This window comes from Chlamydotis macqueenii, chromosome 1 (genome assembly GCF_036417535.1).
Source record: "Chlamydotis macqueenii isolate bChlMac1 chromosome 1, bChlMac1.mat, whole genome shotgun sequence".
Taxonomy (NCBI): Eukaryota; Metazoa; Chordata; class Aves; order Otidiformes; family Otididae; genus Chlamydotis; species Chlamydotis macqueenii.
In genome coordinates this window covers 116869277-116936995 of record NC_141556.1, presented here as the reverse complement: position 1 = coordinate 116936995, position 67719 = coordinate 116869277, and the positions used below count along the sequence as shown (strand labels likewise).

The window sequence follows — 67719 nt, the reverse complement described above, 5'->3', positions numbered from 1 at the left end:
AATTCTGCTGGGGTTGAGACCTAGCAACGGCACGTGCAGGCGCTGGGTGAATGTTGCTGCCCTGGCAGGCCAGCCTGCTGGTGCCTATGCCATGAGGTCCCCACGCAAGCAAGAGAGACAAAGTGGGAAGTTGGAGAGCCGGGGGACAGGGTGAAGAGGGATGGGCTGGGCACAGCTCAGAGGAGAGCCAGCCAGTCAGCCCAGCGTTGCTCCTTGTCGCTCTTCAGCATCCTGGTTTCACAAGGGCAGTTTTGGAAATACACCTTTAAAATCCTATCTGTCCCAGTGAAATCCCGGAGCTTTGGATATCTTTTGTTCTGTGCTCTCTGCATCCAACACTCTTCCCCTCTCTCTCAATTACTTAACAGTTAATCTCTCCTGCTTCACGCTCCTCCTGTACACTACTTTCAAGCTCTTTACACCCCATATGTTTCTAAACTAGGCCCTCAGCTAATAAATATTGTTCTCTCAGTTCGGCTTCAGAAAGGATTACTGCACACCTTCTTCATTTAAAAGATGGTGCAGATAATTAAATATCACAGCTGTTAGACATTAGTGGACAACACGAAGATCCCTTTACAGTCTGTTAGTGAACAAGTTAGATCCCTGGGGGTTATCAATTAGGCTGTACTTGCTTGGATTATTGTAACTTCTTTTCCTTCCCTGACTGTACCGAGGGATGCAGACCAAGGCTGTAGTTTTTGCAGCCTGAAGTAAAGAAAAAATGCTTCTTGTGTTACAAGGGTTTCAGAGAGAGCCCTCCCCACCAGCCTGCCTAACTCCTGGGACAGGTCAGCCCCACTGCGAAGGGAGCAGGTTGCGGTGTTTGTTCATGCCTCCACGACTCCTGCTCACAGTCCTGTGCGGTGCCAAATATTTAATGGTTCGCCCTAAGTGAACGGGGGTAACAGAGTCAGCAAGGCTTTTTTGCCTCCCTGTGCAGGCCACTGCCTCCCCCAGAAGCCTGCTCTGCCTGTTCCCTGGTGCCTGCTCTGGCTGAAGTTGTGCTGTTTCATCAAGCGTGTGTATCTGCTCTTCCCAGGGTTTGCCACATTTCAGCAGCAAAGCTACGGATCCCCAGGCCAAAAGCTGCGTGCACACGATTTGAATTCTGGTCGTTTCTGCCAGATGCTGAGTAACTGCTATTTTGCACCGAACTCATTGAGAAACAGGGGTGAGCCAACCTCAGAAATGGGGTGGCATTTAATTGAGTTCCCCACCATGGAGTGGAGGGAGTGATTTATCAGAGTAAACATAGACAGGTACAAACTGCATGTCTGCAGACCGTAAAGCCAACAGACATCTAGTGAGCAGAGTCAGTGAAATGATTCTTCTCATCCCAAAGTAGATGTCTAAAGCAGACCAGATGGTTCTTGACAGAAAAGTGCTGATTTCTCCACACTGACTGTATAGAGATCTACTGGCTATGGGGAAATGGCTCCCCTGCACACATCTAAACTCATGAGAGATGAATCCTGTCCTAGGTGATTCCCTTACAGACTGAAATTTGAAAATGGACAGTCAGCAAAATGTAGGCCCATGCCCAATTACTTTTTCTGCATTATTTTTATTGCAGCTGGTGGTTTAACTGGAATTTCCACAAATTACTTGTGGTATAAAACATTATCCCACATAAGAATAAGACTGCCCAGCCCATTGTGGTGAAAAAAAAGAAACCCAAAACTGTATTAACATTTGTATGTAAGCCAGTTCTGTGTTCTTCTATTTGAAATAAGTTATTTCAACTATGGAAAAGTCAAAGTTGCAAGTGAAAAAAAAAATGGTATTGGAGAACTATGTTCATCCCTGGTTTCTCAAACTTCTGTCAAGAAGTCGGCGTGGCATTCTGCTGCTTCGTGGTTGAGAGGGTATTTGGTCGACCCAAACAAAATTAAGAGGGAGAGATGCCTTGTTGAAAATCATGGCGGCATGCTGCCTGTTGAGGGGGTGACGCCATCTGTATTTAGTGTTCTGAGCTTCCCAGCACTAAGCTGATTAGGGGCAATCGGCTCCCTTCCCAGCTGCTTAGAGGCGGTCTGCTTGGGAAGAAGGTAGGTATGTAGATCTGCAAGGGGGGAAAAAGCCTGATTACTGGGCTGGGAAGCACAGAAAGCCAAGCCACCTCTAACCAAGGCTGAAAAAGCAGAGAGGAAGAGTAGATGCACCTTCTTGCCAGATACTACCAGTCCCTCTCCTCCTTCTGTTTGCTACTCAGTTCCGTGAACTCCCAGAATCCCACAAAACTGCAGGTGCCAAAGCAGCCTGTACCTAAATTCTGAACGAATCGATCTGCAGTGTGTTAAAAAACCAGAAGAATATCAATAACAAAGCTTTCCAAAAAAATAAACTCGGTACTGCTTACTATTTTTTTAAGTGCTTAAGATCTGTTCATTCTCCAAATGTCTTTGACTTTTCCTGTTCTTATCTTTTATTTTTATTAAGCAGTAATATTTCAATGAAGCAATAACATCCTCTATGTACCGCAGGCAAGATAACAAACAGACCCTATATGCAGTTTTTTATTGTCAAGTGTCATATCTAATTCAATAAAACAGTGGTTTGGAATTAACTTTGAAAGCACCCCGGAAGCATCAAGCTCCTAGAAAGTCTCGTGACTGTCCTGGACCCTCTAATTTGCTAGCTAAATAAGGCTAGCTCAGCACTCACTTTGTTGTTAACAGTATGTCTAGCTTGAACTCTGGAGCTGCTCTCATTTTGGATAACTCCGGGCTTCTGCCCAGGCTTTTGATTCTGCCTGGGAAATCCCTGTCAAACTTACTTCACTGAACTCCCTCCTCTCCGTCACTTTCAAATGCCTTTCAACCATTCCCGTCCCCTACCTCCTGCACCATTGCTTAGGGAAGGGCGCGCACACAACCCTATTTAAAGGACCATCTTGATTTGCACATGATTGAATAGGATTACTGATATGTTTAAAGCTAAGAGTCTTTGCAAGGATCTTGGTCTTATTAAGTAACTGTGATTTCATTATTGTTATCCTCATCGTTCCTCCCTCCCTCTATTTTCTGACACATACGGTGGCACTGCATTTGAGGTGTGAGTTTTCAGAAGCGACAAACTGCTCCAACTTCAGCTGAATTACATCTGCTCAAGGCATCTGAAAACTAATCCTTAAAATAAAAGCTCTTTGGAGGAGAAAACATGTCCTTACTTCTTTTGCAAAGTGCCAGGACATATTTACGCTCAAAACTCAATGGATAAACTACATACGGTGTTTCATGATTTCTCTGTTAGAAATGCTGCTTTTCTCACACTGACCTGGTTTGCAAAATTGCATATGAAGTCCTAATTAGATCCATGACAGCATTTTACTGTGGAACCTGGAAATAACTCAAAGCTTTTCTAAGGTCCAAGAGACTTTCTTAACTTGTAATAGAGTCTAGATTTTTTTGAACTCTTCTGTTATTTTCATTCCTATTACATTAAACTGTCATTTATTCTAAATTAGTTTCCTATTTTATTGTGTCTGTTGCATCTTGAAGTAATTTCTTAAAATATAATCCCTAATCCCAGTTCATTGGATCTTTTCATGCTCCTGCTTGTGTTTCAAATTTCAGTTTACCTTTCATAGCTCTTAACAGCTTTTTTTTTTTTTTCCCATGTAAAACAGAGTCACATTCTGTACCATTTTCACATGAACTTGGCTTTGAATAAGATTCTTCTTTGCAAAACTTAGAGAACTTTTAAAATTATTATAGCTTTTAAAGTAGTTGTAGATTTTGGAAACAAAACTTAGAATATTACAAAATAGTCATAAAATTATTTGAGTTAATACCTAGCTGAGATGAAAGTAAGTTACACGTGCAATCAAGAGGTAAAGTGATAATTTGTCTTTTATTTCAGTATTTGCAGATCGACTGTTACACTTACTGTTAAATTACTCTATTCATTAGAAAAACAGATCGAATCTGTATGTAGTTCTCTATAAATTAATATATAGCTTTCACTTCAGCAGAATTTTCTGAAATATTTTTATACACTGTAATATTGGCCTTGAAAATAGCTTTTTCATATCACCAGTAAAGGAATCAATGTATTTGCAGCCTTGTGGTGAGAGGCTGCAATAGGTGATCTCCAGAGGTCTATTCAGCCCTGCTTCCCTTCTGCTTAATTCAAATGTGGAATTCCCACAACATCAATGCAGCTGAGACTTTCTTTCTTCTTTATTTTTGAGGGGGTGTTTAATGAAGCTGGTTTTGGTGCATAATGCTCTAGAAGTGGTGATAAAGAGTAGGAAGCTGTAGAAAAAGGCAAGCACCATCTGCCATGGGATAGAATTACATACAGCTTCTTCTGTATGGGCCCACATCCATTTTTCCATTTTTCACTAATGTTCATTTTATTTGCATGCAGGTTATGCCACAATATCTTTGTTTGTTTGTTTGTTTTTCTTTATTATTTTTCTTTTCCTTTTCCTTTTATCTTTTATCTTTTTTTTTTTTTAATTTTTCTTTTTCTTTTCCCCAGGATTAGGAACCCAACGTTACTCTTTCTATTATCAGCTTTGACACAGTTTTTGTTCAAATTATATTGTTCCTTTTCAGTAGTTCTTACTGACAAAACCCATTTGTTCTACAGCACTTGTAAATGAGGTCTATGGTAAATCAGTAACCAGGCTTATTACTGATTGCTCCTGAAACAAATGGCTGTTTTACCTCTGCTATGTATTACTCTTTTCTACCTAATTTAGGAGCTGACTTACCAGAGCGTAGTTTAAAAATCAGTAAGAGGTACACGGTAACCTGCTGCCTTTCTATAATGAAAAGCATATCGTTGTTAGATCTGGGGTGGCATCCAAAGGTGGCTGTGACCTTGGGAGTCCAACCCTGCCAGGCACAATGCAAATGTAGGAAGACACATTCCAGAGCAGTTTACCATCTAACAGAGGACAGCGTCGGGGAAGGAGCATGACGAACCATGGGAGAAGGGGGAGAGATGTATGAAAGAGAAGAGATTGTGCTGATAGACATGTAACAAAGCAACTGATGTCAATCAGTTACATGAGCTTTGTACATTACCTACCATTTTAGTCTTAGCTTCTGCACCTCAAGACCTTTTTTTTTAGCCTTCTACAAATACCAAGGTGAAGAAACCTTAGCTTCACTGTAGTTATTTTATTTAACAGCATTTTATTTGTATGTTTCTTCTTTGCTCTGGGACAATTCCAACTCTTCCAAATACTAGCAGTTCTTCCACAAAACATTCCGGCTACTTCTCCTGCAGCTGCCAGGTCCTTCTGCAAAAGACTCATCTACACAATATGGGACAGAGAGGCTATCACTCTGTTTTCTCATGCTCACTACTGCGGTTTTGAGACAAAGAGGATCCGTCTGCATAAACTAAGGAAGCAAAAAAAAAAAAAAAGGAAAAAAAAGGATGGCATATTGTACTGGCAAATGCAGTGCACCGAACTGTTGTCAGAAACAACCTTCTAGGTTATGCTGCTCAAAACATTTTTCTATGAGAGCCAGAGTCATGAGATATTTTCAGTCAGTACAGCTAACAGAAATAGCTAATTGTTAATATGATACAGGCCATAGCAATTCCTTGGATGCTGTTGGCTAGAAAAAACATGTAGAAAAGTGGTCTACATGAATTGTTCTAAGCCAACAAAAAACCAAACCTATGATAACTGTGTTTTGAGATGTATGTTTGCCTTGGTAAGGCTTGGGGAAAGATAACAAACTGCAGTATGTGTGCTCAGGACAGCTGGTTACTGTGGCCGCTGCAGCCAGAGGTGGACAGAGGCTGAGCTAAGCAAGCAGCTGTGAAGCCTGCAAGCATCCAGGAGGAAAGGCAGGGTGGGGACATGGATGCTGCAGAGGTACAGCAGGAGCTTGGCAAGCCACGGTGGATGGCATCCAGGCCCTCAGAGGGCAAGGGAAAAGGAAATCCCTTGGGATGTCTGGATTAAGTCAAGCGACAGAAAGGGAACGTGATGGGGAGAAGTACAGACCAGGCGAGAAACCACTTTCAGCAGCTCTAAGAAGAAAACACTTCTGAGAGATTTGCAGGACTGGATCTGCTTAGCTGAACAAGAAGAATAGCGAGGAGGGACTCCACCATAAAACATCAAGTACTGGGAGTCTTATTATTACAGTGGAGAAAAACATAACTAGAACAAATGACTACAAGTGAGAACTAGGCAAATTTAAGCTAGAGAGAAAGCAGACCTTTAACAGCACTTAACATCAGAACAAACTGTTAAATAAGACTGAGGATTTTCTTCATATCTATATTCTTTCCAGGGTACATGCTTTGCTCAAACTGAGTTTAAAGTAAAAGCAGTGAGATTTCATGTACTTGATATGTCCACGTTAAGATGACTGTCTTGCCTTAAATAGAGTCAGACCTCTCTCTGTCTATGGGAGGCTGTTTTAAGGGACACAAGTCTATCTGTGAGAAATTAACTCAGAGGGGATGCTTGGCAGATAATAAGCACCTGAAAGTGGTAAATTGAAGACTTTACTGAGTAGGATTTTTAGTGAAGCTTCCTGGAGAATATGGCCTTCAGGATGGCTGTAGGACATGTGGGAGGTAAAGCTCTCTGGGTAGCATTGGAAGGAACCACCACTGTGTGGAAAGGTCCTCCTGGCTCTGGGAAGGAATCAGGGATGGGCTTTTCCATTCCAACAAGAGAACTGGATTTGGAGCAAATGGACTGAAAAGTGACTGGTACACTTAAGGTATGCCCTTCCACATGGGAGTTTGAGAACCCCTTTCTTGAACCTTGTTAATAAAGAAGATCCCCACAAGTCAGTGGTGTTGGATCGGTTAGGCTTTTGTGAAGTTCACATGATCTAACAAGAGAAATTAAGTATATAAAATGCCATATCATACAGACACTGGTGTGCCACACTTGACTGTGGGGAAAGTATGGGTATGGATCAAGTTCTTTTAACCATCGTTTAGATTCAGCTGGATGGTTGGATTGCTCTGAGCTTTGAAGCTTGTAAATGTGTTGGACATTTGTTATTGTAAATCTAGGTGGTTATTTGGTTAAGGTTTAAGAAATCAATATTTTCTGTTACATATATATGCAAACAACTGATAGTACAAATACTTCAAAGTCAATGTAAGGAAGCAACTGAGGACACGTGCTTTTGTACTTGGAGGATATGGGAGTAATTTAAGAAAATTTATTTTAATGAAAACTGTTATTGTTAGCCAAAATTAATCTTCAGTGTTAGTATATGCATGTTTTAGTTATGCAGATCCTTTGTTAAAGTCCAAGACAAGGAACGATTGCAGTTCTGTCTTGTGAATAGGCATAGGCATCGATGCAGGAAAAAAGTCTTCAGAAGTATTGTCACTGATACCAATGCCCTGTGTTTAACCTGCTAACTATATCAGCCTATGTGTAACCATTAGATAGGTGCAACGAAAATCTATTCTGAGGAATATTAAAGAAGCCAGTGGTTTAAATGAGTGTTTAGGAAGTAAAGCTGCCCATAGGGCCACATGTTCGGTCTTTCTCCAAAAATCTTCCATTTAGCTATAATAAAGTTCTGTATAGTTTGATTATTTTTTTTTTTTTCATTCTGGTTAGCTACTTTTCACTTGAGAAGTGAGGATTTTTGTTGCAGATGCATGTAATAAAAGTAGCCCTTTTGAAATCCTTCGTGCTTTTCTTTCTACCACTAGATGGTACTGTGTGCTGTTTAAAACGTTGGATTGGCACGGTACTAGTGTGCATTTAGCGATATACCCCGGGAATCTTTCTTCCTGCGTGTAAATAAATCATTACCATTAATCATTGTCACTTATATTGAAAGATGCACTCTGTCTCTAAAGGTGAACATTGGGCTGAAGATGTATTTTTTTCTTGGCTTACCAGCTCTTCCAGTTAAAACCATATGTTGCATGCCATTCACATGTAACAAAAAGAAAGGATGGATCTATCATCAAACCCTAAGATTAGGGAGATTCAAGTTTAATATTTCTTCTGAAGTCTATGACTGAATTAATGTTGGGGGGGCGGAATTCAGAAAAAGTAATGCTTGCTTTCTCTGAATTGTCTGAGCTTTTAAGCTCTTAGGGCAGATCGGTCCTTTGGCTGTGCAGTACTGCAGCACTTGGTAGGATGTCATAATGATCTCAGTTGAGTTTTAGGTGCTGTTATGGTACAAATATAATTAATAGCTTATTTACATGCACAAATCTGACACTTGAGTTACAATAATCAGCTGGGGGGTGGCTTATGCCATTAGACCAGTAGTGGGTAGATTAATATTTTTTCAATGGCTTTCATAATAGTAAGATGGCAGTCTGCAGTTATAGGAATTTGTTGTCTGCAGGTTTTGCTTCTTGACATTAAGTGTTTAAATACATGTAACAGCAGATTCCCATTCAGATTCCTCAGGTGGGATTTCTGTAAGGAGCTAGAGCTCTTAATGCAGAGGATACAGACAGATAGCTTCTCCTCAGAGAGCCAAGTGTCACCACTCCTGTCAGGAAGCAACTCTGAGATCAAAGAATAAGGTTAAAAATTGCATTAGCTTGTCTGAAGGTTTTCATGCTAATTTAGCATTAAAAAGTTTAAGTTTGTTTGTATATGTGACTTTTCTTTTAAGATACCATTTGTCTGAATTTTTGTGATAATTGGTGTGAGAACATGCACAGACTTATGTAACTTACTGCAATTAGTGATGAAAATATCCTGTATCTAAAATGAGAGCTTATCTTTCAGAAAAAAAAGATTTAAATCGTTAAACACAAACAGATTAGAGAGTTTGAATAAACTTCTAACATAGCAGGAGGGAGAATGCAAACGATTATCTCTTCACATGGAATTTTTTTCCTTCTTGTTGTATCCTGCAAGATCTCATTAAAATTGACTGATACTAGTAATTCATCAGTTTAAAGTCTTTGCTCTGTTGGAAAAAAAGGTCATCAGTGCTAACTTAGGATAGGGTAACAGTGATATCTCAAGGAGTGGTGCTGTTGCCTCTGCTGTAAACTGCATAGTGCAGATCAGTAGGTGGTACAGCATTCCCAGCTGTCAAAATTTGTTTTTCAGAAGTTCTTTACTTCACCAAAATGTTGCTGCATTTTGGAAGAAAAGATCTGTAAGAGTATATCACTTTGAACACTATTGAAAATATTTGTCATACCATACTTTAAATAATTTATAAATGTTGCTAAATAAGCAACACACCTTAGCCTGCATCAGAATGTTTATGGTCTGGTTACAAAACGCAGTCTTGTGTTTGGCACAGTATTTTCCAAGTGCACACTAAGATGAGCTATCTACCAGTGCCCCCCCCCCAAAAAAAAACCAACAAAACAACACAGTTACAAAATCGTAATATAGAATACCAGCCATTAAGAAATGAAAAAAAATTTTTTCAGTCTCTGGATAGATGATGCCTGAGGATAAGATTGTTATGTGTGATGAAACATTGCTTTCTAAGTAATCCCTAGGACTCTGAGCTATAGGATAAATGCCAGCTGTCTCCTCACTCATGTCTTTGAGAAGTTTATTGTAAATTAGAAATGAGAATAGTATTAGCCTCTCACAGGCTTTCTCATTATAAGAAGGAACTCCCATGTTTTGCCACCAGGTCTTGTTCTTTACAGGAATTCACGTACATTTTGCTAGTAGCCATCTTTTGGTCTTGAACAGGCCTCAGGTGAGAAAATAGGTTTTTAACTGATGGTTCTTTCCACTTTTCAGATGACATTCTTTCTTACACAGCTCTGCAGGGATGGAATATTTGGTTAGTGCTTTGCCAACTACTGCCCAGCATCCTCTCACACCTTACTGCCTTTTACTCTTCTCTGTTATCATTTTACTTCCTATAGGATGTTAGAGGTAGATGTGTGAATGTCACAATAACTTTATAAAAAAAAACCTATGAGCTCTGAAGCTCACTTTTGGGCCTTCTCCTAGAAGGTGATGCTACATATGTACAAAAAGCGTTTGTCTAGGTCAGTTAGGTCGGGCTAACCAGTTAAGCAGATTAGGTGAAGTTTATTCTTCTATGTAGGAATGTCTGACACAAGCAGCTCCTCAAGTGTAGTGCAGGGAAGGTGCAACTGTTGTTTATGGCCTAAGGATAGAAGTAAAAAAGAAAGGTTGTAAGAAAATGTCTCCTTCATGTCCAAAGTAAGGAGGGAAGGACATAGATGTGGCTTTATGTGTCCTTTTTTTTGCAATTTTTAAAGTCAAACCCCGTTTGGTCTTGGCCCAGGGTACCTTTCAAAAAAGTACAAAGAAAGGGTGAAGATTAGTTGCATCATTCCTTGGCAAGAGGAGATGCAACTAGCCAAACACTGTTATGGCTTTTTTTTTTTTTTAGGCTTCCTTTCTGTTGTCTATTCAGTTAACTGTGGGCAGAACACTGAGGGTTGGTTGGCTTGTCCTTAAGGCAGATAGGAGAAATAAGACGTACACAACGGCGACTTTCAGTTGATTTATAAGTGTTTGAGGAAGGGTGTTTTTTAGTTATCTACTTGTTGCACAATATTCCATGTCCCCTAAAGCAAGGCGTGTCGTTCCATGCTCCAGAACACAGAGCAGGCCTTGGCCAGTCACCTTGGCCCTGGTTTGCTGTCCTTATTCCCGACCGGCCACCCCCACTCGTCGTACATGTGCACAAGCTCAGCTGCTGGGCAGCCTCGCCCCCTATCCCGCCCCCATCGACCGCGCGTGCGCCGCTGCCCCACGCGTGCCCGCCCCACGACCCGCCGGCTCCCTTCCCCGCCGCACGCCCACCCGCTGCCCTCACTCAAGATGGCGGAAGCCGCGCCTGGCTCGGGCGGGCCACCTGTTGCTGCGGCGGCGGCTTCCTATTGGCTGACACGGCGCCGTGCGCCTTGCGCGCGGAGGTGGCCGGGGGGGGGCCAGGAAGGAACGGGTTTAACCGGCGCGGGGGTTAAGGAAACAAAAAAAAAAAAAGGGGGGGGGGGCGGAGAAGAGGGGGCGGTAAGCTTTATGTGCGCGCGCCAAGGCGGGGCGGGGGGCAAAGTCGCTGCTGGCGCGAGGTGCCTGACGTCGCCTGAGGGGCCGCCGGGCCCCGCCCCGCGGGGGCTCCGCTCGCCCCCGGCCATGGACGGCGGCGGCGGGAGGGGCCCGTCGGGGCAGGAGGAGCCGCTGCTTCAGCTGCCGCCGCCGCCCGGGGAAGCAGAGGAGGAGGAGCTGCCGCCGCCTCCCGAGGCCGAGACGGACTGGAGCTTCGTTGACGGCGAGATGGAGGCGGTGGCGCTGCGGGACCTGCCCACCGCCACCATCGCCTGCAACCTGGACCCGCGCGTCTTCCAGGACGGCCCGTGCCGGGTGAGCGCGGCGGGCGGGCCCGCCCCGCACCGGGGGGCGGCGGGCAGGGCGGCGGGCCGGCTCCCTCTGCTGGCGAGGAGCCGCCGCTCGGCTCGACCGAGGCCGCCGCCGCCGCTGCCTCCGGCTGCGAGGCCGGGAAGTGGCGGCCTGCGGGCGGCTGCAGGCAGGCGCCTTGCGGTGGCGGGGCGGGGGGGGGATGCGGGGCAGGGGCCGGCCCGCCTCCGCCCGGGTCTCGGCGGGCCGCCTTGGTCTCCGTGGCCGCCCCCTCCCTCTGGGGTTGGAGGGGGGAGCAGGCTGCGGCTCTGCCTCCCCGCCCGCTGCCCTGCCCTGAGGCGAGTGCCGAGAGGCGCAGCGGCTCTGTCCCGGCTGGCCGGCCCCTCTGCGGGCGCGGTGTGTAAAGTCTCCCCTCAGGTCCCTGTCCTCGGGTCTGATCCAGAGGCTCGGTCCGGCGGATCCCCTGACCTGAAGCCCTAGGTCAGGGCATAGGCCAGAAGGGAAAAAAAAAAGAAAACCAACCAAAAACCCTACTCTCGACCTCTCTCTTCAGAGCGTTGCTGTTGTGGTTTAGCGAGGAAGAGCAGTTTGTTGAAGCAGCTGAAGGCGTTTGGTGAGACACGAGGTGGAAGGCAGCGGTTGGAGACCTGCAAGCATGGCAGGCAGGCAGTTAGTAGGCAGGGGTCTGCGTGGGCGCAGAAACCGCCTGCCTGCATGCAAAGGGCGTTGTGGCCTGTCGCGCACAGATCTGTAGCACTTGTCCGAGTTGAGGACCACTCTGTTAAAAAAGCAAACAAACAAACAAAATTATCAACCGTTGCTCCAGAACAGAGAAAGGTAACAGCAGCTGTCAGAGGAATTCTACAAACTATCTGTCTGAAGTAAACTGCAGGTCTAGGTGTTACAGGTGGATATAAATATTTCAGAATTGCTTTGCATGTTATTTGTGGCCCTCTTGATGAAAAAGAAATTCGAATAGATTAATTTTTCATCCTTCTTTTACTTATCTCAGCCCTGTCCAGAATTAAAGAATGAGTGAAACTGAATTTTCTCTTGTTTTTTGTAGTTGTTTTTGCTATCAAGCGCTTATTTTCTAGTGACTTTGATTCTGAAGGAGATGCTTAGTTTTTAAACAGATTGAAATTAAATTAATTGGACTTGAAAAATAAGGCAATAATTGTACTGGTTTAAAATCTCGTTAAAATAATTGGCTGTCTCTTTGTGAAAAACGACTTAGAGTTGTAGTAGTAGTCGTCCAACAGCTCAACTTTGCTAACAGTTATAATACCTTAAAAATGAGCTGAAAATAGGAGATGAAGCTACATTGTATTCCAGTTACTTTCTAAGGTTTTAGTGACAGTATACTTCTGTATTGCTTTGGGCACCTGCAGGTGTGATGGCAATGGCATATTTATTGGGATTTACTCTATTCCCTTTAATTCAAGTTCACTCCAGGTATGTTTAGGAAAACACCTATAATCCACTCTACCTACTCTCATCAGTTGCATTACTAGTAGTAATAGTATTTTCTCAGATGGATTTTTTTGTAACCTTGAAGTTACAAACTGCTAACCTTTAAACCTTGTGTAACCTTTTTGCAACCTTGAAGTGCATGTTTTGAGACAGCACTTAGAGAGATAATAACGTAGATGTGTAATCACATACTAGATGAGGAGGTATCTAAACTTTTAAACCGTTTTTCTGTCTCTCTGTTTTGATTCCAAAGAATCTTCAGACACTGAATTTAAATGGGAACAAAGTAATATGTATCTTTAACAGTACAATGAAAAAGTTTTAACTATGTGGTTTTTTTCTTGCTAAAAGATGCAGCAGAAAGGAATGCAGATTACTTAAAATAATAACAAATTAATTGAGATTGTCTCAGCATAAACTGTTTTATCTTAATCATGGATGACAGCATGTACAAGTTACTGCAGCATAGCTGTTGCTTTTGAAATTTAAATTCCTAAGGCAAAGAATGGAAGAATTATCTTGAATAAATGTGTGTCCAAGAAGGATGAAAAGTCTTCCCTGAAGTTTTATAAATAATGCAAAAAAAAAAAAACAAACCCAAAAAACCAGTTGAGGTGCTTGGGAGCTGGTGTTTTATAAATGTGATAGGTGTACAAAGACTTTTAGTAGATTGAAAAAACAGCTTAGGTTTTTGCTAACTGAATCTCAGCCATTAGAATATATAATTTAGCTTCAGTTAATATAGTTATAGAGATGGCAAGAGCTAGCTCTTTAAAGCTGAAAATATACAACTGCTCTGTAGGAAAACAACAGATTCATGGACTGGATACATTTTTAATGTGTTCTGTTGGCCAAATGTCAGGCAGTTGCAAAGAGATAAAAGATGGAATGAGGTGCTAAGGCTGGATCTCAGACTGGATATGTGAAAAGTGGCTTCAACATACTGCGGTTGGATGGTGTGCAAAGAATAAGGTTATATTAAAAGTGGGAAAAATATTACAGAGTTTTACCTTAGCATTTACTGCTTTTGCCATCCAAGAAAATGAAGGTGTTTTGGTCTAGAGTGACAACTTAGCATTTGAAAATTATTTCAATATAATAATTTTAAAAGGATACACTTCATTAGGGAGTTAATTTTAAGAAAATTGACTTAGTTTACTATAGAGTGTATACATAAAAATAAAACTTGCTCTTATCAGTGTAGCAGACGGTTGTGTGGAACTTTATTTCTGTGATGATAAAGTAATGAGTAAAGGTATTGTAAAATATAACATCACCAATCAGTGTTTTATAAATATTCTATGAGTTTTGGTGTGTGCAATGTGTTTTCTTCTGTTCTGTGAACTTCCTACTTTTTCCAGTGTATGTAACACTCCTAAAATACCTTGTCTACATAGTTAGTGTTTTATTTTGTTTTTTTTTTTTTTTTTTCCCCCCTCTTTGGTAGGCCCTTTAATAATCCTGGATTGCCCTATTTGAGGAGGGTTGATCCAATCAAAGGTGAGATAGGACAGCTAGGCGATGGCTGACAACTGTTTCTATTTTTCCCTCCCGTTTCCCAAACAGTGATTTGCACTTGAAATGCTAGGTCTGTGTTCTTGCTCTTCCTCTTCTTAAATTATTATTATTATTTTTTTTTTTTAAATTGAGATGTGGCTATCACAGTTGAGAAATCCAAATAAGTTGTATTGTGTTTATGATCAATCTGTTGAAAATGGACTGTCCTCTCAAGTTAGGTAATAGTTCTAGTAAATGACAATTTGTTCTCTGCTTTGTTTTCATAAGAAAGAATCTGACTTGCTTAAATACGTTATGGCTAGTTTTTCAGTGTCAATTCCAAAGTATTCCAGAGAACACTTAAATACTCTCAGGTTTTCCTAAAGCATTTTTTGGAGGTATACCTATAGTTTCTGCGTCCTCTTTTGCTTTTACTGAAGTACAAGTAAACCCTTTAGCTGATCTTCAGGTTGGCTAATTAACTTGGAAAAAATGCTGTTCTGACTTCCTGAAATATCTTCCACTCCTAACCTCCAGCTTTTTGGTAGTTTTAACACTGGCTCTATGTGTGAGGAATTGTAATTCTTTCATGCAACATGCAGATGAGTTTGATCTATTGTAACTGTATTCCTGTGTACTTATTTAAAAAAAAAAAAAAAATTAAAAAGGTGTCAGTAGCTAATTATCGGAGCCAGCAATTATATTTTTGCATATTTCCATCCTCCTCAACTGGTATTCGGTTTTTAAGAGCCTTTTTGTGTCAGTAGAGGACACTCGGGGTTTTTTATAGAACAACTACTGTCAAATGGCAAGTCCAGTAGGTAATAGGCTTGCTTGTGTCTTGTAATCCTGGAGGGATGTGGCATACTTCACTGATGACTTAAAAGTTCTGAGTACAGCCACAGGGGGGCTAAATAACTTCATTTATGCCCTGGTAGTCTCTTGCTAAGTGGGTTGCCTAGGTCTATTCTAACTGGTTTTGGTTTCCATTTCAGCTTAATTGTAGACAAGTATCACTCATTTAATTTGTGAACAGTAAAAGAGGAACATAAAGAGCATCTAGAAAGAGTTCAACTTTGGGCTACTGAGAAAAGAATTGGTTTTTAGGGCTAAGAGATTAAATACTTTTGATGCAGCTGATTTTCTTTGGAACAGGTTGAGTTCCTTGAATTACTTTAAAATATCTATAATTGCCTTAATCTGCTAACTTGTGCAAGTTACTGCAAACTAATGAATGTAGCAGAAGGTTTCCTGTAATTAATGAAAACGTAGCTTACATTCACAGATAACTCTTGAAAACAGGCTGTTATATCACAATAATAGTTTTTCTCTGGAGCTTGCTGGGAAAAAACTTCACTGAAAGCTGGGTTTTAAAAGAAACTTAGCTTGATTGCTTTTGAGTGCACTAGAAGTAGGAGTGAGCTGGTCTCCTACAGTAGTCAGCGTCCTCACATAACCTGCAGGGTCAGGCAAAAGTACAACTGGCTATGAAACAGTGTCTGTGATTATTTATTATAGTTGTGTTTGAAGATAAGGCCTAAATAAGGTCAGAAATCTCTGCAGTAATATAACCAAGGAAAAAAGGAGTAATGGCAGGTGTATTGAATCTTGTTAATGATTATCATAGATTTAAAATTCTACCCTTCCTTTAGCTTTATATTGTTGCGGTATGGAAAAACTTGTTTGTGAACTGCTCTGAAAATAAAACCGTTGTTAAATGAGCCATGCTTTTAGAAATTTTTAATTGACTTACAGCCTACTGGAATAATCATGAGATGTTGAATGTATTTTATGTTTTTTAAATACTTAGTGAATTACTTGTACTTTACAGGAAGTTTGTCAAATTTTTCAGCAGTATTTACAAAACTTTCTTTACAAAATAGTACTTGGATTTTCTGGTAATCTCTTCCTGTCTCAGTCGCATGCCTCATTAATCCTTTTACTTAAAGTTTGTTAATCCTCTTAGATCACATTTAAAAAAAAAAAAGTAAAGGTAAATTTTAAAAAGGTGAGTGTTTTTACGTGTTTATATTCTTGTGACCACAGCTCTGGTTTTGGTGAAATGTTCCCTAATGGCAATGAAGAAATTACTTAAATGGCATCTGTACTTTTCTGCTTATATTTTGAAAGTTTTTGTTCTGTCTCTACCAGTGCTTTTTCTCAAATAATTTTTTTTTTTGTGACAATGTTCATAGTTTTTTCTATGTTCTTGCTTTCCAAAAAAGCACAAGGTTAAGATTGTTGTTCAAAATCATATTCCAATAACCTTTTTTTTTTACACTGGACAGTAAAAATTATTAAGGATTATATAAATAAATAATCTTCCATTATGAATTTTTTTTTTTTACAATAAAACTTCTGGGAAGTATTTGACTCCTGTATTTTCAGATGATGCAGATTTACTGTGCAGCTGTTAACAGGTTAAGGGAGACTTTTGAGTGACTTGAATTCTGGAAGGCATATAAATATAATGCTGTGGCTGATGTAATAATCTTTGACGTTACAGTAGAGCATAATACCATGCTAATGCAGTTTTATGACTCCTGGGATGCATCCAGTCTGCCAAGTGCACAGGCAGAACTTGTTCATAATCTCTGCATCTGAGGACAAACATAGAATCATAGAATGGTTTGGGTTGGAAGAGACCTTTAAAGGTCACCTAGTCCAGCTCCCCTGCAGTGGGCAGGGACACCTGCAACCAGATCAGAACGCTCAGAGCCCCGTCCAACCTGGCCTTGAGCATCTCTGGGGATGGGACATCCACCACCTCTCTGGACATCCTGTTCCAGTGCTTCACCACTCTCATCATAAAAAAAAATAATTCCCTATATCTAGTCTAAATCTATCCTCTTTCAGTTTAAAACCGTTACCCCTTGTCCTGTCACTACAGGTCCTGCTAAAAAGTTTCTCTCTATCTTTTCTATAGGCCCCCTTTAAGTACTGAAAGGCTGCAATTAGGTCTTCCCAGAGCCTTCTCTTCTCCAGGCTGAACAGCCCCAACTCTCTCAGCCTTTCTTCATAGGAGAGGTGCTCCAGCCCTCTGATCATCTTCATGGCCTCCTCTGGATCTGCTCCAACAGGTCCGTGTCTCTACTGAGGGCCCCAGAGCTGGATGTGGTACTCCAGGTGGGGTCTCACCAGAGTGGAGCAGAAGGGCAGAATCACCTCCCTCGAACTGCTGGCCACACTTCTTTTGATTCAGCCCAGGATACAATTGGCATTCTGGGCTGTGAGCGCACCTTAATGGCTCATGTCCAGCTTTTAATTCACCAGTACCCCCAAGTCTTTCTTGGCAAGGCTGGAGGGCCCTTCATCCTCCAGCCTGAACATGAACTCATGAGAGTCATTGGGATGCCTAACCTCCTCAGCTTCTGAGAGTCTATGAAAAAAATATTTTTTTTTTTTTTGTCTAAAAAGATGGTAGACTTTATGAACAATATGAAGAATTCTAACACTTTCCATACAGAATGCGTATGCAGTATAAACCTTAGCAATAGCTGTGAAGAGGTGAAATACCCAGAGTGAGTGAAGTTAGAGTATTCCTCACTTTGAAGACAAAAGCTTATACACACTTTGTAGACTCAAAGTAAATAGACATTTTAATGCTTGTAGTTTCCTTGGTGATGATGCTGTCTGGGGTTTTTTGTCCATTCTTTCTATCCTAGGCCTTAATAAGAAAATTGAATGAAAATATGAATACTGCTCTGCATATTATAAGGTATTAAAGTTGTATTCAATCTTTCTGTGTGTCTGTTTAGTTTAAGGATGGTGTCTTAAGTCTTCTCACTTGAGTAGGTTTTGTTTTCTTTTTTGGCATGTGAGCCCAGAGTAGGTTTTCTAGCTGCTTCTTCCCAGTTCTCATTTGGCATGCTGAGGGATGTTTTGAATAAACTTTGAATAGATAATTCAAAACAATTCAAATCACAAAGGGAATTTGAATAAGTTTTGAGCTGAATACTCTGTTTGCAGCTGGAGAAGAAGGATTTGAAGCAATTGTACACTTCAAAATTTTTTGGTCAAGTAGTGCTTGACTGCTTTTTTCAAATACTTGGAGTTTGAGGCATTGAATAGTGATTTAGGTGGCTTCCATTAACTGTTGTCTGCATGTTAGTTATACTTCTTGTTAAAGTACAGATAAATGCAATGAAACTGTAGTAGAAAGGCTGATTTCACAAGGGGAGGGAGAATTATTTTCATTTCTGTAGCTCTTTATTGTGCTCAAGGCATTTAGGAGTGCATCGTAACCAGTTGAAGTTTTGGTAAAATAAGGTCCTAGCAGAGAACCCTCATGCTGTAGTTCTCTTAAGAGGAGGTGTTTGGGAGCAGATTCAGGTTTATATTGCACTTGAACTCTCTGTAGGTCTCCTAGGTTGGGTGAAAATAGTTCAATACTCACCTCTATGTCAAAAATGCTTGTACTAGTTAAGTCCTTAAAGTGTACTGATCATTCCATTCTTTGAGCAAACAATGCAAATACCTCTATAAGTAGAAATAAAATGGAAGAATATAATATACAGTCAAGTTTGTCATTGTTTAGAAACAGTTTCAGTAATGTTGCACAAGATGGTTGTTGAGTGGCTTAAAAATACCTAAAAATAAAAACAAATATTGTAAAATTGTCATTAATAGCATAGATATTGGAGATATTAACAAAAAATATTTCCATTAGCGTAAAGTAATGAAAAAAGAATAGGCAAGATCTGAGCTACAACAAGATTAAGAGCTTTAATCTTCCTGGAGAATCAAATGGAAACTTGGAAGAACATTTTCTAGTTTAAATCATTGTCTCTGGTCACACCAGCAAGTCTAGTATAAGTTAGATCGCTATGGAGTGCATTTCCTTATATTCTTTGCTACCTGTCTTTTTTTTTTTTTTTTTTTTTCTTTAGGAACAAATTTAGCTTTGTTCTCCAGGAGTACTGGCACATACCTACCTGTGGAAAAAGAAAAACATGACAATAACTACATAATGTTACATGTGATACTAACTTGAAACTCCTCACCGAACACCTCTCAATAACATAAACATTAATGAAGTGATTAAGATCAGCAGTGACTGAGCTGTACTATGCTGAATAGGTTTGAAATTATAAAAATAGTCTTTTCAGCAGCTGTCATACAGAAAGTTTGATTCTACAGCAGTTTGTTACTGAAATTGCTTATTCAGTTGGGCAAGTTTTAATAAACAATTTTTATAAACCTGTATTTAGAAGTAATATTGATCATTAATAAAGAATGTGTTCTAGTGTCCTAACTAAATGTCACAGGAACTGAAAATTGAAAATGAGGAAGATGATTTAAAAATAGCTACACAAAGTTCTTATATGATACATTAAATAGAAATTACATTGAAGTTTGAGTTTTGTTCTTATATGTGTCAAAACATACTGGAGATCTGGATGTGTGGTTTTGGTTTTGTTGGGTTTTTTAATGGTAGTCTAACAAGATGCACCACCTTCCTCAACTGGGATGTTAAGTAGTTTTAATTGGGGTTGTTTTGGGTTTTTTCCTCGTGCTTTAAGTATGACCAGGTCCAAAGCATGGTTATATACTTCAGACTTTTAAGGCAGATACTCCTCAAGTTAGCGAGGAAAAATTACGGTTTTTGTTGTTGCTATTTCTGTATCTTCTGATAAAGAATCCAAGAGTTGTTTTGACACTAATGTGACAGGTAAAACTGAATGCGAAAGAAGAGTTGGTGGAACTTGTTGATGTTTTCTGTGTACTAATTTGTCAAAAATGTGAGACAGTTCAGAAGTCCTGCTTGGGTTTGTTTTTCTCCTTCCTCCTTCCTCCTTTTTTTTTTTTCCCTAAAGAAAAATAAGTCTCAGACTCCATCAAATTCTACAAAAAAAAAAAATTGAAGTGCAAAGGATTGTAATTTCCATGAATGAGGGGAGGTATGAGAGTGAGCCATTGTGTGGAATGTTTGTACTTTTTTTTTAATTTTTTTTTATTTTTCCTCCCCCACCCCCCAAGAATATGACAATGTGCTGGAAACGCATTAGTGAAGCTGAGATATTCACCATCTTCAGTGAACCTGAAGTTGGGACTAAGGTCTGAAATAGGATTTCGTTTTTAAGTTTTTGTGTGTAATGCATAAATAAACTCCGAAGTCATTGTCCTAAAATATTTGGGAGTCCAGGAGCCTTATATTAAGAAAGAAATGGGGCCGATTCATGAGTAGTGTCTGTCAAGCACAGTGAACAGGGTATAACTTAATCCTCAGAGTTTGTGAAGTGCTATTGCTTCACTTAGATGGCAGAAGAGTAGTCTATACAAACCTGGCTTTATACCTTTTGTCTCTTCCCCCAAGCATTTGTTACTGCCAGAGATAACCAGAGTGGCTTTTTTGTTTTCATTAACTATGTGAATCATTGTTTATTACTGGTCCCACTCATAAAAGCAGAGCTGTCAGTACTCAGTGTGTGTGTGTGGTGGCTTTTGTTTATTAAAATGTAACCTCATTGTCCAAGATAAACTTTCCTCTTTGCTTTGCTGATTTCCAGATAGCTCAGAAGTTAATAGTTGAATTTGAATAGTTTCTCCTTTTTGAGATTTTGTTTTTTCAAGTTATTTTGATGTTGGATGAATTCCTGGAAGGAAAATGCACTCTTAGCTTTTGCGTTGAGAGTACATTGTAAACCTAATGAGTTGGATTTTAGTTACTTGTTGTTCCTGAACTACAAAAGGTATTATGAAAATGCAATGCAGACAGCCACCACTAACACCACAAAGTGTGAGAGTGTGTATCTCTTCGATGCAACAGTGGTTTTAGGAGTGGTAAATGTGACCAACCTGCCCTATTATGAGGGTGAAGTAGGAGTGAGATAGAAGTATTGCAGTTAGTTTTTCCTGTCTATATTCAGCCTGGCTGACGGATGTTTCTGACAGGATATATTGAGTAATTTGGCAGATGATTGGCAAGGAAAAGAGTAAGGTGCTTTTGGCATTTCTTTCCTGGAAGCTACGTTGTAGTTGCTCTGTTGAAAAGCAACAGAGAACTTTATTGAGGTATGCATAGAAACTGCTGTAAAAGCTTAATATTGTAAGAGGTGTATGTCCAGTCTTTTAGTTGTAAATATACTCGGTTGCATGTTGACTTTGATTATGATGAGAGGAGCATCGTTTGATAAATGGATTGATATATATGTGTGTTTGTGTATGTATTGCACTCTTTAAAAAAAATTATAAACGTCTTGGTATCCTTAAAAAAAGAGTCAGACTTTGACTTTCAGATGCTTTATAGGCGAGGAAACCAATTTCACTTTATTTTCTGTAATTGATGGAATACTGTTCTGGAAGCTTCCTTGAAGGTTTGGGCCTGATTTCAAAACAAGGGACTATCTGGATGAAAAGACCTCTTAAAAATCAGAATGCTTTCCAAATAAAAACTGGCTGAAGGCATGGAGAATTGCTTCTCTTTTTCCTAGAGGTGCTGTTTCCTTTCTTTGTAGAGATAGGAAGCCAGAGTAACTGAGCTGGTGAACTGCCAGAAGACGCAAGCTGTATTGTTATAGTAAATTGTTTTTTTTCCTCTTTCTGGTTTTTTTTTTTTAGGTGAAGAAGCTAGTCATAATCCATATAGTTAAATAAAACACATCCATGGGCTTTTAGTGAAAATATAAGAAGGGGAGAGGTGTAACACAACAAATGTAGGTAATATGTTATGAAATGTGTTAAGAACAACTCACATCTCTTGTATTTCTTTATAGAATTCTAAGAATTTGTTCAAGGCTGGTGGTTTTGCTAGAAAGCTGCAGTACTAATACCTCCATTACAATAGAAAGCTGAGGCTACTTTTTAGACCTGCTTTTTGTCTGGAAGTGGGAATATGTATGTTGCAGACTGGTTTATGCAGTTCAGGGAGGAGGATGAACTTAAATATGGGAAAAAGATAAACAGATTAGTTAAGAATTAAAATGTATATTTCTTGCAGATTATGATCTTAAATAATAAGAGAACTTCTTGTGTCAAGCAGAACATATGTACTTGTGAAGTATTGTGGAGAAAGCTTGAGTATGTGGCTTACGTAAGTGTGAGGGAATCAGTGGGAACTCATGAGTGGTATTTGTCCAACTTCTTAGGCATGTGGATGGTTCTTTGCAGGATGGATTTTTTTTTTTTATCAACTTCCTGTAGTTAGACTACTTGGCACTTTGGCCATATCGCATCAAGCTGATAACAAAGATCGGTTGGCTAATGGAAACAGTGATTAAGGGCTTGAATTTTCCTGAGGCTCCAGGGTGATAGTGAAACAGCTGCTGTTGCAGGCAGTGGAAAGTATGAATAACTCTTGCCTGGGGTTGTATAACCAAAAGAATAATCGGATCAGAGACTAGGTTAAATCATTGTGACTTCTATTAAAAACGCTGTTAGCCCATGTGTTCACGCCTCATTACAGCATATAATCTGAAGACACTAAATAGAGCCCACCTATTAGGCATGAACAAGCAGATAAAGCCTTCACATCAGAAGTCAGATAGTTTTCTCTTGAGAAAGTAGTGGGGGAGGAGGTCCTTTGCCTGAGAGGTATATAATAATTCTAAATGCGTTTTAAAAGCTTTTTTTCTTTGGTATATGCCAAGCAAACTTTAAAAGCAATACTAGTAACCTAGCCCATAGCAGATTAAGTACCGTAATTCTTCACAGGAGACGATTTCAGGAGAGATTATTCCTTAATTAACTACTTGAGATGCAGCTATGTCTCTTGTTTCTCCCTTAGTAAATTGCCAAAATAAAAACATGTTTTTGTCAATATTAGAATGCACAATGAAGTTTTCATCTCCCCTGCTGAAAAAAAGTGAAAAACAAGTGTCTAAAGGAAGGGAGGAGAAAGCAGAACATAGAATGAAATGCAGAACTGCATTGTTTTTCAGCAATGCTAATTGAAGCATAAGTTTGTAAACAAAAAACTATTGCCTTGAATATTCAGGAAGTTACAATGGTTTTGGGAGTTATTTTCTAATACTGATCTTTTTTCTTCTTCAATCAAAAGAGATGTGTTCTTGGCATATAAACAAAGAAATTAAATGCTTCCTGAAAGCTCTACTGTTAAGTATCTCAAAAGCTTTAAATGCCAGTGGTTTTTGTTACCAGTAGTGTTTCAGCAGCAAAATTACCCTGAGGCACCTCTGATTAGGTCAGATGGTCATATGTCTATTTTGCTGGGGTTTTGTTAAAGCTAAGATAATTCCACTAGCAGTTGAAGTAATTCAGCCCTTGTGTTGCTCGTGTGTGGCTACTGCAACGAAAGGGTTAGTTACATAGGAAGCTTCACAGACTTTGCAGACAGTTAGGCTATTTGATTGTTAAAAAGCTGTAATTGATTAAACTGTAGTATGTTTGCAAATACAGGTTATGTAGTTTGTCACCGTATCTAGTATGTCACTAACTTAATATGCCTGAGAAAATTATAGTATATTAGAAATTAACCTTACCAAAAATGCATGTGATTTAGGGTAAAATCCAGCCTCTTCTGTGGGTCTTTTTATTATCTTATTAGTATATTTTTAAAATGCTTTTGAAACTTCTGGGTGCACTTGGGATTTTCTTAGAAGTATGATAACTAATTGCAATTATATTGTTCTTTTGCTACCTACCCAGAACATTATTTGAAAATATTTTGAAACTATCTTCCATTCTTCCTTCCCTGACTCCAGTGGAAAATTTCATGCTTTGAAGTTCACAGAAATACCAGCCTGCTTCTGAACAAGTACTGTGGTTTTCTAAAGACTCCTGTGTTAGAATTTTTTTTTCTTTGATGTTTTTCCCTTAGTTGCAGAGAACCTAGCAGAAGAGTGGTCAGAAGATGGAACACTGTAAAATATGTAACTTTTACTTACCTATGATAATATATTTCATACTTAAGTTAAACAAATACTGTTGGCATGCTATAAAGAACTAATCATTTTAAAAGCCCCGAAACACAGGCAGTTTTCATAGTTTAGTCCTTATCTTCCTTCTAATTTTACACTCTCTCAAGTAGTAGTTTTGGCATAATATAGTTACATTTTAAAAATGATAGTAAATAGTTAATTGCAGAAGTATTTTTCATTAAATTTCATCGGGATCATGGCCATATCTTCTCTCTGTATGACACTTCATGTACCTGTGGTAGCTGAAAAAACACCATTACCATTTAGAGAAATGTTCTGGGAACAAGTCCTGCTTTACTTCTCGGAACTGACAACTAAAGATCCAAAGAAAATTATCACTAAAATGCACGCTGCTGTAAGTTAAAAAAAGAAGAGCCGAGGTAATACCTAGATTTAGTTTCACCTGTTAACCATTTTTGCCTTTTAAAGTCTAAAGTAACTTAAGTAAAAGTTGGCATACATATGCAGACAGATTTTTTTTTTTAAAAAAAGTCTGTTTTAAGTGCACCAAAATGATAGCTGACAGCATACAGCAAAGAATACTTGTATGAGCAAAAATGCCCTAAGCTCCCACTATGCTTTTAGGAAACGGAGGCAGCAGAACTGAAAGTGAGAGGAGGAGGTTGCTCCTGTCTTGTGATAAGGGAAGTGTTGATGAGTTAGGCTACTCTGGAGGCGTTCTGGCAACAGCAGCCTTCCAATACTGGAAGAAGCCATTCTTTCCGAGCAGCTGTTCTGCACTCTAGTGCTCTTATCACTAAGGCAGGGACTCACGTGGCTTTTGAAGGCTTTGAAGTGGGCCAAGTGGTTATCAGGGCTGCAGCTGGATAACTGCTGTGGGTTACTTCTAATAGCAGAGTTCTCAGTTTCTAAGAAATGCACTGTAGAGTTGTCATCAGATTTTGCAGCATCCTTGGCATTAGGTTGTATGTGTGCACAAGCTTGTCCAGTGTTGTCAAACCGTCATCGCGTTCTGGTGTGAATGAACTGAGTTTGTGTGAGAGTGTTGCCCCTTTGCTTCTTATGTTTGTTCCTTCCCTTCCAAAAATGGCAAGCATACTCTTAAAGCTGCTGACAATTCTGAGATCTGTGCCTGTTCAATGGAAACAAAATTGAAATTGCCACCTTCTTTTTTGGGAACCTCTGAAGAGCTGCTGTCTAGATACTGTAAATGACAGCAAATTTGAATTTGCTAGCTGAAAATAATAATACCCACTTTATTACCTATTGTAATAAACCTCTGACCCCATAGATGATGCAGGCCTGAAGGTGTGTTTGAAGCCAAAAAGATACACGAAATATTTGCTAGTCAAAGTTAATTAACCAGTATAAAATTATGTGCGATTTCTTAATTCTTACGCACTGCTGTGAGTGTATTTTCCCCTCCATAGCGCACTGAAGTTCAGGTGTCACAGAACACCACATTGATTTTGAAGCTTTTGTCTCTGACAATGTTCTGAACTAGCTTTTTATTTAATAGGCTTTTGTTAAATTAAGAATACTCTAGTGACTGTCTCATGGTAAATTCCTGTAGAAGAAGTCAGTGCAGGAAGTAAACAGAAATACTGAACGGTCAAGCCCCATTGTAATTTACAATACAGAGGCGCTAAAGAGTCTTGTATGACATAGCCAGGACTTGAATTGATGCTATTTAGAGAGTCCTTTGGTCTGGGAAACAGATGATGACACTGGTGTCTATTTTTTGAAGGATGTTTCTTTCCCACAATTAATCAACTACTAAAATTCTTTGTAGTAGATCCATTATTTTAAATGACATGGTGAGTAATGAGACAGAAGGCATGTGATGCTTTAAAAAATAAAGTCTAGTATCACTTCTAAGTAAATAAATTTAAAAATTCTAGATTATAGGAGAAGCAGATGGAATGTTAAGACTTGACTTCTGATCACTCAGTGGTCGATGGTAAATTGGCAAGTAGAAGTTACTTAAATCTGTGTATCTGTGCTGTCTTTGCTTCCATGTTTCCCTTTCCTAGATTAAACCTGGTTTAAACTCCCACAGCTCAGTGGTTGAGACCCATAGTTTAACCATAATTATTAGGAGGGCAGTTGCCCTATCGTCTCATCCTTAAAAATTACCCAAATATAAACTTTAAGTATGGGGTAAAGGATCCCGTGAAAGCCAAGTAACAGGAGGAAAAAAAAAACAGCTGCAACACTTCAGTGCTTCAAAACCGCAATGCGATACAGCCCCTTCCAGATGAGCTATTGGCAGTTTGCGCTAGTGTCGTCCAAGAGCTGAGGTAGTGTCAGCGGAGGAACCGAGATCCCGTTCAGGCCTCTCTGCACCAGGGCAGCGCTCTAACAGAACCTGCTGCTTGTGACACTGAGGAATTGGCACAGCGCTGGGAACAATTATGCTGAGCAAAGGTGTTAGCTTGAAGGTCAGCCATGTTCTTTCTGAACAGTTGGACATGTCTTATAGGAGTAAAGGCCAAGAAGACCAAGAAGTTAGCTGTGTGACAGACCATGAGAGTTTGGTGGGAAATAGTAACTGGATCTGTAAATCTCAACCCACAGAATGACTGGAGGAAAATAAGTGCTAAAAGTCGTAGTATGTAAACCTGACCAGGTCACCTTAAATCTTGATGTGAATAGGCTTGGTTTTTTTTAATAGATTGGATGTGGGAAATCAAAGTTTACTACTGAACAGACAGATCTGGTTGTATTTATTTTATAGTATATTGGAGCTTCATCCATATCAGACAGAAAAGGAATTACTGTAATTGCTACATCCTGCAGTTGCATTTAGTTACAGATGAAATGGTATGCAGTAGTGCAGTTTAAAAGAGAATAGTTCCTGGTCTAGCAGTGTGAGGTGATTTGGTTGGGTTTTTCCCCTCTCCTATGAGGAAAAACATATCCTGGAAAGTTTTGTTACTGTAAGCTGATTTATTTTTAATATAACTGGTAGTTTCTGAGCCTCAAAACAGGCAGATAGCTCCTTATGGTAGTTGACAATGTAGCTTCTCTTGTAAATTCATAAGACCATGGTTTCTTAAGGGAACTGCTGATAAGATTTTTTTTTTCCTCTCTCCACTTCTCTTTTCCAACACACTTAATCTTTTCACATATTTGCACATTATTGCTTAATCTCTCACCCCTCCCCCACCTCCTCACTTGTTTAAGTATGACCTTTTTGCTGACTGTTCTGCTTAGTACTTTGCATATTGTCTTATTTGAAGACTGTATTTTTTATTTAAAATTTTCCAGAAAATCTTATTCATTTAAATCTGCAAAAACCTTGTTGTAACATTTAGATTGCATAGTGTAGAACTGGAAATGCTTGTTGTAAGCTTTTTTTTTTTGCTCTGCTTGGCAGGTTTGAAATGTCAGCTGAAATTTTCTGGGTTTGCTCTAGAAACAACCAAAGTAGTTCTTTCCTTTAGAGGCTGTCAAAAATCAAGTGACTTTGAGAAGAAGTGACCAGTCTGTAGTGGTTAAAAATACAATGTTTATGAAACTCTAACTCCTAAAAGAGTATCTGTTAATCATGCAGAAACTGTTTTTCGAAGAACACTTGAGCACGATAGTGTGTTTTCCTCATAGTCAGACTTGTGAAATAAAACACTATCTCCAAGCTTTTTACAGAAACCTAATTCATCTGGAAAAAAATAAGCCTTAACTGTTCACGTGGGAAAGATGTCTTTATTTCTGTATTTACTTAAAGGCTAAGTGTGCAATAGTAGTCTTTCCTTTGACTAGGACATTATTGGTGCGGAAAGTTAATGAAGTTCCTCAGAAATACCTTGGAGAGTGGCATTAATAGCAAACTAAGAATAGCTCAGGGCAGTGCCCTGAAGGGAGCTGTCTGACTTTCTTCCTTGGCCAGAGAAAAAGGCTTCATGGTTGTATTTTCCAAAACAGGGTTTGGGGGACTACAAGAACAAGTAAACAAGAAATTTGAAAGCACTAGGAAAACTTGAGGAATTACATCCATGTTTAATGTCACACTGAATTTTTTTATTTTACCTTCACTGGGACATAGGAACAATTTTATAATGCTGAAAACCTATTTTGATAGCACTATTTTACTTATGTATGATAAGCTATGTTTCTAAAATTGATAAAAATGAATGGAGCATAGAGTATGTACAATTTAAGTAATTTCAAATGAGGGCTTAATGGAAGTTCAGCAGACCTTGCCTGAAGCAAGGACTGTAAAGCTCTCATCAAAAGGAGATTTCTAAGTCATGTTCAAGCCATGCAGAATGTGAGCAGTGCTTTGTCAGACTGTTTGTGAAGGGAGGAATTGGGTAATCGATTGCCCTTTTAAGCAGAAAAGAATGTCTGAGAGAAATCAACCTATTGCCCTTTGAATTGCATAGAGGCAGCAACGCAGATAAAAATAATGGCAAACAACGTTGCATGTAGTTTCACTGTACCCAGAGCTTATATGCATACTAAACAAAATTAAGTTCCCATAGATTGATTTATTTATTGATTGATTTATTTTTTAAAGAAAGTGGGAGGAGATGAGGGTCCTGGGAACTACTTTGAGGACTCATTTGTTTAAGTAGTACCCTCCTGACTCAGGCTTGATCAGAGAGAGGGTAACCAGAACTTTGATCAAGTACTGGAGTCAGCCTCACTGGTATGTTCTGTGTTTAACTGGCACCACAAAGGATTTTAGAAACCAGTTGGGCAGGTAGTTTCAGGGAACTTGTAATTTTTCCACAGTCCCTCTATGTAAACAAAATCTCTGTAGTTTTGTGACTTCCAAGAAAAGAACAAACTTTTAGTAGAATATGTGACTGTTCAGAGAGCCTCTCTCTAAATTTCCTTACATAAATAAGTAAATAATCCTCTTTCCTAGGGCATCTAAGGCTGGAGTTCTAATAAATGGAGTTATGTATGAAACAGAGTGAAAAATACGCATATGTTTTGGTTCATAGTATTCTTTTTTTTTTTTTAAAATAAGCATTGGAGATAAGCATTTAGATTTCTTTTCAAATTTTTTAAACAAAATCAAATTACACATTCCCCCCCTCCCTACTCCCCATCCCTAACCTACCCTCATTCTCAATTTCTCAAGACTTCTGTCTTGATTTGGCAGACAAGGTTTCCTAAGAGATGCTTCTCTTAAGAGGCTAAGTAAATTTCTTGCCGTCTGGAACATCGTTTTCACCTAAATCTGGAATCAGAACAGTGTTTATAATTAGCACCGTTCTATAAAGCAGCGAGAAGAATTGTTTGGGAAACTTCAGTTCTGTTTATGAGTGTGTCTGTAGATTTGGGATTCAAATGTGTATACTTGGCTGTTCATTTTCTCTTCCCACATGCACACTGATGGAGGATAAGTGTTCTGATATTTAAACACAGTAGCCCTTTCTGGGTTAATGGAAAGGGCATTAGATCAGCTGACAACTCTGCTCTTTGAGGCTTCTTTTTGCAGGAACTGTTTGTATTTTCACTGGAGCCTCTGACTTTTGAGGTCACCATAAGATCCAGTTGTTGTAAACTGTCCCGATGGTCTGACCTTCAGTTGTATTAAACAGGTAACTTTGTATTTATTGTTAGTTTGGGGGGTTTTGTTGTATCAGTTTGGCAGCAACATCTAAACAATGATAAATCCCTTCTAAGGGGATAAGGACTTGATCCTCCTTTCATTTAGGAAAGTGGCAATGTTATGGCATTAACTTTAACTAGGAACAGAGTCGAGACACAAAATAGTTATGTCAGGATCAGGACAGGCAAGAGAGGATAAGACGGACTATTAAAGGATGTAATCAGCCTAGTTACATGTAGAAGTAGAACTACTTGTAAGCCTGGAGTAGCTTGTTTAGGAAACAAGTGTGTGCGCGTTTGCTGTGATGGCAGTTATTCTGAGTATAGGAGTGCTTGAGTTAACAAAACTGTGTTTGATAGAATGAAGTCACTAAAACATGCTGTTTGCTTTTAAAGACAGAGTCTCAAAGATTCACAAATTAGAAACTAGACAATGGGATATACTAATTTACATCCTGTGCAGACTTTGTGAAATGTTTTCCAGGAAAGTTGAGTACAACCATGAATCAGTTATGGAAAACCCAGTGGAATGAATTAGTCAAAGAAATATTTAAGTGACCACCCTTTGCCTTCTGCTATCAGGAAATAGTGCAGCTTTCCATGATTTTGTGTAAATCATGTGGTATAAATAAGAAAAGCTATAGTTAGAATAGCAAGCAATTACAGTTGCTGCTCTTTGACTTTCTCATAGCTTTCTAAAAATCCTTATTTTGGAATAAATATGAAATTTACTGTCAGACAAAAGATGTGGGAGCTTTGCTGGAAATCTTCAAGTTTTTAAGATGCTCAGGGAATTTCTGTACTTTTTTCCCTGAACTTGCTTCCTCTACCTGTGTTTTCCTGCAAGCATAATTTAAAAGGGATGGGGCTGTTTACGCTCTCTCTTCTGAAACTGTTGCTTCTCTTCTCTCCTTTAACTGTCAGGCTTTTACTTCCAGGGTAACAGCTAAGCAAAGTCAAAGACTGCACAACTGAAATAATTTAACTGTGAAAGTGAAGGCTTCTGCATCAGTACTCCAAGTTATGTATTAGATAACGTACATACACTGCTGTATTGATGACTGTTGTTCAGAGAACTGATGGAAAATGGTATTATCAGTAAATTGGCCAAGGATTTCTTTACTGGATGGTAATGAATATGTTTGTTTGTTTTTTTTTTCATGTTATCAGTGTAATTATCAGCCAAGGTCTACAGTCATGCCAGAAAAAAAGTGCATGAAGTGAGGGAGTACAGCTTTCGATCTTCTGTGCGCTGAATCCTGCAGTAGTTTTTATGACCTCGGCTATTGATCCAAAAACCTAGGGGAAGAGAGTTGGATAGGCTTACCAACATCCTTTTATAGATATGAAGCTGTGAGTATTGAATGACTGACAAGTCTCACTTTTTGCTGCTGCTTCTTCCTTGATGAGAGCTGGTTCTGCCAAAGCTGACTGCATCGAAGTTCTTTCAGGGACCTGCATAGGAAGTTGGTTTGTGTTTTGCTTTTGTGTTCGGTCGGGTTTTTTTTTTTTTTTGTGAGCAACAGCTTGTGCATGGATGTAGTCTTGATTTAGACCAGTTAGGTCCAGTGGAATAGATTGAATATTTTGTTATTTAGTAAGTGAAAGCTGCTCCGTTCACTTTTCATTTTCAACTGTACTGCACTGTGTTTTGCTAACTTACTGGGCTATTTTTGAAAGAGGGCAACGTACAGGAATTCTTCTCTTCTCTCTGGAGAAGAGAAGGCTCTGTGGAGACCTTATAGCAGCCTTTCAGTACCTAAAGGGGGCTTATAGGAAAGATGGGCAAAAGCTCTTCAGCAGGGCCTGTTGTGAAAAGACGAGGGGTAATAGTTTTAAAATAGAGGGAGGTAGATACAGATTAGACATCAGTAAATTTTGTTTTTACAGTGAGGGTGGTGGAACACTGGAACAGGTTGCCCGGAGAGATGGTGGATGCCCCATCCCTGGAAACATTCAAGGTCAGGCTGGATGAGGCTCTGAGCAACCTGATCTGGTTGGAGATGTCCCTGCTCCTTGCAGGGGGGTTGTACTAGATGACCTTTGAAGGTCCTGTCTAACCCTGACCATTCTGTGATTCTATGATCTATGAATGATGCTTAGGGAACTTCAGCTTTGAATTTCTTTGGAAAGTGGATGAGTGCCTCATCTTTAGTTCAATACATCTGAAGAATTTTAATGATAAGAAAGGGCTTTTACAAGTGTCCTGGTTTCAGCAGTGACCGAGTTAATTTTCCTCTTGGTAGCTGATGCGTTTTGGATTTCATATCTGAAAAGTGTTGATAAACGCACTGATGTTATGGGTTGTTGCTAATGAGACCAAGGACACTGTCTGGCTCTCCAGGTCTTGCTAATGTGCATATGCAAGAAGCTGGGAGGGATGCAGCCAGAACAATTGACCCAAACTGGCCAAAGAGAGTATTCCATGCCATAAACATCATGCTCAGTATATAAGTGGGGGCTGCCTGCGTGGGGCGGGGGGGGAGAGGGGGCATGACTCCCTCTTGCTCCTTTGCTTGCTGCTTAGTTTTGTTTCTATGATTGCTGATCAGGACGGGCTGTATTGGTCATTGAGACATCAGGTGATGAGAAATCGTGCATTGTTAATTTTGTATATCTTGGTATCCTTATATTCTGTTATTATGGTAATTTTCCTTTGCTATTCCAGTAAACTATCTTCATCTAACCCATGAGTTTTCCTTTCTTCCCAGTTCTCTCCTCCACACCACTGGGGAGGGGGAATGAGAAATTGCGTGGTGACTGAGGCTAAACCACAACAAAAGTTAATTATATATTTAGCCATACAAGATGCCATTGAGCTGAACACTGTCCTCCCCTGCTCTGTATACAGGGCCAAGCCTGAACCTGTCCCTGCACTTCTCCATCCATTTGGATTCTTTTATTCTCCTCAATTTTTGTCCACCTTACAATGCTCCACATATGCACTCATAATTCTTTGTCACTTGTGGCCTTTGTGCTCTCATTCTTAAAGCCAAAAGCGTGCATGCAGTGCCAAATACACTTTTCAGACTCACATTGCTTGCTCAGTATGCATTTCAGCCTTTATGTGCAAGTTAGGAGATGGTCCTTCTAAAGTATCCTTAGCCCTCACTGATTCTTAAGTTCTTTGTTTTGAGCTCTGGAAACTTCTGGAAATCCAAGGCTTTTTTTTTTTCCCTAAGGTAACTTCAGTGATTTTTATTTTTTAAATTTTATTATAGCGTGTGGATTAAGAAAACTCTTAAAGCTTGCATATTCCTTTCTACACTAAGCATATTTCACAGATTGTGGAAGAAATGTCTATCTGTCCTTGTGTCCTTGGCTGTCACGTTCTACGAAGTTCTGAGTTCTCCCTTCTTTACATCCTGTGGCATCTGCTGATACTTGTCCTAGCTTGTCTAAAGGCCCACATAAGCTGCCTGGCTGGCTTCTGCCAAGCAAAATAGCTGACAACTGAGTTCTGCGTACTTCTTCCTTGGTCTTCCTACTCTGCTCAGTCCTTGATGTTTTCACTCAACACTCTATCACAAATGCTGTCCTTTAACCCTTTTTCCCCAGTATTGTACTTGACTGAAACTTGCTAAGAGGCTCAAGACAGTCCATTTTTTGCCTGCTGTCTGATGACTTTGAGAAAACTCTCCCTATCACTTTAAGGGACCTTTTCTGTGGGTTTATACTTGCATGAAGGAGCTCTTTCAAAGTAAAACACAATAAACAATGCCCTTTTTCCAGATCATTCTTTAAAGGATTAAATAATGTCCTGAGGAGATTATCCGTGGATGATGTCTGAATATAGGGTTATAGACTCTTAATAATCCTCCGAGTGAACATAAAGTGCTCCTCAGAAATTCCTAACTTTTTAAGATGCTATTTGCTAATGACTGATTTTTGCTTTCCAGGTGAGAACAAACTTCACAGGCTTTCTAACATGCTTCCTAGGTATACAGCAGTCTTAAATATTCTTTGCTTTGTTCTTATGTTTTCCAAAGAGACACCAGCTACTCTGGACTGAACGGTTCGTAGCTCGCAAGTGCAGAATGGCTTTGAGGCGTGGATGAGTAGGAAGGAATTCTAGGGCTGATCAGGCTTTCAGGTGGCATTACGTGAATTGGTGGTAACTGAGCATCATGGTTGCTCAGTTCAGGTTAGCACATTTGTTCCAGAATGTCCCCTCTTGAACAAAGTACAGACGTTTCTTGCAGACTTTTCTGTAGAGGGCTCCCTTCTTTCCTCAGCAAGTTTATTCATGATCAGTTTAAGATGCTGGTTTGTGCAGGTGTTAGGGTATTCAATTAGCCTCTGTTTGTATAATCTAGCCATATGGACTGACAGAATGCTGTGCAGTTCTTATTTACTAGTTCTGGTTTTGCCTCTTAGTAAAAATATTTTTCTTAATGAAACAACCTGTTTCTCTCTTCTAAAATGCTCGCAGCATATAAAATCCTAAAATACTTGATTTTTATTTTCCTAAGTCCACTGTTCTATTTAGTCACTGCAGTTTTACCAATTTTTGGATGCTAGTTTTTAGCACTTAAAGTAATTTTTCCAGGTGGAATGGTGTTTTTAATATGAATAGAAAAATAGCTGCCAGTAAATATATTGTATGAAAATGTTTATTTCCTTCTAGAATACTTGATTGCAACTTTGCCCTCATTCCTTTTACTGTGGATCATTTGAGTAAATTCCTTGCAGGAGAGGAAACATGTTGAAAAAAAGACTTTAAATTTTGGAATATACTTGCCATATTAAAAAGTTTTCTAAATGAGTCTAGTTGGTTACTCAAATATTCTGTAGTGGAATTTCCAAATTACCACTTTTATGTTACCAGTCAGTGAACAGGAATTTATTGTTTAATGCTTGGAAATGGAAGTGTAAGTCATGGATTTTTCCAAGGAAGGAATAAGCACACTGTAGGTATTTATTTTTCAGATGATTGGCTGGAAAACTATCACACACTGAATCTGTAAATAGCCCTTCTGTGACAAAGCACAGCTCTTTATATTCTGTTTGAACATATGTAGGCCACATAATACAAGCATGACAACAGTTCATATATTTTAAGCTCCTATTAAAAAAAAAAAAATCTTATAAGAGTCTATTCAGTAAAACCAGCTACTTTCCTTCTTGGCAGTGCTTTTGGAATCTGTGTTTAAAAAAAAAAATAATCAGTGGGTTATTTGAATCTTTTTTAATCCCTCAGTGGAGTAATTGTGGAGTGGATAGCTCCTGTATGCGGAGAAATGACTGCATTCAGCACTTGGCTTCATAGAAACCTTGCTGACGTCCATGGGTGATGCACACTTCTGTGGTCAAAGCTCTGGATCCCGTGGCATTATGGCTTTCTGCTGAAAGGACATACAGCTTCAGGGTACAGTCTGTAGTTTCAGACTTCAAATAAAAGTTTGTAATTGCATTGAGAACTAATTTGAGTAGGATTTCTTCTTTATTTTCCTTTTGAAATAATAACAATAGATGCAGGTAACCTTCTGGAACTCTTTTTTTCTGTAATGTGAAAAACTGTTGATTTAATATCAAGAAAGTTAGTAAATTAGCTGGCATTCATTGGAGCAAACCTGGGTTGCAATTCACATGTCTTTAATAGGTGACATTTTTAAGTGAAGGGAGAAGAAATAAGGTTGGAACTTTCAAGAATTATTGATTAAATAGTAAATGAAATTGTCTTGAAGGTTCTGGAGAAGCTGTGAGGGAAGACTGACTATTCCAAACCATTCTCCACATTTTTTTTTTTTTTATTCAAAAGAAAGTGTTCCAAAGTTGCTCTAAAGTAATTGGACTGCAGACAAGCCAGTATGCTACTTCAGCAAATGTCATCAAAGAGTAATAATAGCTCCTGAAGATTTTTAATTAGCTGTACTCCATCTGTGAGGGGGAGTAGTCCACAGAATGGCACTCGTGTATTGTCTTTGGGTGTAAGACTATACCCAAATTCTCAAAAGTCTTGCAGAGTAATGTTGAGAAACAGTTTCTGGGAGGAGGGACCACCAAGACTGGTTTGAATAAAGGTAGCACCCTGCTGTTATACTGGGAGAGTAAATAAAGTGCATATTGTAGTGATGGACCAAGCTGCTGCCTTTGCTTTCATTAGCCTTGAGCAGCATGCATCTGTTCTGGTGAAACTCCAGATTGCTGAATTTCAAGACCTTTCAAATACAGGTGAGACTGAGGAGTGAATACTGCTGTATCCTTCCTTACTGCTGTTTTGTTTAACTGGCCATGGTGATTTCCCAAATGTGATCATGGAAAATTCATTGCAGCTCAAAAGCTCTGGTTCTGTTTGAGTACAATCAGATAGGAATGACTGGGTTTTGGTTTCCAAAGCTGTTCTGGAATTTTCACATAGCATATTATAAACATGCATTGCAATGCACTCTGTGTGAAAACAAGCAGTAGAGGTGCAAGTCATACAAAACCATAGTTTGGTGGCGTACTCCTAAGAGCTTTCAAAGTCGTCAATAGAAATGACAGCTGGCTTCAGAGTTTTCTTGCATTGAAGAACTTTGCAACTCCTTGTCTAACCAGCTCATCCAAAATACCCATCAGAGATCCTTGGTCATAGGTCTGGAAACCACTAAAATACTCTGTTTCAGTACAGATTTTAAAACAAAACCTTGCTTGCTCGAAGTAAAAGTAGTTAGACTTCTTAAATGGGTTTATCTGAATCTTTAATATGCCATGATTCATGCTTTATAAGGGTAACTCTTCATTTAGATATTGAGTAGGGAATAAATATAAGCTGACACAGATTCATTCCTTCTGCATTTTCTCCTCTGTACTGACCTTTTATCATTATCTCCTCCATTATCTAGAATGTACAAAGTGAGATAAAAATATCTTGACTTTTTTTTTTTGGTCTCTTCAGGAAAGTTTCAATGGGTATGGAAGCATATTGAAACAAAAATGCCACCCGCCTTTTAATCCTGCTGTGATGATCAGTTTGTGTTTTATAAAGCCAGAGCACCAGACAAATAAAAAAAAACCTAGAATGCTGACATCAAGCTTTTACTTTAACTAATATATTATAAAATATATATATAGAAAAGACATATTCTTTAATATTTGAATCTGGATCATAACTCTGCCCAATCATCTCAAAATTTAGTTTTTAAAAACTCCTGTTTTGCAAAATATATCATATCTTCATCACTGTACTTCATAGGTGAATGTATCAAAAAAGATCACAGCTTATTGGCTGGGTTTTTTTAAATCATAACCTCAATTTAGGTTCATTTTTCTATTAGCATTTTTTCATTTATGTTGTGGATGCTGCTTCTAGCTCCAAGGTGGAAGGCAGGAGTTTTGAAAGTGTGTGCTTGCTACTGGAATATCTGTATATTAGGGAGCTTTGACCACACTGACTTCAATTTGATAGAGTTTGAATAAAATACTCTCAGTTGTGGGACTGGATTGTGACATGCTGCTGAATCACTTATTGGGGTCTTTTTCCCTGTTACCACAAGAGATATTTGGGGAACTTGGTTCCTGTGTCTTGCTCTACATTCTTTCTTGTAAGCTGTCATGGCATGATTGTCTTTATGCAAGAACTTCCATTCTTCATCACTCGTTTTGGCTGCTGAAGATAGTTCTACTTAGGTCACTGTCAACATTTAACTATATCTAGGTTAATACTAAAGACACATTTCTCTGAAATTTGGTTCCTGTTCAGTCTTCAAACATGGTATCTTTTAGATACTGGAGTGTAAGCTCAGCACCAAAACTTCCTCAATGCCCCTTAGCTCACCCTAATGCATGGGTGATGTGTAGAGGCAGCATCGGAGTGCAGCGCTCCAGCTGTGGTAAGTGTCAGAAATATGTATGACGTGCTTGAAGAATGCATGAATCCAACTCTAAGCATGTGCCCTATCTCCTGGACCTCTCCCTCTGCTGAATCTAACTTATAAATAACTTTACAGCTGTTCCCTCGTTACAATACAAAGTGTTGTTCTTCAGAAGGTGCCCCCTCACTCAAGAAATAATTATCTGAAGGGCCGTTTTTGTTTTAGTAGCTGATGTGTATAGCGTGTCCCTTCTTTCTTTCTTAAATGGTTTCATCTTGCAAAGCCACCTATCTGTTAATTACTGTCTAGATTTTTTTTTCCCATGCTGGTATTCAAATAAATAACCTTGAAAAGGTCAGACTGCTGATGATTTTTTCTTATTATATAGTGGTAGGAAGAATACCTTATGCTTCCTTTATTTTGTAGCTACACTGTGCTTATGAGATACTACTTTATATCTTGGGGGGTGCGGGAACATTTTTTTTAAACAAATAACTTCCTTCAATTCTGCTGTAAATAGTTTACAGATGCTTTTTCTATAGTATGCGCAAAAATGGCCTATTAACACATTTTGGTTTAAAAGCCCTTGTTCTTTTTTAGTTCATAATAAATATAGATGATCTTTGGAGAATTTTCCTCTTTCCCCTTTTTTAATTTCCACTCTGAGGAAAGGATTTATATAGATATGTATATTTATAGAAGTTTAAGTTAGAAGAGAAGAGCTGTTTAAGGATTTCCTGCCCTTCCCATTCCATAGTTAGCCTTTTCTAGTGTGGCATGTGCACCGCTTCTGTGATGAGTTATAGACTATACTATTGTCCCCATTACCTTTTCTTTCCGTCTTATATGGAAATAATCAACACTGCAACTGTATTGCTCCATGGGAATGATCTTGTTTACATTTATCTCAAAGGTTATCATCTTGATCTTTGACTTTTTATTTTGTGGATTTATTTTCTTTTTTTTTTTCTTGCTGCCTCCCCCCAACATGTAATGGATTGGACTATAATATTGCTGGACAATCTTTTTTCAGATATTCTCATACACTTTTAAGAAGCATCTGATCTTCTTGGAGGTTGCTGTGATTATTTGAAACCAAATTCTCTCTCTGGTATGGGGAAAATGTTTATGATTGACCTTGCAAGAAATTTCTCCTTCCTTTTTTTCAGTCCCTGTAGCCAATTACTGCAAAAAGACTTGGTATTTCATTATATGCTTTTCCTATTGTAATATATTATCTGTAGATAATTTTGTAATTAAAGTGAATCAGTTAATGAATTTAAACAGAAGTAAATACGTGAGAAATAGTAAGCTTTCTGAAAAGCTTGTTTTTATTGGAATGTATCCTTCTATGATTTTAGATATAGAAAGGTATTTGAGTCTTATGTCATAAGCATGTGTACCATCTTGGCAAAGGTGCAGAATCTTCATAGCTTTTCTGCTTGCTTTTACCTACCATCTTAGAAGATGGTCATTCCTCTGCTCTGTTTTCTGTTTGGAAGAGGAAAAGACTTTCCTGGAACAGCTAAAAGTCTAAAACAGAGGTGGCACCACACCCCAGATGCATGGCCTTTAATTTTTATTGTCGACTGAGTCTAGCCATGTCTATCTGCAATGAGTATCTATGTTAACATACAAAGTTTGCTAGTGATGATTGTGCTGAACTAGTGCTCTGATAAATATTGCTGATAAGTATTAAAGCTTTATTTCTGAAAAATTGCTTTAAATGGGAAAATATAGTCCAAGAGTTCAGAGTTTTATAGGCATTGAATACTTTTTTCAAATGGCACTCCTATATAGTACTTGACATAAACTGATGTAGCACAGGCAGATAGACTTTTCTTTTGTGTGCCCTATTATATGGAATCAGAGGCTTTAATTTTGTTAAAACTGCACAGACTTTTGTCTCTGTTTTTATGACTGGAAATTCAGTGACTAAATACTTGTAAGCATATGAAGTAGTGAATGGTCATGTGTTTGCTGTTCCACATTATAAACAAAGTTAATGAAAGGAGATGATGATGACAGTCTTAACTCCGTGCTTTGTGGCCCTTTTTCCATTTTGTCATTGTGTGGGTGTTACCTTGCCTTAATACACTGCACGTAGCTCTGTGTAATTGGAAAACCAGTTTGTGTACTTGTGTTGCTGTGCTTTGTGTGATTTCTTTACTGCAAATAAATTTGCCGATTTGTGCAGTTTGTTCCATAATGCAAAAGACGCTTTTTTTTGCTTGTTAAAAAGGTGTTTTGTTGCAGATTATTTCTCTGCTGATGTACTAACACAGTGTGTATACTTATTTCTCGTGTAATATGTTTCTGATGATCTGATGAATGCATAGAATATAAAATCAATAAGTACGCAACTTTGAAAAACTTAAGCAGGAGAAACTAACATTTTCAGTTGAATGATAATTCTGACTCCCTTCTCCCTGTGTTTCTCATCTGGTTTTTCTGGCATGGGAGATATTTATACATTTGAGTTAAGGGCTGTGTTACTGCCTGACTGCATGAGTAGGTCTGTAGCCATTCCGGTATTCTGGATTAGACGCCAAGGCTGCCAGTCTCCCAGTGCTCAGACTATTGTAAGGATTTTGAGGAGAAAAGTGTGCTCAGGTATGATTGTTCTGCCAGTTAATTTTACTTCACAACAAATCCTATTAGACTTGCAAAACCAAATCATATCCAGATTTCCTTTCAGTCGTGTTTGTTTGGGGGGGGAACTTTTTTGTTGGGGGCATGGTTGTGTTGATTCTACTTTGGCTAGTAAAATGGGAGTTAAGAACTGTGCAGACATTTTAAGGCAAGTGACTTAACTCACTGCCTTCACTCCTGGCTCTTTGGTTGAGCCAGCCAGCATTGATGTGACTTCTCTTGCTCATCAGGTATGTTTCAAAACAAAACAAACCCCACAACACAAACCTCCACATAAAAACAACCCACTTCTTGAATCTTGAGGGCAGGGAAAAGGTTTCCCAGTGATGGAGAATGTTACTGTTTCCTGACAGCAGTGTTAGTTTGCAGAGCGCCCTTAAGGGCAGTAGAGAAAAATAACACTGTTGAGGACATGTGCTCGTTAGCCCTGCATATGTTAAAATTCCGTATGTTTTCAGAGGGTCTAAGTTCTGGGGATTTTTTCTGTTCACCTAAATGTATGCTGAAGGCATGCTGTAGATGAGTGTGAAGTTCTAGAAAGGAACATTTATAAGCTTTGCCCATTCTCTCCTTCAGCATGCCTGTCCCATGCAGACATGTAGCACTCCTGCTCCTGTGCTGATGGAACAGTGCAGGTTAGAAGGTCACTTGAATCCTGTGAACAGTGCAGGTTAAAAGGTCACTTGAATCCTGTACTGATGGAACAGTGCAGGTTAGAAGGTCACTTGAATTCGGGTGCGTGCTAGTGCACACAGAGCAGAGCTTACTGACCCTAGGCACGCATGGATAGCTCTGCAAGCTGTTTGTACTTCTCTGTCTGCCCCCCGCTCTCCTTTCCCAACCACTGGGAAAATGAAACCAGTAAGTGATTATTTACTCTAGGTAACTTGAAGATGTTTATCCCTGTCATAAGTAAGGGCTAAGGCAAGATAATTAACATGAAGACAGGAATAGAAACTATATGTTGATAGCAAAAGATCAGCAAGTATATATAGTGGGAGTTATGTATAGAGATTACATAAAGAGCACCCTCCAAGGGCAATTGTAAAACTCTGCCAGAGATGAGAGAAAAGAGCGGACTATATTGTTCTGGTTTATAGCTCGTAGATGATCATTTTTTTTTAGCTTACAGAATTACCAACACATTTATTTTCATGTTAATTTTCTTCCTCGGATTGTTAGCTTTGCTAATGTAGTTATCGGCAGTGAACAGTCACTTCTGTTATTTGCCTTTTTTTTTTCTGTGGTCTCATTTCCTCCTCTTCTGTACCTTACCTATTTTACTGCACGTGGAGATTATAGAACTATTCATGGCTTTCAATCATTTTGTGTTTCCACTATTCAATATGTTAATTTGATTCCTTTTTCTCCCTTCACCCCCAAAAGTAATCCAAAAATGGTCTCTGTTAAATTTCTCTGCCTGGGAAGTGCTACTAGTGGAGAATCTGTCAGGTGCTGTTGATGATAGGGAGTATGTTAGGTCTTCACTGAGCATCTTGTCAACAATATTTAGAACTGAACTTTTGAAACTGGAGCCCCAGAATGTGTACCTTTCAAGGGAAAGGTGAGATCTGAAAAAGAAGGGCTGACCGTGTTGTCATGTCATACTATTCTTACCCATTTGGTTTCCCTGATTCTTGTTGCCCAAAGTACAGCAGCATCCCGTTGCACTGGTTAGGTTTGCGTTCTTTAGTATCAGACGTTGTTTGGTATCTGGATGACAGCATATGTCTTTAAGCAGGTGATCTCCTTGCCCTTGTTCTCTTTCTGTAGGTCATGAGGGAGTCTCAAAGAGCAGACAGAAAGCAGGAAACTCTCTGAAGACAAGGGAGAGGAAAAACTGCACTCTGATACTATCAAATCCAGAAGTTCTGATAGTCCTGCCATGTTCTTGTTCCAGAGGGTTCCTTAGCGTGTGGTTAACAAATGTTACAAGACCTGAACGCCACAGAAGAAACATTGCAACACTGTCAGGGTTTTGTAATGGTGGTTTTGTAACTTTGAATCTTGGTTTCTACAGTAGATCTCAGGGCTCTCTCCAGAATTCTGCTGCCTTAAATAACACTTCATTAAATGAAGCAGGGATAATGAGAATTTTTTCTTTTGGGAATGTAAGCCCTTCTGTTTGTTGAAGAATTCAAGATAGTTTATTTAATCCAGTAATTGAGACATTGTGGATTGCATTTTTGTTCTAATCAAGCATAGCAGTAAGAATATTAGGCCACTTCAGTGATTTTTATTTTTTTTCCCCAGAATACTAGTTCTTGGTTTATTCTGTGTTGTGAATGCAGTGTTAGTATGCAAACATCTTACCGTCTTTTTGTTTGTTTGTTTGAATTGTTTCTTTAAGAGTGACTAGTGACACAACCAAGTAAATGATGAAAATGATAAAATGGAACAGACTAGCACTGGTTTCTTTTCTTTATCTTTTTAAATGGGCAAAGTAAAAACCTAGTGTGTATCAGTAGGTTTTTTGGTTTTTGTTTTTTTTTTTAAATCTGGAGAACACTGTGAAAAAAAATTGTTTTGTGAGGTATTACATGTTCTCAAAAATAATGGGTTTACAGCAAACAGTAATACAGCAGGCAATAGTCTTGTTTTAGATGACAAATTTATGTTTGAAAGATGACTGTAGCAAGACTTGTAAAGTCATTTTCTTTGGGCCTCAGTAATGTGTAGGTGGTCTTGAGGACAGCAGAGTTATTTTTAAAGTCTTACTCTTCATGAGATCTGGGCATAAAAATGTAAGTCTAGAGTTACAAAGGGATGCAAGTGCCTAGGATCTACCTGTCCTACTTTAAGTTGTGAAGTCCAAAATAGAGCTTTTGAAGACTTTTACAGTCACTGGACTGCTAGGAAGCTTTGACATGCTTAGCTATATAAAGGTCTGCAGCTAGGTTGCCAAAGGCTTCGTTCTGTTGAGCAGCTCAAACTGCCTCCTGTGTAGGTTCTATGAGGCTCTACCAAAGAAATAGTCTTTCTACCTGTCACCCACAGAGATGCTGTAGTTGCCTCAGTAGCCTCACAGTATGCCAGATGACTGACTCAGTAGCAGGTTAAAGGGGGGACCTTCTTTACTTTCTTATCAGTAGCTATAGCATTCACCTGAGATGTGGAGAGCCTGTTTTCCTTTTATGCTCAGGTGATTCATGGCCATATTTTCCAGATGAGCATCCTGACTGCTGGTCTATGGAGTAATGCTCCGTGCTTCTACTTCCGAAGTCTTTAAGACACTTGACGACCTAATTCAGGGCAAGGGCAGGATTCAAGACATACTCAGCATGATTTTCTGTGTGAGCTCAGGTGGTTCACTGCTTGACATGATGGCTGTTTGCGAGTCCTCCTCTGAAGTATCTGGGTACAGGTCGTGAACTTGGGAACTCAAACGTGTTCTCACTGTGTGTGTACCCAGTCCAGACCTCGGCAGTGTTGAGTGGCTGGATAGCCGCTGTATCCCATCTTCCCGGGAGCTTGGGGAGAGGAAAGGAGCTGCTGTTTGTTCCTATCTTTGTTTTTCAGACGCCCAGTGTGTTAGGTGCTCCTGGAGTACTGGGGGCTTGTTACTTATTACTTTCTTTTGGAGTTTAGTCTCACTGACAGCATCTATGCCAGTTCTTGGGCTGTCCTTCAGAGCACCTTCTCTTTTCCTGAGCTGAGCCTATTTTTAAGCAAGGGCTTCTAAGAAAGGTTGCTAGGAAGTTGGTCTGAGTAGTCTTTCATGCTCAGGTAACTTTTACGCTAAGTTACTTTACAATAGCAGAGAGTTTGACTGCTAAATGGGGATTTTAGCCTGGGGCACAATAGGCATCCTTAACTTTAAGTAAGTAGAGCCCATGAAAACAGAAGGCTATTCATGTCAGTAGTTATACGTGATTAAATATTTATGAAATTAGGTTTTGAACTTATGGCTGTCTATTGTTTGCAAGTATTTCATAGAACTTGATACTTCTGTTGTGACCCCATGCTATAATAAAATGAACTAAATGCATTTACGATTTTGACTTCGTTATAAATTTTCATCTGAAGCTGTATAGGAGAGTTCCAAATAGCTTGTAAAAGCTTCGGCTTAAATTTAATTAATTACTTTAAATGTTAATGATTTTTTAAATGGTTCTTGATTTTAAAAACAAACACACACACAAAAAAAAACCCACAAAAGCAAAACAAACAAACAAAAAAAAACCCAAAAAACCAAAAGACCAACAACCACCCACCCAAAAACCTGTGTCCTGTGCTTCTTTTTGGGAAATGTTCTGAAACTGGGATACAGATAAACCAGAAAATGTCAGAAATGCATGTTTCATACCTCATCGCTGCTGTTGGTAGTTCAGGCTGTCTCTTAAAACCCTGCCCACAGATTTCTGATGAAGCTCCTGTTAAAAAAGAAAACAACTAAAACAAACAAACGAAAAAAAACCAACCCCAAACCATCCCAAAACAAAAAACCTTAATAGTTTGAGGCTCAGAATGAGTTTTTAAAGTGAGAATGGTAATTAGTCTATATAGTTGCTTTGAAAGAAGCTTCAAAATGAATTCTCACTGTAATGAGGGGAAAAGTATTTTCCCAAATCAGTTCTTCCTAATCACTAAATTTCAGTCCATGTGTTGTTTTTCTTTTTTTTTTTTTTTTTTTTTTTTTTTTCCAGAGAATTACCAAAAGCTATTGACCTGAGGGATTTGTTTTCCGTTCCGCAGTCTTGAGATTTTCCTCCTGGCTAATTACAGCCTATTACTCTAGACTTTGGTCCTTTAGCAGTAACATTTTCCATCTTAAGATGGGTTGTCCCATTCCCGTGAAGAGCATGTTGTCTGAGCGCTGAATGGAATTACTACCAGTGGAAACTATGCTGCAAGAGGCTCGATAAAGCAGCTGCTGTGCAAACCTCAGCTGTTTTTTCCATCCTCCAGAGCGCTGGTAATTAGCATAGGGAAGCTGACTAATGTGCTGACGTCACCTCTTTCCAGTCGCAGCTTACATTTTGTTCCTGACTGCCTCAAAGCATGCAGGACTTTGTTCAGGAATTCGCTGTCACATACAGGATGCTCTGAAACCTTTGGGGGGCTGGACTTGTTTCCCTTATAAACGCTGCCCGCAGGACCAACGGCTTCCTTAAAAGTCACTGGTTTCTGTGGAACAGCAAGTATTGCTTTGGTGAAGCACAAAATGCATTTTAGAAATTTTAACTACAGTTTTAGTTCCCTGATTGCCTGTGTGGCAGACAGTGATGTCTTCAATCAAGCAGAAACAAGGGTATGCTTTATCTTTTGTGTTTTATTTCTATGTATTCTGAAATGCTAATGCCTTCATAGCTTTTTGATTTGTAAGAAAATTTCAGGTTGATGTAAGGGTCTGGGGTCTTACAAGCCTGTAACAGTATGCTCTGATATGAATTACTCTTAGCTCTGGAAATCCTTGGATCTTAAGCTATGTGTTTTTTGAAAATGATCAGAAGTTTACCTCCAGACTTCCTTGACTGTATAGTGTATTTTTCACTTGCATATGTGTTTTCAGCAAAAGTCTAGGTTGTAATTTTGGCAGTAAGATTCACATAATTTATAGTACACCTTATACTTTTCGTGGGATTTTTTGACTGGCATTGTAGTTAACAGCGTAATGTTAAAACTGTAAGAAATCCTCTTGGATTTATATTTAACTGATTATAATTAATATAATGTAAGTAATCCAGTCCTGATACAGTGAATTGTTGACTGCTAAGATACCTTAAGGACAAAAATAGCATTTTCTTTACTGTCGTATTGCTAGCATGACATTTTATGACCTCTATAATCACACACATTTTTAAAAACTATATATATTGCACAAATCTTGCAAGTACTCTCTGAGTTTAAATGTTGAATATGAACTCTGAAATGCAATTTAGCATAGGTCTGGCTTACTTTTCATGATTGCATCCAGCTCTCTCTGGAGTGCAGGAAGCTAACAAATACTTGATGTGCAGAGGGTCCTGGTCTTGTTTCAGGGCTCATTTTGAAGGAGCTTAAATGTGGCACAGCAAGACACATAACAGTTCAGATTTTAAAATATCTTTGAAATGTAGTGGTTCTGTACACAGCTGTGATGAGCTTGCGAAGCAGAGCTTTTTGGGAAGGAAAATGAAATTTTGAAGAAATCGTTGCCTTCTTATGTAATCTTGTTGCTTTTTTCTACTAATTCAAAATGTCACAGTAAAAAAAAAAAAGAGGCCATCTGATTTTACGCACTTGTTTATTTTGGCTTTGTATTGAACTTCTAGTAAGCTTTTATGAAGAGAAAATATCTGAAATCTGAATGCTTGATCTGTTGCCATTACTGAAATAAGGCCTGTGACTGGTTACTGTGCTCTCAGTGTGAGTCTGAAACACTCTGCAAGAGCATGGCAGCTTCAGAACCTCCTGGGTTTTTTTTCCTCCCTCGGGCTGGCATCATGAAGTAAGAGTGGAAGCACTCTTCATATAAGAAATTGTGTGGAAAAGTAGCCAAGTCAGGTTTGCATAGCAGCCCTAGGAGCACAAACCCAAAGTGCAAAATGGAGATAGCCAGCTGTCGGTAAAGGTGCCTCAATCTTCCCAGGCAGATAGGACAGCAAAGTAACTCAGCTGCAGATCTATGAAGGCATGAGGTTTTGGTCCATTTCCTACTTTGACCACACAGTCAAAACAGAAAGTATGTCAAAGGCCCTTCAGGAGCTGTGTGGTTAGTACTTAAGATTTTTTTTTTTTTTTTTTTAAGGAAAGCTAGTAGGAGCATTTTTAGAATTTGATTCTAGAAGTAGAAGAGGCTGTTAAACTAGAGTTCAGTAATAATATGCTCGTTTTCCTAAATGAAAGTAGCAGCTATTAAATCAGGAGATATTTATGAACTTTATTGTGCATGCTGAGTCACTGAAGAAAATTATGTTTGGCTTGCAAATATGCTTTTTTCATTTTTCTTTATTAAAACTGTTGTGTTGGTTTCCTTAAAAATTGCACACTTAGACAAAGGCATGCTTAGCAGACTTTTTTCAAGGCCTTTGGATATTAATTTTTTTAAGACAAGCATTTCTTTTCAGTATCTTACTAATACTACTATTTTTATTATGTCACTAAATCAGAATGTCATGTCTGACGCTTATTAATGATATGGTTTTTATTAAGGAAGAAAAAAGCTGCTATAGAGAAAACAAGTGATAGGTTGGAAACATTCATTATAAAAAAGAGAAGAAAAAAGTAAATCTGAGATGTTATAAATATATCAATGTTCAATATTCAGTATGCCTCTACTAATAACTGCAATTTATTTCTGTCTTTCGTTAGAGAAAATGTAGAGCATTGTATATTCACTTTCTTCTCTGGTCCTTTCTTTTCAGGCCAAATTTGAATCACTGTTTAGAACATACGACAGAGATATCACCTTTCAGTATTTCAAGAGCTTCAAAAGAGTACGAATAAATTTCAGTAACCCTTTATCTGCAGCAGATGCTAGAATCCAGTTGCACAAGGCAGAGTTCCTGGGAAAGGAAATAAAACTGTATTTTGCTCAGGTAAGTCGTCTTGTGATTATCCTTACAAGGTACTAAAGTATAACTTAGTCATGATAAGCTTCCACAGGTCTCCAGTCATGCTAATGAATACTGTTAATTTTTCCAGTCTGATTAGACAATCACAGGTTGTTCCGAAGCTACAAGAGCTGTTTTGCATATTTTGCATTTATGTCTCCCTCTTTGCTTTGATAACCTTGGGGAAAGGGAGTAGATGATAGTAATCAGCACAGTCAAAGACACAGTTTAATGGGGTGGGGGAAGCCAAGTGTGCTCTGCCAACAGTACACACACACACACACACACACACACACACACACGCGTGCTGAAGTAATATCTGAGGGAATCCAAAATGTAGAACTGCACGTTCAGGACTCTACCTGTTGATCCTGCTCTCACTACTGCAAATCGGTTGTTTAGCACACATATTTGTACTTGGAGATCGCTGTCAGCTCTATAGCTGACTGGCATCTGCTGCTAAAGAGGTGAAGCTCTCAGGTTCTAGTAATCTGGGTGATTTTTTTGGTAGCTGCTGTGTATTTTCCTCCATAAATTTAACGGGAAAATTAATCTATGTGTGTCTGTTTCAGATGTCCCTAGGGACAGTCCTGAAGGAGCCAGTTTATTTATATACCTTCTAGAATTCTCACCACTCTCACTTGTGGTAATGAGTTTCAACACCATTTGTCATTAGGCCTTAAAGCCTATATCCAGCTTCTCCTACATCAGTATTTTAAGGGCAGATATTTTCTGGTGAAGTTTTTGTAAAACTCCATAACGAGAAGATGCGGATGTGCATACTTCATTGCATGTTTCATCAGAGTTAGTGAATGTGGTGGCTTGTCTGTATTTTGTATACTGGATCTGTCATATAGCTCTCTTCAACAATACAGTTACATGCTGCCACCTTGAGTGCCTGTTACAGCATAACATCTATCCAAACCTAAAAATTCCTCATGAATGATGGATTCGTTGATAGTAGTGAAACAGCTTTGGCTTTTGTACTTTTTTCAGACTTTGCACATTGGAAGCTCACATCTGGCGCCACCAAATCCAGACAAACAGTTTTTGATTTCACCTCCTGCCTCTCCACCTGTTGATTGGAAGCAAGTAGAAGATGCTACTCCAGTCATTAACTATGACCTCTTATATGCTATCTCCAAGTTAGGACCAGGTAAGAAGCAGAAAAAACATTAGCATTTTGGTTGAGTAAAACACCTTTTAAACTTCCTCAATTTCTAGAGCTTTTCAAATGAGTTTATATCTACCAATTAAATTTGTAATATCAGAAAAATTATTAGTAAATGGTAGTTTCTTACACACATGGTAATTCCACAGGATCATTTGGAGGGTCCGGACTTCCACAATGTGGTCTGTTTTGTGTTTTTGTAGAGAATGTGAATGCTGCTTCAATAATATATTCGCTTGTTCATCAGAATTCTCAAGAAGCAGCTTCCTAAAAATGAAGAGGCAGTTGTGTAGTTACATACGTCTTGAAGGGATGGGAAAGTCTTGTTTCAAACTAAGACAATGAAGCAGTTGACAGCTATGTAGCTCTGTGCTAGAATTACCTCTGCATCTGAGACTGTAGTACGTGTAGGAGGGAAACTATCAGTATCAACCTGATTTTCTTTTGGAGTTGAGAGGGAGAAGTTTCTGCCGCTCCTTGCTTCTTCTAAGTTTCATCTGCTGTGCTTTATTCATTTATTGGAAACTTTGAGATTGCTTCACCTTGGGAAGAAAAAAGTTTATATCAGGTTCCTTTTTTTTTTTCCCCCTCTCACTGTCCAAACTAAAGGAGGTATTAAGACTGTACACTTACACCTTATTTCTAGTGCTGTCCCATAAGTTGCTTGTAATGTCAGCTAACCATGCTGTGTAGACTGTTTATAGGTCTATTATTAAAAATAGATAGCACTACCGATAGGAGAAACAGTTCTACCTGCTATTCATGTTTTAAACCAAATACTACTTTCAGAAACAGATGTGAAGTTCCACTAAACTGAACTAATACTTACTTTACACATGATTCTGCTTTTCAGTGATTAATAATCACATCTCTTGATCTCATTTTACATCTCAGTTAAGACAACCATCTAAAGTGAGAATTGGTGCAAATTATATTTCTCAAAATATACAACTCTGATTTAACTTGTTTGCAACAGTACTATTAAGTTTAGGGGAGAGAAGAAATGACCACAGTAAGTAGCAGTATCAAAGAGAATAAAAACTGTGGTCTGAATAATTTTACTGTAGTATTTTTATATACCTGTTTACCTACTAGCTTAGGGAACACATCTTATGTCAGTAGTTATGGGTGCAGAAGAGGGTAGGGCTGGACATTTAGCTCCTCATGCATCAGTCTTCTGTGTAGTAGTTTATGGTTGACTGTATGCTGGTAATGTCCAAATGTTCTAGTGAAAATCATGTGCATCTCACACGCCACTAGGGAATTATTCTTCCCTGTGAAAATTCAGCCCTTTGTAGTTTGTAGAGGGACAAAAATCAATGCTTATGCTGGTATAAAAATTGGGGTAGATTATTGAGAACTGGCAGTAAATACTACCTTTTAAATAGTGTGTGAATTATAATGGCAAGAACAATTTATAGGAAAGATACTACAGTTAGGAGTGCAGGTATAAAATGCTTCCACAAATCATTTGTGTATCCAGAAATATGTAAACGATGCAAATGAGCCTGCATGTAGGTCTTCAGAACCATCCATCAAGAATACTGCTGACATACTAAATGTTTTTCTCAAAGATTTTATTTTCCTTAAATCAGTTTTTGAAACAAGTCTCATAAGACTATGCTTGTTGCAATAAAGTTGTTTTCGATGAAACACGTAGAATAGATAAATAAATAACATTACAGTTTACTGATTTTTATGAAAGTTCAGAGCTTGCTCCATGGGTGCTGCTTTTTTTACCACAAGCTTTCCTTTTAAGTTTTAGCAATACCAAAATGAAACTGCAGGTCTTAAAAGAGATACTTAAGGGCTTACTAAACTGTGAAAGTTGGTCCTTTTTATCCTGAAAGTTCTGTTATAGTGATACCCTGCAGTAAGCTCATTGGCAGATCTGTGATCCCTTTTCCCATGAGATTTTTCATATATATTGTGAATGCCGAGCCCTATAAAGCTCTGCTTTTTGATTGTGATGTTCATTGGGATGTGGAATTAATGACTTGGTACTAAGGTGCAAGCAGGGGTTACTCTAGCACAATGGCTTGTGTGTTTCTGATGAGCTGGAGGCAAGAGCCTTTTCCTCTATGAAACTGCTCTTTGTGTCAGTTCCCCTTCTCAGAGTTCTCAGGGAAACACAGCAGAGACCACTTCAGAGCCTTGGCACACTAGAGCATGCTGCTTGCCACGGGTGTTAGAGCTCTTTTGAACAGCTGATGTGCAGACCACTGTAGTGGTCTTTAATGGGGAATGTCCTCTCCAATGAAAGGTAATGAGTGTAAAGTAACAAGAAAAAAAAATTAAGGGGAGCTGATTAGGGAAGCACTGAAAAGAAAGTTTGCTCTTTCCATGATCTAATGTAAGCTTAAAATTATTTAACACCTGGTTAGACTTAAAAGCAATTCTTTATTTTATGGAAAAAAAAAACAGATTTCACATCAGTAGTCAATAAAATTTGTATCATAGCGCTTCTACTTACTGTCTGTATTATACCTGAGTGTTTCACATTATATATATGCATGGCGCCTGCTGTCTAGCTCTGCTGCTCCACAGAATGCTGGAACAGCATTAGAGCAGCTCTGTGTGATGGGGGAAGAACTGCCTCCAGCTTTCTTAACACTGAAAGCTTTTGGAGGGAAGGAAGATCCTGTGGTTTTGCCATCGTTCAGGAAAATAAAAGTCTTCCTGAATGTGGTACAGTGGATAGATAATCTTGTACTCTTTAAAATGACAAAAACCCACCAAGAAGACTTATGACTGTTCATGCGGAATGCTTTTTTGAACGCCTAGGGTAATTTACGTAAACTTGCTTTTAAGAGAGCAACTGAGCTATGTTGCTTTGAAAGCAGAACCTAAATACTTCCGTGCGGTAAACAGAACCGTTGGCAATGCGCCTGCCGGCACCATCTAATGCGTTGTGGCATCAGGCTTTTATCATCAGTGCACTACTTACACATTTTTATGTATTCCTTTCTTTTTAGTGACTTCTCTCATCCTTTTCTGCAGAATTGGGTCCTTTTTAACCAGTTTTGCTAATATTTTAACTTTCAGGAGAAAAGTATGAACTACATGCTGCAACTGACACGACTCCTAGTGTTGTCGTCCACGTATGTGAGAGTGACCAGGAAAACGATGTGGAAGAGGAAACGAAGAAACCCAAACCAAAAATTATTCAGACCAGAAGGCCGGATTATACTCCTACTCATTTAAGTTGAACTGCTGTTGTTTTTCCAAGGGTTACAAGTACACATATGCAAGGGAAACATTTACTGTGGAAACAGCAGGTCACAGGTTTCGTGGCAACAGCAGCAGTTATAGTAGGAGAAATTCCAATGTAAGTTTTCTCAGAAAAAAAATATAGGAAGTTTCATCCTTATTTTTGATGCTGCAGGTTGATGGATGTCTTGAGTGTATTCCCAGATCACTGGGAACAAAACATAGGCAGAAGGAAGACAACGTTTTGAGACATAACAGGACAAACTAGGTTTATTTTTGGGGGGGTACTGTAGGCTGTTCTATTATAAAGCAACTGGGGGAAGCTTTCTTTGTTCTGATTCAAATAAATCCTCAAACTAATAAGCTAGTCATTGTGTGGAGTACCTAGTGATAACAGAGGTGGTTTTAAAGATTAAAGTATGGGAATTGTAAACCTTTTTCTTATGATAGATTTTGTGCATGTGTATTCTTGGTCTTCTAAAGTAACTTTGCATTATTTTCTATAGGTTCTCACATGTTTCTGGAAATCTGGGAAATTGTTTAAAGTATTTATTATCTCAGCATCCCGGACTTAACTACTAGATGTGTATATACATATATATTTATATTTGTTTTTATTGGCACTCATTTTCCAGCAGGCATACAATTTTTTCAGCACCTTATTTTGGTGCTATGTAACACGTGCTTTTAAAATTTTAACCTTTTAAATGCCTATATTGGGTTTGATCTGGCAAAGTAATGGAACAATGTGCAATAGGAAAGTTGTTTAAATAAGTTGATTTTAAATTATTTAAGTAATTTATATCTTCAATAACATTTGTTCAGTAGCTTTGGCTTTCTCATTGGGAAAAAAGAAGTACTCTTAAGTGTATAAATGAAGCTAATGTTGTATATTCACAGTAATGTAAGTTTTCAGCGAAAAAATGATAATGGAGATGTGTGAACTCTACTCAGTATGTGAATTTGCATTGTGAGCAAAGGTGTAACAGCAATGAAAAAATAGCACACAGTGTGTAGAACAGCGAAGAGAGATGGAGTGCCTTTTCCTCGTTCATTCCCGATGCAAACTGTTCTACAAGCTGCACACTTGCATCTTTTTCTACTGGCTTTGTATGTCCATAAATATAAACTTTCTTAGCTTTGCTTCCAAAATAGGCTGGTATCTAGAAATACTTAATGCCAAGTAATGATGCATACTTAAGTAATGGGTATATGTGGGAGAAGCTTTAGGGTTTTTTATACGTTAGTGTTTAAAGACAGTAGCTCACGACATACAAGTTTAGAGGAAGAAAGATGGCAGAAGTGTATTTTATTACTTGTTTTTTAAAATGGAGATCCTCGCTTTGAAATAGGGTTCAGTATTTTTTTTAAGAGATAGTAACTGATATTTGTGGGGAAAATATCACTTACAGTTTTAGAAAGGGGATGTTTGAAGCTTCTCAACATGGTTTTAGAAATCAAAATGTGGTTCTCTGTTGGTTTACTTTTGCCACAGTTGGGCTGAGAATGAGTTTTGTAACTGGAGTTAATTATAAAGAAATCCATTCTGTGCCATTTGAAGCAAACTAACTTAAATGCCCAAGTTCACACCTTGTTTTTTAAATAAATAATCTATTTTTTAAAAAGTAAGATGTATAATGAAGCCATTCCAAGCTGCGGTGCGGACCTGTCATTACACTAAGCAAAATCTAAATTGATACCCTGTGACTGCAGAGAGCAGGAACATATTGAACTTCAGTGCTATGCAGTGATGATCTTGTTTTGATTGGCATGCCCCGTGAACTGAAACAAACACTGGTGCTTGGTGTCTGCCTTGGACCTGACTCAAGTGGCGCTCTCTCCATGTTAACAGTGTTAAGAAGAGCTAATGCCATGTATTGCTGCAGCCGTGTTTTATGGACACGAGGGGTGCATAAGGTTATTTTGTGTTACTAAGGTGTAATAATCAGCTGAATACATGTGCTGCTTATTAACACAAAACAAATAAATAATATGGAGAGAAACTTTGTAGGTTTGCCACAACTCCCTTTAAGCCTTTCCAAGTTTTTTTTCCATGTTTCTTAAATTTTTGCTGGACTTAGTGTTTCACTTCATTCAATTTAAAATTGTTAGAATAATTCCTCTTCTATACCTTTCCATCTTTCCATGATTACCAATCAAAGCATTAGTTTTGCATTAGAAACCCAGGTAGTTGCTGTTCTGTTTCCTAGCAATCCTAAGAAAGCAGTGCTACCTTTCAATCAAAAAGAACAGAATGTTAAGTATCAGCACGTGTTGGTTTTTTTTTTTTTTTGTCATTTTAGTACACTGACATCTGCCTAATAAGGTGAGCACTAGAAACCATGGAAGTCTTGGAATGGTTACAGTGTGTTTCTGCTTCTGATTGTAATTGTAAACAAAGGTTGTGAGACAGTAACTTGCCTCTGTTTCTGGGTGTATCTCCTGGCTTGTGCCACCTTCTGTTATCATTACTACAGTGTGCTGCTTGCTTTTTCTGTTTGCTTTTTTTAAAAAAAAAAAAAAAATGTTCAAATGAATGCTTAGTTGGTATTTTATACAGTTGTATAGTATGGGACATATTTAAATTAAAATATTTTGTTGTCCTCTTGTAATTGTCTTGGTATTTATGCATGAAACTAGTTGAAGGTTTTGCGCCAAAATCTGGACTTTAAGCTTCCAAACACTTCTGATTTGAAAAAGGTAAAGAATACTGTCCTAGGTCACATCCTTACCAACCAAATGAATTTATTCAGAGAAAAGCTTTACAGCCTTCTGCTTAAGAGACTTGCATGATCTCAGTCAAAGTATGAGAATCTACTAATTAATAAAATACAGTCCAGAATGTTGCAGTTAAAAAAATGATTCTTCTGTGTCTGAAGTTGACGTGCTTCCTAATAAAGGTATCAACATCTTATTATTCTATAATAATCCCATTATACCCTTACCAATTTTCTTCTGCAACATGCATGATTCTATTTTTAAAGCTTTTGGAATATGAAAATATATCAACATTTAAATGGCTTTACCTAGTAACTCTGTCTTTGTGTTGCAAAGCACATCATGCAAAAATACATTGAAGGTTTCACTCTCAATATGGATAGAAATCCTTTCACAGCAGAAAGGAGTTATTGATGTTAATATTCATCATTCTTCTCTACTTATGACTGGGAGATATCGATGTTTGTAAGACGTCATTCTACACACAGAAGTGGTTTGAAATAGCAAAGTGCTGGTGCTCATCAGTAGCAGGCCCGTCCAGGGGAATTCCTGCATAGAGTAACAGAAATGACTTGGTCCTGAAGTGATCTAACAAAAGATAGAAAGTGAAATAGCAATTCCAACTGAGCCATCCTGCTTTACGTAAAGACCTAATTTCTTTTACTTTTTGGAAATCTAGCTCATGTTTTATTATTTGCCCTCTGCATACGGATAGCATGCACGATCTCCATAAATGTATAAGTGATCGCTAGCATTTGTCATCTTGCAAGACTCGTTGCCACCTTAGTGATACAGGTTCCTATTGTTGGATTGTGCATTTGTGCATGCATTACCACATTAAGGACCTTACTTCTTATAATGGTGAATTGAATGACATGTGAGACCGAATTTTGTTTCTAATCAGTTTTGTTTTTCAGAGCAGCAACAAGTGTAGTATCTTTGATATCCTGTGATCTCCTATCTGTGATACTGGACAAGTGTATTAGTTGTTGTTCTTGTGTAGTCCAGACTTGTCAAGGGTGGGGAAGGAATGAACTCCAGCAACTCTCATACCGTTTTAACAGTTACAGCATGGATTTTGCCCTAGGCATAATCACCTGCCTAGTCAAGTTTTGCTTTGTCACAATAGAAATAATGTCTTGGGGAAGACATGTTCTTTAATTTGAAATTGTGATTTGTATCCATAAAGCTTGCTTGTTTGTTCTGGTATGTCCGAACCCTTTCCCAGTTCCAAACGTGTTAAATGATAGCAAGGGGTACAGTACACCTTTAGGTAGAGACTAAGTTCAGAAGTCCACTTACTTGGCCTTGGGTTCAGTTGTTGCACCTCTTCTATCATCTTTGCTTTTACCCTGGCTTGCCCAACACACTTTAGAAACATTTTGCAGAATATTATACCTGCTTGGTGTGTGTAATAATTCATATTTGGATGTCTAAACAGAAGAAAACAAACCAAACAATAATAACAAAGATAAGCCATCACCCAATATATTTTGCGTTATTGTGAATAAAGCAAGATGACAAAGGTGACTTGATTGATGAGTAGGTGACAAGATGGCTCTGATAGGACTGGATTGATCTTCTTTAGCTACTACTTTATCAATGTAAATTTTGCTATCTCACTTGAAACTTTGTGTCTTACCTGGTCTATATTTATGTGTCTAAAATTACAGCATCTCTGTCATCTTGCCTTTTTTGATTTTTTTTTTTTTTTTTTTTTCCCCAGTAATTGGCAATTGTTTTTTTACTGCAGTACACTCCATCTGAGGTGTGAAAAGAAAGAAAATGATGGGAGTTCAGGTATGAGAAGTTGAACAGATGAAGGAAGAGACAGAGGCTCCAAGTAGCCCTTTGTCACTTCTGACAATCATGTCACCTGTTCTGTTTTGGACTTTCTGCCTCTCAAACATCAGCTCAAGAAGCTGCACTTCTTCCTTATGTTCCTTCCTGCTCCCACCCCTACCCACAAAATATTATCCCATATTTCTAAAAGATTGAGAGTCTTTGAGGTTTACATGCATTTCCTAGATCTTCTTTCTGAAATCACTTTTTCTCCTATCCAAGGATAGGCACAGCTCAGTGTGGCTTTGGGACTTTGTTCCAGGCTTTACAAATGTTTTGCAAAGGTCTTGTGTGCTGGTAGCATGGGGTGAGCACCAAAGGGAAATTTTTCAGTAATCTTCAGTCTGGTGCTGCTCTTGCTGCTAGATTTGGAGTCTATCAATAATGACTTTCATATTTGGAGTGATTATGTATTTATAGCTTGTACTTCATAGTCTCAGTCCTTTTCATAGAGTGTGAATTTGTTGGGGTGAAGTTTTGGGGATGTGTATCTTTGTTCCGTCTTGAAATCTTTTTTTTTTGGTCTTCCTACATATTGGAGTTCATCTGTCTCCTTACCTTTACCTTTTACTATTATTTGTGTGGAGCTGCTGACACTTTGAGCATGTGCATCTTCTCTTGCCACTGAAGTTGTGCCAGGAATTAATTTTCTTTGCAGTTCTGTTAGTACCATATCCCACTTGAATGAAACCTCTAAGTGCAACTGAGAACTCTTCCTGTATTCACCTAATGCCCAAGGCGTCATGTCCTTTACTAATCCTAATGAAATTATGTCTGACTTTGTTTGCTCTGTGTTGCATGTCTCCTACTGTCATGTATACATGCTTATTCTTTAATTATTTTACTGGTGCGGGTTTTTGTATTGTGTTCTGATGCTGTGCATCTGTAACTCTGGCCAAGCCATAATCAATTCCCTGTCTCCTAGGGTGTGTTGTGATGCCTTCAATACCTTCAGCAAGTCAGACTCATGTGTGCAATGCTGACTGCTATCTACCGTTGTCCAAATATCTGGAAATTTTGATCTCTGTCTTACTATACCACTTCCCAAGTCCAGTGAGGAGAAGCTCATTCAGTGATTAAAAAAAAATGTACTAGGAGCCCTTGAGTATTGGCAGGAGTTTGACTTGTATCTCTTTCTTTTAATCTGTATCACCTATTAATTACTTTTTGACTTCTCCTTGTTAGTCAGGATAGACTCTGTATCTCAGAGAACTTGCATTTGATACTGAGGGTTTCGGTGGGTAGCCAGTGTTTTGCTCACAGCTCTGTTGTTTCCAAATCCGTGTTACTCAGTTTCATTTCTGGAGCCTCACTGTTTGATTAAAGGTTTTACAAAATACTGAGGTATTGCAGAAATCTGGAGGACGCAGGAAATATATCTCTCTCTGAGTCTTTTGATGCCACTGAGTGTTGTGTCTTTTGACTGATTTGAATATTTGGAGTTACTCTGACATCCAGCCTATAAAAGTGCTAAAAAGAAAAAGCTAAAGAAGTCATTAAGTCATTCAGGTAGACATTACCATTACTTGATTCAAATTTCTTTTGTGGGAATGTGTTGTGCTTTTTTTTGGGTGCCTAGGGATGCTGCTAGACATGTTCTGGAGCTTCCCGTTGAGCTCCCTGCTTCTGTGTGTTTCAGTGGTTCAGAGTTTATACTGCCAGGTCTCTGCCAAGGTCCTGTCGTTACTTTCCCCTCTCCTTTACATCATAAACTTATGTTCCCTGATTGTTAAGATCTTTTTTACTTTTTATGTAATAGTTCTTCTAAAGCTTTAAAATGCATCTTTAAAAACCTGACAGGCTTTCAGATAAATTTTGGTGAAGTCATCTTGGTGTTGTTTCCTTACAGTGTTTCTCTCTTGTCAGGAAAATTAAATTAAATAGTCTGACTTTCTCACTAAATGTATCTGTAGTATTTAAAAGCTAAATAGATGACGACGAGCTCGTAGCAAGTGGCCATTTATTGTTACAGCATTACCAGTCTTTGGGTAACTTTCAGAGGAACTTAGCTTTTAACTTACAGGCTTTTATGCTTTTATTTTGTGATCCAGTGTGCAAATTAAATTATACATGGTTCTCAGTGAGCTGTTATTTCGTATCAGGCCGTTTCAGGGGGTCCAAAGAAGTTCTGTAAACCAGAGATCTTAAACTGGGTTGTAGCTTGCAAGTCAGCTGTTATTTGAGAAAGCTATTGGAATTTTTTTTAAAACTTTTTTTTTTTAAGTCAAACTCAATGGCTAGTATACCAGAACTGGGTTTAAAAGGGTCAGTCTTGGCAAATAAGGAAGTCGTCTTGCATATTCTCTAAAAAGATATCCTAATTTTTTTTTTTTGCATTTCTAAGATGCAGTCATCTGTGTTGCTTTTTTTTCCCCCTTTCCTCCCATTCCTCTCCTTTCCATTAACCAATCTATGTGCTGTGTGATTTAAATAATAACTTGCATCCTATCTTAAATGCAGTTCTCAACAGAATAGTGCATCTACTTTTTTTTTCTTTGGGGGATGGGAGGGGTCAGGGAGACTTGCGTGATTAGAGCCTTAAAGCATAACTGAATTGTTTAATGTCAATGAATAGAAAGAGGTACGTGGAGGTACCCATAGGTGGAGCTAAATATCAAGTAATGTCATTGCATACTACTGAATAAAACAGAAAAATCTCAGCCTCCAGCTAAGGCTCCCATCACAATAGCAGATATAGAAAAGAAATAATTTCGCTATTAGATTACAAAAGTATGGTATTCCTTGTCTCTGATCCATTTGAGTATAGTTGATTTGAAATATATCTGTGGTGTACAGGGAATCTCGTAGCAAAACACTCTTTAAAGGTAATCATGAGCCATGAGTAAGTTGCAGTGCGGTGTACTGTGCTCTGCTTAATTTCACTGATGCCACTCATGAGAAAAAGTTCACATATGGAAAGTGTTGGAATCAGCCTGGTAAGCAATCCTCATTTTCAGGGCGAGTTAACTACTGGAAGATAGCTAGCAGTTAGTGTCACATCTCAACTTGTTAGAAGGCCACAAGGATGCAGTAGAGGTTTTGAAGACACTTGTTTCTGTTTCTGCCCTGGCCTAGCTTTGTGCCATGTAAATAAGAGTAAAAATTGCTAGTGTTGCTTAGCAGTTAGACATGTTTAAAGTATTACGAGACAAAATTCAAAGTATTTTTGTCAACTTCTTAAAACCATTTGCTTTAAGGGGGCACATAGGGCCCACAGAGTGAAATCTGGCTGGTTACAAACTTGAAAGGTGAAGTTCAGGTGCCCAGCTCTTTGTGGCTGCTATGTAAAGTGATGCTAATTCACAGAGTGTATTTGACTTGAACAGATGAGTTCATCCAAAAGCATTTTTTAATGTGAGTTACTGTCAGGCTAATACAAAAAGGACCAGCTACATAAAGTGCTTTTAACAGCAGCATGGAATTTTTTTGGGCCTTTTCCGGGATTGGAGATGAACTGCATTGGATTGAGCTTTTGTTGTGGTGAGTAAGGTAATGATCAATTTATTGATGTTATTTGAGCTGGGGAAATATATCACTTGGCATAAAAAGCAGTTGCACAGCCCCTTGTACCTCTTTTTTTTCCACTGTTAAAGCTTTTGCCCATCCCATGAAACGAAGTTTAATCACGCTGGTTTGGCGTGGCTTGAAGCAGCAAGGTGCTGAGGCACTGGTTACGTTCAGCAGTGACTGGAATGGCCCAGGTGCTGAAGCACTTTTGTGTAGTGGGGCCAGGGGGGCTCACTCCTGGTTTAGTTGATCCCCTGCTCAGTAAGGACAAAAAAATCTGCAGTCAGCTGGCACTTCACCAGTGTTGCTGCACCATAAGGACGTCCACTTAGATGCAGTGTGCTTATAATAAGCAGGGGAAAGGTAACCTAATTATGCCAGAGGATGAGTAGTGTGAGTGAAGACTTTTACAGCCTTAGATCTCTTGAGAAAAGGCGAGATGAAAAACTTCAGATTCATGAAAATAGTGCAGTTTATATGCTATAGGAATTCTTCAAGAAGGGACATGTGGCTGTTGTACCCGACGGTAAGGTCTTGAATTCATTTGGGTGAGTCACAGCTAGCTATTCAGTTTGAAGTCTCAGACTTCAATTGTACTAAAATAATATAAATTGTACTAAACAATTTATATTGTTTAAAAAAAAAAAAAAACAAAAAAACAACCCCAAACTAAACAGAAACCCCAAGCAATTTGATGAGTAATCATGAGTTTTCTAGGTACCTTCAGCTCTGGATACTCTCTCCTTTCAGGGCAACATTATAGAATGGAAACTTGGACGCAACCTTAATTATAGGCTAGTGCTGCTATAATATAGCTCCCGTAGGTAGGTCAAAAAGCTTCCTGAGCACCGTACGGTGTTCCAGCATGCACTTGTTGAGGTGCAGTTCTAATGGCTCACTGCTGATTAAGGAGAGTGGTTAAGCAGTCAAAATTTTTTACATGAGATTAAAAAGAAGGTGCAGTACATGATGCTGTTAATCTCTCTGCCAAATTGTGTTGTGTGGGAGAGACATTTAGCAAGAACTTTCCATGCTTTGTCAGCCTGTGGAACCATCCAGGGAAGGAACTAGCACCATTTTGAGGGCATGTTGTGCTGATTATCAATCTTTCAACTCCATAGAGCATGGCAATGAATTAGCTCATCCATACGTCCTGTAACTTCCTTCTGTTCCCAAAGGTTTCCAAAATGCATTTGGGTAATAGTACTTGTTCGGTGCTTGATCTCTCTGCTCTTACCTCCCTTATCCATCCAACCCATTGGTGGAGCCATGGTGGGGCTCATTTTATGCATAGCCCAGTTTCCATGTCAGAGAATGTCAATACGGAAGCAAGGTGTTGCTGTGGTGTTTTAGGGGTACATTGTTCATCAGATACCAGGGTTGCTGAGGGCTGTGGCTTACTCATGGGCTGTGAGGAGGAGGAGGGAAGAACAACTGCTCAGGTTAAAAGCTATGATTAATTGTTGTTCACCAAAGTTCACGATGACCTGTGTGCTTTGCAAACACCAGGCTCCAGAGGGTCTCTCTGTCTCAAGCAGCTTCAAGCTACAGTGTGAGCAGAAAGGACCAGACACCCAGGCACCTGAGAGGGGACACTGGGAAGGCCAGGAAGAAGTTATTGAGCATGAGTGAGGTGTCAATAGAAACAGCCCCAGTCTATGGCTTGGCTCTGAGCTCCCCTGGTGTGGAGGAAGCTCTCAGAGCTATTTAAGACACCGCTTAAAAAATGAAGTCCTACTGGAAATCAATTTCTTACACCCTAGGGCAGATGAGAATTGATCTAAATTCTGAGAAGTTGTGTCACCTCTGCAGGCTGGATGGCACAAGGCGGTGGTGAGCGGCAAGAGGGACGGTGTAGGCAGCGGATGCCAGCGCTGTTCATTTCCTCGGCAGCAGATGCCTTCACTTGGCCAGCTGAGTCACGCAGAATTGCTTGTGCGTCTAAATAGATGCTGACTGCCAGCAGAGAAGGAAACGCACTGAAGAGACACATCTGCTCTGTTACCCACAGGGTAACTCATTATAGCCCGAGGACATGCTAGCGGAGCTGTCGCCTATTCCATGGTCCCCAGTCGTTGTAACGCCAAGTGCTTCCTCGGCTGACATTGCAAAATCACCGAGCCTGGACATGGAAAGGGCAGACTTCTGCCGATGACACTGCAGCTTGGCTGGCTACGGGGCTGCTTGCCATCTGCAGATGCTAGCTATTTTGCTTCCAAACGTCTCAATTTCCCTGTGCTCCACTTGATTACACGCTGCCAGATGGCGCGGCAAATTCTGCACCAACTCCACAAACAAACTCCACAAAGAGGGCTGCAGACAGAAACCACGCGGAGAGCTTATACTGCAGGCAATCTCGCCGTCTGGCTGGGTACGTGGGACTTCCATGAGAAGATGATAAATAGCTGGATGCCAGAGAGATGCCTGCTAGAGCCTCTGAGGAGGGTAAAGGAATAAAGAGGCCTTTTCTTTATCAGAGACCAGAAAATCAACGTGGAGCTGGGATGCAAAATGAGGGAGGGAAATGCACACAAGAAGTGTCCTGCCTTCATGGAACACTTCTGCCATTTTATAGGGTTTTTTGAGCACCAAAAATATCCAACTGTAGAGTGAGTGATCCATAAGAAAGCAAGTTTCCTTCATCTTGCTGCTTGTGGAATAATTGGTTTAAAAATATCTGTTACAGTTAAAAATTATATTTTGCAGTGATTAAGCTTTTAAAGTGCTTTTAAAGGGTCTGACAGAAAATGTAGGATGACAAGTTGGTTTACTGCTCTATGTCCCAGTCTGTCCCACCTGGGACTATTTTAGGGTTTTACCAGAGGCCCCCAAACACCTCAGAAAACCAACTGCATTAAACACCTGAGCTCATCTACTGTTGAATCATGCCCATGCTAGCTCTCTTGGTGCCACAATGAGCTGGCTCTGACCTAGGCCAGCCTTTTCATTTGGGTGAAGTCCAAACTTGCAGGCATGTGAGCATCCAGCTGCTTGTGATCATTTCCTTTATCAGGAATCAGACGCCCATGTTGTGTGTCCTCAAATGGGCGTCAAAGCTCTTTGTGGTGCAGCAGATGGATCCTCAAGCACAAACAGCTGTTCGCAAATTTTCTTTTTCCATTATCTCCCAAGCAAGCACATAACTTTCCCCCTGGGGAGGTGGGAGGGAGGGGGAGAGTCTGTAGACTTTGCCAGGTCCCTGGCAGGTTCAGATTCCCCAGCTAGCACTTTTAACCCAGCAGGCATTAAACTCTTACAACTAGAAGCCACGCTCGCAGCTGCTGACAGAAGTTTTTTTCTGGTAGCAAAAGCTGAACGTCACCGGTTGAAAGCCTTTTAATTGTAACTTGCAGATTTGGAGCTGCAAAGTGCTACTCCCTGCCCTTCCCACCAGTACAATCCAATTCTGTGATGACTAAAAATGGAATTTAAAAGATATTTGGATAATTTCACCCAAGGACTTTTCCAACCAGGGAATATCCATTTCCTTTGTTTCTTAGGACTTCAAAGGGTCAGGACTAGAGCCACAAAATTTATCCCCTCCTTTTCATCTTTGGCTGTGATGTTCTGACTGTCAAGTGAAGGAGTGTACTGCGAGCATCTTAATGGGAATTACCCCATATCTTAATGGGAATTACCCCATTATTTGCTTTATAGTTGTTTGTTGGTACGGAAAATGGAGGAGAAGAGATGTCCCTGTGCATGTGCAACCACAGAAATGGTGATAGATGCATGCTTGGAATCCTTCCGTTCCACATCAATGTATTTACGTGGTTTTAACCTCAGTTAACAGCTATTATCAAACAAACTGAAATGCCAGGGGATTTTTACTTCGAAGACTGAACAGAAGGCTTTTGTGCTTGGTTTGCTCTGGGTGGAGTTGGGAGGAATGGGGGAGGAAGCACTCTTTCCCCTTTTTAGCTGAAAAAAAACCCCAGTTATTTGCACTTGCCTTGCTCTGAATGCAGCTTGCTTTGTTGGCTGATTGCTGTTTGGGCAGGTAGGTAAATTCTGACCCACCTTGAAAGAAAAAAAAAAAAAAGCTTTGATTTGACGCATCTTACTGGCATTAGGTGCTCTACAAAGAATGATGTCGGGGTGTCAGCCTGCGACCTGCCTGGTGCTTGCTGAGGGAGGAGTGCATTGTGGCAAGTGACACAGGTACCCAGCAGAGGGTTTTGGAAAAAAAAAACCCATCAATTTTTGGTATTTTGTAGACTACAGGACCAGTTTGTGCAAGTGTGGTGTACAGGGCCCTTGCTATCGTTTGGAGGTACGCAAGTGCCTGATGTTCTGCCTGGGATTCCTCCAAAGAGAGCAAAGGATCGTCTCTGTCCAGAAGGTTTGGTCGTGCTGTGTTTCCTTGCTTGACAGTTGCTTTTGCCTTGCCATGACCTTTATTTGGTGGAATTCATGGCTACTGGTAGCAAGGTAGCTCTCACTGAGCCTGTCCTGAGTGCAGCACCTCATAATTGAAATCCATGTAAACGCTTGCTCTTTAAACGTATTTTTATAATCTGTAAAATCTGACGATGGTCACGCAGCAGAAAGGAAACCTCTGAACAGGAGGACCAAGTCACATGAAAGCACTCGGGCAGAATTGCAGCAGCTATAGGGTCTGTATTGCCTCAGCACTGGGATGAACGTACACCAGCTTGACCCAGACTGAGCTGGAAGATGTTAAGGATGAGGGTCTCTTGCCATTGCCATCCATCTCAGATGTGGAGGAGTTCTTCTTGCAAAAAGAGTGTCTGCAGCCTCATCAATGCATGTGTTTGGTCTTGTCGTTAATATCATTACCCTACGCAGATCACCTGAGACCTATATATTCTTTCCAGATAGCCAGCAGCTCAGTTTTAAAAGCAAACCATACAGACAGGTGACCTTAGAAGCAGACTAAAATATGAGTTTTGTACTACTGCAATGTCTAAATAGTGACTTGTGTTGCTACCTGACCTGATGTGTAGTTTCTTCTGTTTGCTTAGTTGTGAGGGTTTTTTTCAACTGTTTTTTTTTTTTCAGGTGATTTTTTTTCCTACATGTGTAAATGGTGATTTGATATTGATCTTAGTTCAAAAAGCAAAAAACAAAATCAACACAAAAAAAAAAATTTTATGGATGTAAAGTGCAACAATAGCAAGAACTGCCTTTGGATCAAATGTATGAAAAGTCATAGTTATCAGTTTTTCCCTCCGAGCATGGGTTCTCCTCTTGTTAGTGAGGATGCTGCTGTGAGTTACTGTGGTGCTGCCTGGGAGCAGTGATGGCAGAAGTGGTGGCACAGGGACCTCTGGATTTGGCAGAAGCCAGCAGATGTGAGGCTCCCCTGAGTATCAGGGACTGGAAGTCCTGGCAGTGCCTCTTCACCCCTTCCAGTCTGAAATCTTGCGTATGCTGGAGAGGAGGTGTAAGAGGTTTCCCTGGCCATGAATCTGCCCTTCAACAACTGTCAGGGTACCCTGTCTCACAGAGACAAAGCCGCCTCTGCTGAGACCCGCCTGTGCTGCTGCAGGAAGGGGCGAGGTCTGGGCGGCCCTTGTTCACCAGGGACATATTTTGTGGAGGGGAGGGACTCACGTGGATGAGCAGAGCATCTCATGGGCCATCAGGTGATGGGGTGCAAAGGATAGGGAGCATCACTGATTTTGTTGGCTTGGTGTTGGGGAAGGAGCCATGGGGCTGCATTCACAGTGCATTCAAAGTGCACCCCACTCCTCCTTGAGGGTTTGGATGTTGCAGCTTTAATTAAAAAGGAAAGGATTGATATCTCCGTTATTTTTCCATATGCCGGATAGGTACTTGCTCTGTCATTTTTATCAAAGGAACTGGGTCAGTTTGAGTTTTTTTTACTTTTTAGCAATGTTGATGTCCTGGTTTCTTCACCAGTGTGATGCAGCAGCATTTGGATCACAAACACCTATTGATATTATTGTGTGCATGACTTTTTGGACGAGATTCAAAAGAGAAAAAACCATGGAAATATTTTTTTCTTCTGTGGAAACGTAAGTGGTTAATTTTGAGATGTAGTGAGGAGGTGAAATCAGGTGTGACAGAGCAAGCAAAAATATTGTTGTCATGCCACTGCTTTGTTCTAGAAAGCTTTACTTTAAGGTACACTTTTATCTTTGACTTTTTTCAAGAGGTTGTCTCATCTCAACAATTAAATCATGGCTGTCAACGTGTTTAATTAATTTGCCATCTGATGCATTATTATATTTTGTGAAGGATGAGAAACGCTAAAGATATTAAAGATCAGCTTTGCTAGAGCAGAGCTGAGTGGAGTTACAAACAAACAGCAGCATCTATGCCAAGGATTCAAGTACCCATCCACCTCCCAGCCGTTGTCATGGCAAGCTCCTCGTTATTCCTGATGCTGCAGCGTGGGTATGTGGTTGAGCACAGAGAGGTGAGGGGCAACGGACAGCAAATACCTGATTTCTTCTTCTCAGCATCACTGGGTGAGACTGGCCGCTTCTGGTGCTAGGCCAGGAGTGGCAAGGGGCCACCTGCCTCTGGTCTCACATGATGGTGATGGTACTGAGTCTTCAAGACGGACCATGGGGGCTGAGCTGGTGAGAGCCGCCTGCAGCCAGAACTGGAAGCAGTGTGGCCACAGGCACCCCAGGACACAGTGCCTTGGGGGCAGCCTGGTCTGCCCCGTGCACTGGGGGGTGTGTGGTGCTTCCCAAACTGGGAAGGGATCCCAAATCACAAATGACTTTGGATTTTCCTATCAATGTACTATGGAGGAAAATCTCACAGAAAAGTTGAGCGGCTGCTGGGGCCTGAGCCTGCAGTGCTCTACAATACCCAAACCAAATACTTTTGATTCACATAAAATGCCCAAGACTAAGACACTAAAACAGTTTCCACTGGTCCTGGCTGACAAGAGCGTTCCGGTGATGCTCACAGGTAGTGAATCACTGCTGGTTGAAACAGACAAGAATCCTGCTTTTTTTTTTTTTTTTTTTTTTTAAAAGCATTTGGGATAAAAGGTGATGCCAAGTGGAGCTTTTTGACATGAGTGTAGCTGGTCATAACACCAGCACAAACATCCTCTTGGTCAGACCAACTGGAAATTATTTTGTTGGTAAATTTGTTGCATTAATACGATTTGAGCAATGGATGGTGTTTGGTAACTGAGCTTTCCAAACAGAAGAAATAATGTCCTATTTCTGGTGCAAGAGTTGAACAACAGGAATTCACATTTTCCATTTCCTAGTGTGGAACAAAAAAAGTAGGCTTAAAATTAGTAAGTCTGTTAGTCATTACATTATGAATGGCATGAACAAGTAATGTCATTGCTTGGGGAAAATGTTTGTTATAACTATATACAGTTTTCTAAATAAAACGAACCTGCTGCTTGACACATGAATTTCACTTCACTAAAATGGAGCATTTGGCATCTCACACCTCAGTGTCTTCATTTGTGCATGACAGGGATTTGGGCTTGGATGACCAATGGGAGTCAGCAACAAGGAGTCCCTGGACTTTGCTGGGTTGGGATGTATCTTGCAAAAGGCACTGCGGGACGGGACAGGACACTGCTGCCTGGGACAGCTTGCCAGGAAGCTGACAGAGCTCAAATGTATGATCAGTGCCGGTACTTCTGCCACAACTT

General features: G+C 39.4%; 1 protein-coding gene across 2 annotated transcripts; it reads left to right on the top strand.

Moving 5' to 3' along the window:
- Nucleotides 1–10981: 10981 nt before the first annotated feature.
- On the top strand, nt 10982–54643 carry RCAN1 (regulator of calcineurin 1). 2 transcript variants are annotated; one of them, XM_086765037.1, is made up of 4 exons: nt 10982–11299; nt 47462–47635; nt 48647–48806; nt 51867–54643. In XM_086765037.1, exons 1-4 carry the CDS (start codon nt 11072–11074, stop codon nt 52028–52030), a joined length of 726 nt encoding a protein of 241 aa, XP_086621163.1. In that variant the 5' UTR covers nt 10982–11071; the 3' UTR covers nt 52031–54643. The 2 variants fall into 2 exon arrangements, with proteins under 2 accessions (XP_086621163.1, XP_010119705.1); XM_010121403.2 differs by lacking the exon at nt 10982–11299 and adding an exon at nt 45231–45366.
- Nucleotides 54644–67719: the final 13076 nt, after the last annotated feature.

What these genes read in the sequence shown, in the direction of transcription:
- RCAN1 (XM_086765037.1), top strand. Translation starts at nt 11,072, where the DNA reads ATGGACGGCGGCGGCGGGAGGGGCCCGTCGGGGCAGGAGGAGCCGCTG. An exon ending in TCCAGGACGGCCCGTGCCGG is followed by an intron (nt 11,300 to 47,461) that starts GTGAGCGCGGCG and finishes CTTTCTTTTCAG; the next exon opens with GCCAAATTTGAATCACTGTT. An exon ending in TAAAACTGTATTTTGCTCAG is followed by an intron (nt 47,636 to 48,646) that starts GTAAGTCGTCTT and finishes TACTTTTTTCAG; the next exon opens with ACTTTGCACATTGGAAGCTC.